A 72,089-nucleotide genomic window follows, 5' to 3' on the forward strand; every position below is an offset into this window, starting at 1 on the left:
TTTAACTTCATAAGTTTCACTAAAGTTTCACCTATGCCGTGTGATTTTGAATACAAACCAAGGTATTTTCAGTTCATAGTCTTAAAGAGGGACTCGATCCAAGGAGATGGCAAGTTGAATCAACGAAAACGGATTTGTAACGAAGAAACTATGACCGAAACAAAATTGGTTATCCAAGACTTGTTTAACTTCGGGATTAATTGGGAAAAATTAAATAAAATCACATCTTTCTAAAATAACATGATATTTTATATATATGTACTCATAATTCAATTTTATATGGTTCAGGATCACCCGTAAACAATACGAGAAGATTAATCATAAGATCCCATGATTGTACGCAACACGTCATTTGACAACACCGGTACTTTATGTACGCAACACGTCATTTGACAACACCGGTACCGTGGGTCAAGATTAATCTCGACCAATACATATACGATGAGGGTTTTATTTATTTCATTGGGGGTTTATTAAACATCTAAATATGAACCATTAAAATTGAATTACTAACAACGAACTGCTAACTACGGACTAAGGAATTATTCAAAGTATTAAAAGTATACCAAGTATATATATGTGACGTTTGTTTAAAAAAGAAAAGGTATTGATATATTATATATGGATAGGTTCGTGATATCAACCGGAGACCAAGTCAAATTATATATATATCTTCAAGACGAAAGTGAGTATATAGTCCCACTTTTAAACTCTAAATATTTCGGGATGAGAATACATGTATTTTATGTTTTACATTATGGACACAAGTAACTGAAAAATATATTCTACGTTGAGTTGTACCACTGGCATACTTCCCTGTAGCTTGGTAACTAATATTTACAGCGGTATTGTAAACGCGAATCCTGTTGATAGATCTATCGGGCCTGACAACCCCAACCGGACTGGACGACCAGTATTCAACGGTTGCACAGTACTTCGTTTCGTGACTACACTTGGTACAGTGTAGTAAGATTTCATATTAAAGGGAATATGCGACGTGATTAATTGTTAAGTATGGTTACCAAGTGCTCAACCACTTAGAATATTTTTATTAAAATGTTTATATATGAAATCTTGTGGTCCATCGTTATATCGCTGCTAGCATCAAACCTATATATCTCACCAACTTTATGTTGACGTTTTAAAGCATGTTATTCTCAGGTATGAATTAAGACTTCCGCTGTACGTTAGCTCATATTAAGGATACTAGTTGGGACCATTTAAGCCATGATACAAGAACGTTGCATTCGAGTCATTGAAGATCATTAAAGACATTTATTAAGTAAATGACAGTTTAGGTCATTTGGATATCGAGAAATGTTTGACGAGTTTATTAATTTTTTTATGTAAAGATAGATTGCCTTTTAAGAATAAATGCAACGTTTGTAAAATGTATCATATAGAGGTCAAGTACCTCGCGAGGTTATCAACTGTTGTAATTCGTTTGTAATCAATATGGACATCGTCCGGATGATTAGTTTCGGATCCTTTCACCCCATCATTCCGGGACACCCTTCGGATATGATATAAATTTCGAAGTACTAAAGCATCCGGTACTTTGGATGGGGTTTGTTAGGCCCAATAGATCTATCTTTAGGATTCGCGTCAATTAGGGTGTCTGTTCCCTAATTCTTAGATTACCAGACTTAATAAAAAGGGCATATTCGATTTTGATAATTCAACCATATAATGTAGTTTCGATTACTTGTGTCTATTTCGTAAAACATTTATAAAAATTGCGCATGTATTCTCAGCCCAAAAATATAAAGGGTAAAAAGGCAAATGAAACTCACATGGGCTGCTAAGAGCTGATCATTGGAGTGTATATACCAATAGTACATACATCTAAAAGCTGTGTATTGTACGAGTACGAATACGGGTGCATACGAGTAGAATTGTTGATGAAACTGAACGAGGATGTAATTGTAAGCATTTTTGTTAAGTAGAAGTATTTTGATAAGTGTATTGAAGTATTTCAAAAGTGTATAAATACATATTAAAACACTACATGTATATACATTTTAACTGAGTCGTTAAGTCATCGTTAGTCGTTACATGTAAGTGTTGTTTTGAAACCTTTAGGTTAACGATCTTGTTAAATGTTGTTAACCCAATGTTTATAATATCAAATGAGATTTTAAATTATTATATTATCATGATATTATCATGTATGAATATCTCTTAATATGATATATATACACATTAAATGTCTTTACAACGATAATCGTTACATATATGTCTCGTTTAAAAATCATTAAGTTAGTAGTCTTGTTTTTACATATGTAGTTCATTGTTAATATACTTAATGATATGTTTACTTATCATAGTATCATGTTAACTATATATATATCCATATATATGTCATCATATAGTTTTTACAAGTTTTAACGTTCGTGAATCACCGGTCAACTTGGGTGGTCAATTGTCTATATGAAACATATTTCAATTAATCAAGTCTTAACAAGTTTGATTGCTTAACATGTTGGAAACATTTAATCATGTAAATATCAATCTCAATTAATATATATAAACATGGAAAAGTTCGGGTCACTACAAGCTCAGTGTCCGTATATAAGAGGATCAGGTTCTGGGGCGGGGCCAGGAGCGCAGTCGGGATCAGTAGGTGGATCTTCTGGTTCTCCAGTTGGGCAGAAAAGAAAGAATCCACCTACAGAAATAGCAAGAGCTTATCAGATGGTTGCAGATGCAGATGTTGAATATGATGTGAATACAGGTATGCTTCAAAATCCTCGTATTTTTAGTTATACACATGTATATGATTGGGTGTATATATATGTGTGGTAGATTAGTAGATCTTGATAGTAGTATAAGATTTATTTTGTTGCATTATGTTGTTTATGTTTTGGTTGCGACCCTTCTGTGCCATGTGGGGTAAGGGTTGAAATATCCCGTTCTTATTGATTAAAAACGTTCCATATTAATTGATTTCGTTGCGAGGTTTTGACCTCTATATGAGACGTTTTTCAAAGACTGCATTCATTTTTAAAACAAACCATAACCTTTATTTCATAAATAAAGGTTTAAAAGCTTTACATAGATTATCAAATAATGATAATCTAAAATATCCTGTTTACACACGACCATTACATAATGGTTTACAATACAAATATGTTACATCGAAATCAGTTTCTTGAATGCAGTTTTTACACAATATCATACAAACATGGACTCCAAATCTTGTCCTTATTTTAGTATGCAACAGCGGAAGCTCTTAGTATTCACCTGAGAATAAACATGCTTTAAACGTCAACAAAAATGTTGGTGAGTTATAGGTTTAACCTATATGTATCAAATCGTAACAATAGACCACAAGATTTCATATTTCAATACACATCCCATACATAGAGATAAAAATCATTCATATGGTGAACACCTGGTAACCGACATTAACAAGATGCATATATATAAGAATATCCCCATCATTCCGGGACACCCTTCGGATATGATATAAATTTCGAAGTACTAAAGCATCCGGTATTTTGGATGGGGTTTGTTAGGCCCAATAGATCTATCTTTAGGATTCGCGTCAATTAGGGTGTCTGTTCCCTAATACTTAGATTACCAGACTTAATAAAAAGGGGCATATTCGATTTCGATAATTCAACCATAGAATGTAGTTTCACGTACTTGTGTCTATTTTGTAAATCATTTATAAAACCTGCATGTATTCTCATCCCAAAAATATTAGATTTTAAAAGTGGGACTATAACTCACTTTCACAGATTTTTACTTCGTCGGGAAGTAAGACTTGGCCACTGTTGATTCACGAACCTATAACAATATATACATATATATTAAAGTATGTTCAAAATATATTTACAACACTTTTAATATATTTTGATGTTTTAAGTTTATTAAGTCAGCTGTCCTCGTTAGTAACCTATAACTAGTTGTCCACAGTTAGATGTACAGAAATAAATCGATAAATATTATTTTGAATCAATCCACAACCCAGTGTATACGTATCTCAGTATTGATCACAACTCAAACTATATATATTTTGGAATCAACCTCAACCCTGTATAGCTAACTCCAACATTCACATATAGAGTGTCTATGGTTGTTCCGAAATATATATAGATGTGTCGACATGATAGGTCGAAACATTGTATACGTGTCTATGGTATCTCAAGATTACATAATATACAATACAAGTTGATTAAGTTATGGTTGGAATAGATTTGTTACCAATTTTCACGTAGCTAAAATGAGAAAAATTATCCAATCTTGTTTTACCCATAACTTCTTCATTTTAAATCCGTTTTGAGTGAATCAAATTGCTATGGTTTCATATTGAACTCTATTTTATGAATCTAAACAGAAAAATTATAGGTTTATAGTCGGAAAAATAAGTTACAAGTCGTTTTTGTAAAGGTAGTCATTTCAGTCGAAAGAACGACGTCTAGATGACCATTTTAGAAAACATACTTCCACTTTGAGTTTAACCATAATTTTTGGATATAGTTTCATGTTCATAATAAAAATTATTTTCTCAGAATAACAACTTTTAAATCAAAGTTTATCATAGTTTTTAATTAACTAACCCAAAACAGCCCGCGGTGTTACTACGACGGCGTAAATCCGGTTTTACGGTGTTTTTCGTGTTTCCAGGTTTTAAGTCATTAAGTTAGCATATCATATAGATATAGAACATGTGTTTAGTTGATTTTAAAAGTCAAGTTAGAAGGATTAACTTTTGTTTGCGAACAAGTTTAGAATTAACTAAACTATGTTCTAGTGATTACAAGTTTAAACCTTCGAATAAGATAGCTTTATATGTATGAATCGAATGATGTTATGAACATCATTACTACCTTAATTTCCTTGGATAAACCTACTGGAAAAGAGAAAAATGGATCTAGCTTCAATGGATCCTTGGATGGCTCGAAGTTCTTGAAGCAGAATCATGACACGAAAACAAGTTCAAGTAAGATCATCACTTGAAATAAGATTGTTATAGTTATAGAAATTGAACCAAAGTTTGAATATGATTATTACCTTGTATTAGAATGATAACCTACTGTAAGAAACAAAGATTTCTTGAGGTTGGATGATCACCTTACAAGATTGGAAGTGAGCTAGCAAACTTGAAAGTATTCTTGATTTTATGAAACTAGAACTTTTGGAATTTATGAAGAACACTTAGAACTTGAAGATAGAACTTGATAGAGATCAATTAGATGAAGAAAATTGAAGAATGAAAGTGTTTGTAGGTGTTTTTGGTCGTTGGTATATGGATTAGATATAAAGGATATGTAATTTTGTTTTCATGTAAATAAGTCATGAATGATTACTCATATTTTTGTAATTTTATGAGATATTTCATGCTAGTTGCCAAATGATGGTTCCCACATGTGTTAGGTGACTCACATGGGCTGCTAAGAGCTGATCATTGGAGTGTATATACCAATAGTACATACATCTAAAAGCTGTGTATTGTACGAGTACGAATACGGGTGCATACGAGTAGAATTGTTGATGAAACTGAACGAGGATGTAATTGTAAGCATTTTTGTTAAGTAGAAGTATTTTGATAAGTGTATTGAAGTCTTTCAAAAGTGTATAAATACATATTAAAACACTACATGTATATACATTTTAACTGAGTCGTTAAGTCATCGTTAGTCGTTACATGTAAGTGTTGTTTTGAAACCTTTAGGTTAACGATCTTGTTAAATGTTGTTAACCCAATGTTTATAATATCAAATGAGATTTTAAATTATTATATTATCATGATATTATCATGTATGAATATCTCTTAATATGATATATATACATTAAATGTCTTTACAACGATAATCGTTACATATATGTCTCGTTTAAAAATCATTAAGTTAGTAGTCTTGTTTTTACATATGTAGTTCATTGTTAATATACTTTATGATATGTTTTCTTATCATAGTATCATGTTAACTATATATATATATATCCATATATATGTCATCATATAGTTTTTACAAGTTTTAACGTTCGTGAATCACCGATCAACTTGGGTGGTCAATTGTCTATATGAAACATATTTCAATTAATCAAGTCTTAACAAGTTTGATTGCTTAACATGTTGGAAACATTTAATCATGTAAATATAAATCTCAATTAATATATATAAACATGGAAAAGTTCGGGTCACTACAGTACCTACCCGTTAAATAAATTTCGTCCCGAAATTTTAAGCTGTTGAAGGTGTTGACGAATCTTCTGGAAATAGATGCGGGTATTTCTTCTTCATCTGATCTTCAAGCTCCCAGGTGAACTCGGGTCCTCTACGAGCATTCCATCGAACCTTAACAATTGATATCTTGTTTTGCTTAAGTCTTTTAACCTCACGATCCATTATTTCGACGGGTTCTTCGATGAATTGAAGTTTTTCGTTGATTTGGATTTCATCTAACGGAATAGTGAGATCTTCTTTAGCAAAACATTTCTTTAAATTCGAGACGTGGAAAGTGTTATGTACAGCCGCGAGTTGTTGAGGTAACTCTAGTCGGTAAGCTACTGGTCCGACACGATCAATAATCTTGAATGGTCCAATATACCTTGGATTTAATTTCCCTCGTTTACCAAATCGAACAACGCCTTTCCAAGGTGCAACTTTAAGCATGACCATCTCTCCAATTTCAAATTCTATATCTTTTCTTTTAATGTCAGCGTAGCTCTTTTGTCGACTTTGGGCGGTTTTCAACCGTTGTTGAATTTGGATGATCTTCTCGGTAGTTTCTTGTATAATCTCCGGACCCGTAATCTGTCTATCCCCCACTTCACTCCAACAAATCGGAGACCTGCACTTTCTACCATAAAGTGCTTCAAACGGCGCCATCTCAATGCTTGAATGGTAGCTGTTATTGTAGGAAAATTCTGCTAATGGTAGATGTCGATCCCAACTGTTTCCGAAATCAATAACACATGCTCGTAGCATGTCTTCAAGCGTTTGTATCGTCCTTTCACTCTGCCCATCAGTTTGTGGATGATAGGCAGTACTCATGTCTAGACGAGTTCCTAATGCTTGCTGTAATGTCTGCCAGAATCTTGAAATAAATCTGCCATCCCTATCAGAGATAATAGAGATTGGTATTCCATGTCTGGAGACGACTTCCTTCAAATACAGTCGTGCTAACTTCTCCATCTTGTCATCTTCTCTTATTGGTAGGAAGTGTGCTGATTTGGTGAGACGATCAACTATTACCCAAATAGTATCAAAACCACTTGCAGTCCTTGGCAATTTAGTGATGAAATCCATGGTAATGTTTTCCCATTTCCATTCCGGGATTTCGGGTTGTTGAAGTAGACCTGATGGTTTCTGATGCTCAGCTTTGACCTTAGAACACGTCAAACATTCTCCTACGTATTTAGCAACATCGGCTTTCATACCCGGCCACCAAAAATGTTTCTTGAGATCCTTGTACATCTTCCCCGTTCCAGGATGTATTGAGTATCTGGTTTTATGAGCTTCTCTAAGTACCATTTCTCTCATATCTCCAAATTTTGGTACCCAAATCCTTTCAGCCCTATACCGGGTTCCGTCTTCCCGAATATTAAGATGCTTCTCCGATCCTTTGGGTATTTCATCCTTTAAATTTCCCTCTTTTAAAACTCCTTGTTGCGCCTCCTTTATTTGAGTAGTAATGTTATTATGAATCATTATATTCATAGATTTTACTCGAATGGGTTCTCTGTCCTTCCTGCTCAAGGCATCGGCTACCACATTTGCCTTCCCCGGGTGGTAACGAATCTCAAAGTCGTAATCATTCAATAATTCAATCCACCTACGCTGCCTCATATTCAGTTGTTTCTGATTAAATATGTGTTGAAGACTTTTGTGGTCGGTATATATAATACTTTTGACCCCATATAAGTAGTGCCTCCAAGTCTTTAATGCAAAAACAACCGCGCCTAATTCCAAATCATGCGTCGTATAATTTTGTTCGTGAATCTTCAATTGTCTAGACGCATAAGCAATCACCTTCGTTCGTTGCATTAATACACAACCGAGACCTTGCTTTGATGCATCACAATAAATCACAAAATCATCATTCCCTTCAGGCAATGACAATATAGGTGCCGTAGTTAGCTTTTTCTTCAATAACTGAAACGCTTTCTCTTGTTCATCATTCCATTCAAATTTCTTCCCTTTATGCGTTAATGCAGTCAAGGGTTTTGCTATTCTGGAAAAGTCTTGGATGAACCTTCTGTAGTAACCAGCTAGTCCTAAAAACTGGCGTATGTGTTTCGGAGTTTTCGGGGTTTCCCACTTTTCAACAGTTTCTATCTTTGCCGGATCCACCTTAATACCTTCTTTGTTCACTATGTGACCGAGGAATTGAACTTCTTCCAACCAAAATGCACACTTTGAAAACTTAGCGTACAATTCTTCCTTCCTCAATACTTCTAACACCTTTCTCAAATGTTCACCGTGTTCTTGGTCATTCTTTGAGTAAATAAGTATGTCTTCAATGAAAACAATGACAAACTTGTCAAGGTATGGTCCACACACTCGGTTCATAAGGTCCATGAACACAGCTGGTGCATTAGTTAAACCAAACGGCATGACCATAAACTCGTAATGACCGTAACGTGTTCTGAAAGCAGTCTTTGGAATATCATCTTCTTTCACCCGCATTTGATGATACCCGGAACGTAAGTCAATCTTTGAATAAACAGACGAGCCTTGTAGTTGATCAAATAAGTCGTCGATTCTCGGTAGTGGGTAGCGGTTCTTGATGGTAAGTTTGTTCAACTCTCGGTAGTCGATACACAACCTGAATGTACCATCTTTCTTCTTGACAAACAAAACAGGAGCTCCCCACGGTGATGTGCTTGGTCGAATGAAACCACGCTCTAAAAGTTCTTGTAATTGGCTTTGCAGTTCTTTCATCTCGCTGGGTACGAGTCTGTAAGGAGCACGAGCTATTGGTGCAGCTCCTGGTACAAGATCTATTTGAAATTCAACGGATCGATGTGGGGGTAATCCCGGTAATTCTTTCGGAAATACATCGGGAAATTCTTTTGCAATGGGAACATCATTGATGCTCTTTTCTTCAGTTTGTACTTTCTCGACGTGTGCTAGAACAGCATAGCAACCTTTTCTTATTAGTTTTTGTGCCTTCAAATTACTAATAAGATGTAGCTTCGTGTTGCCCTTTTCTCCGTACACCATTAAGGGTTTTCCTTTTTCTCGTATAATGCGAATTGCATTTTTTGGTAACAAACGATCTCCGCTTTCACTTCTTTCAACCAGTCCATACCGATTATCACATCAAAACTCCCTAACTCTACTGGTATCAAATCAATCTTAAATGTTTCGCTAACCAGTTTAATTTCTCGATTCCGACATATATTATCTGCTGAAATTAATTTACCATTTGCTAATTCGAGTAAAAATTTACTATCCAAAGGCGTCAATGGACAACTTAATTTAGCACAAAAATCTCTACTCATATAGCTTCTATCCACACCCGAATCAAATAAAACGTAAGCAGATTTATTGTCAATAAGAAACATACCCGTAACAAGCTCCGGGTCTTCCTGTGCCTCTACCGCATTAATATTGAAAACTCTTCCACGGCCTTGTCCATTCGTGTTCTCCTGGTTCGGGCAATTTCTAATAATGTGGCCTGGTTTTCCACATTTATAACAAACTACATTGGCATAACTTGCTCCGACACTACTTGCTCCGCCATTACTCGTTCCGACACCATTTGTTCCTTTCGTTCTATTAACCCCTGGTCCGTAGACCTCACACTTCGCCGCGCTATGACCATTTCTTTTACACTTGTTGCAAAATTTGGTGCAGAACCCCGAGTGATTCTTTTCACACCTTTGGCATAGCTGCTTCCGATTGTTGTTGTTGTTGCGGTTATTATTGTTGTTGGGATGATTGTTGTAGTTGCTGTTGTTGTTGTTGTTGTTGTTGTTGTTGGGCCGTTTGTTGTAGTTGCGATTGATGTTGCGATTGTTGGGATAATTGTTGCGATTATTGTTGTAATTGCTGTTGTTGTTGTATTGGTGATTCTTATCACCGTTTTCCTCCCACTTTCTTTTGACTTGCTTCACATTGGCCTCTTCAGCAGTCTGTTCTTTAATTCTTTCTTCAATCTGGTTCACTAGTTTGTGAGCCATTCTACATGCCTGTTGTATGGAGGCGGGCTCGTGTGAACTTATATCTTCTTGAATTCTTTCCGGTAATCCTTTCACAAACGCGTCGATCTTCTCTTCCTCATCTTCGAATGCTCCCGGACACAATAGGCACAATTCTGTGAATCGTCTTTCGTACGTGGTAATATCAAATCCTTGGGTTCGTAACCCTCTAAGTTCTGTCTTGAGCTTATTGACCTCGGTTCTGGGACGGTACTTCTCGTTCATCAAGTGATTGAATGCTGACCACGGTAGTGCGTACGCATCATCTTGTCCCACTTGCTCTAGATAGGTATTCCACCATGTTAACGCAGAACCTGTGAAGGTATGCGTAGCGTACTTCACTTTGTCCTCTTCAGTACACTTACTTATGGCAAACACCGATTCAACCTTCTCGGTCCACCGTTTCAATCCGATCGGTCCTTCGGTTCCATCAAATTCCAAAGGTTTGCAGGTAGTGAATTCTTTGTAGGTGCATCCTACACGATTTCCTGTACTGCTAGATCCAAGGTTATTGTTGGTATGTAGCGCAGAATGTACTGCGGCTATGTTTGAAGCTAGAAAAGTACGGAATTCCTCTTCATTCATATTCACGGTGTGTCGAGTAGTCGGTGCCATTTCCTTCAAAATAGTTAAATGGAACAAGTTAATCGTACAGAATATTAAGAGTAGTTAATAGTATTTCGTAGCATAATATGAACTCATTTATAAAAGCTTTTTCTTCATATTAGCGTTTTATAAGTTTAAATTCGGGTAATACCTACCCGTTAAGTTCATACTTAGTAGCTAATATACAATTCAACTACTACAATTCTATATGAAAAACTGATTATAATAATATTTCGCGTTCAAACTTTTATACAATATTTTACAAACTTACAATACCGCTTATTTTACATAAAGCATGAAATATAGCACACAATAACTTTGATACAAGATAGTTGTGAAGACAATTCTAGCTAGTACACAAGTCGTTCAGCAAAGGCAATAAAGACACGTAATTCATACGTCCAGAAACAAGTCATGCATTCTGGTTTTACTAGGACTACTTCCCATCTTTGGTCTTGTGCAACATAACCGTTATGGCCATTGATAAGACAGCGTGTTGTAACGTCATCAAAGGGACGAGGGTTACGTAATGTCCAACAGTCCCGTAATAGTCTAAAAACCTCATTTCTTACCCCAATTACCGACTCCGTCACTTGTGGAAACGTTTTGTTTAATAGTTGTAGCCCGATGTTCTTGTTCTCACTTTGGTGAGAAGCGAACATTACTAATCCGTAAGCATAACATGCTTCTTTATGTTGCATGTTAGCCGCTTTTTCTAAATCACGAAGTCCAATATTCGGATATATTGAGTCAAAATAATTTCTTAACCCGTTGCGTAAAATAGCATTTGGGTTCCCCGCAATATATGCGTCAAAGTAAACACATCGTAACTTATGGGTTTCCCAATGTGATATCCCCCATCTTTCAAACGAAAGTCTCTTATAAACCAAGACATTCTTGGAACGTTCTTCGAATGTCTTACAAACTGATCTCGCCTTAAATAGTTGTGCCGAAGAATTCTGGCCGACTCTAGACAAAATTTCATCAATCATGTCTCCGGGTAGGTCTCTTAAAATATTGGGTTGTCTATCTATTTTGTGTTTTTAAACTGTAAAATAGACAAGAGTTAGATTCATAAAAAAAATACTTATTAATACAAGCAATTTTTACATATATCATAAAGCATAAGAACACTATATTACATATATTACACCACACGAATACAACTATCTTATTCCGACTCGCTCGTTTCTTCTTCTTCGGTTTTGGTTCGTTTTGCCAAGTTTCTAGGGATATATGATGTTCCCCTAATACGAGCCGTCGTTGTCCACATTGGTTTAGAAAAACCTGGTGGTTTAGAGGTTCCCGGGTCATTGTTACAACTTAAGGACTTCGGGGGTTGACGATACATATAAAGTTCATCGGGGTTGGAATTAGATTTCTCTATTTTTATGCCCTTTCCCTTATTATTTTCTTTTGCCTTTTTAAATTCAGTTGGGGTAATTTCTATAACATCATCGGAATTCTCGTCGGAATCCGATTCATCGGAGAATTGGTAATCCTCCCAATATTTTGCTTCCTTGGCGGAAACACCATTGACCATAATTAACTTTGGTCGGTTGGTTGAGGATTTTCTTTTACTTAACCGTTTTATTATTTCCCCCACCGGTTCTATTTCTTCATCCGGTTCCGATTCTTCTTCCGGTTCCGATTCTTCTTCCGGTTCCGACTCTTCTTCCGGTTCCTCTTCGGGAACTTGTGAATCAGTCCACAAATCATTCCAATTTACATTTGACTCTTCATTATTATTAGGTGAGTCAATGGGACTTGTTCTAGAGGTAGACATCTATCACATAATATCAAACACGTTAAGAGATTAATATATCACATAATATTCATATGTTAAAAAAATATATAGTTTCCAACAAAAATGTTAAGCAATCATTTTTAAAGAAAACACGGTCGAAGTCCAGACTCACTAATGCATCCTAACAAACTCGATAAGACACACTAATGCAAATTTTCTAGTTCTCTAAGACCAACGCTCGGATACCAACTGAAATGTCCCGTTCTTATTGATTAAAAACGTTCCATATTAATTGATTTCGTTGCGAGGTTTTGACCTCTATATGAGACGTTTTTCAAAGACTGCATTCATTTTTAAAACAAACCATAACCTTTATTTCATAAATAAAGGTTTAAAAGCTTTACATAGATTATCAAATAATGATAATCTAAAATATCCTGTTTACACACGACCATTACATAATGGTTTACAATACAAATATGTTACATCGAAATCAGTTTCTTGAATGCAGTTTTTACACAATATCATACAAACATGGACTCCAAATCTTGTCCTTATTTTAGTATGCAACAGCGGAAGCTCTTAGTATTCACCTGAGAATAAACATGCTTTAAACGTCAACAAAAATGTTGGTGAGTTATAGGTTTAACCTATATGTATCAAATCGTAACAATAGACCACAAGATTTCATATTTCAATACACATCCCATACATAGAGATAAAAATCATTCATATGGTGAACACCTGGTAACCGACATTAACAAGATGCATATATATAAGAATATCCCCATCATTCCGGGACACCCTTCGGATATGATATAAATTTCGAAGTACTAAAGCATCCGGTACTTTGGATGGGGTTTGTTAGGCCCAATAGATCTATCTTTAGGATTCGCGTCAATTAGGGTGTCTGTTCCCTAATACTTAGATTACCAGACTTAATAAAAAGGGGCATATTCGATTTCGATAATTCAACCATAGAATGTAGTTTCACGTACTTGTGTCTATTTTGTAAATCATTTATAAAACCTGCATGTATTCTCATCCCAAAAATATTAGATTTTAAAAGTGGGACTATAACTCACTTTCACAGATTTTTACTTCGTCGGGAAGTAAGACTTGGCCACTGTTGATTCACGAACCTATAACAATATATACATATATATTAAAGTATGTTCAAAATATATTTACAACATTTTTAATATATTTTGATGTTTTAAGTTTATTAAGTCAGCTGTCCTCGTTAGTAACCTATAACTAGTTGTCCACAGTTAGATGTACAGAAATAAATCGATAAATATTATTTTGAATCAATCCACGACCCAGTGTATACGTATCTCAGTATTGATCACAACTCAAACTATATATATTTTGGAATCAACCTCAACCCTGTATAGCTAACTCCAACATTCACATATAGAGTGTCTATGGTTGTTCCGAAATATATATAGATGTGTCGACATGATAGGTCGAAACATTGTATACGTGTCTATGGTATCTCAAGATTACATAATATACAATACAAGTTGATTAAGTTATGGTTGGAATAGATTTGTTACCAATTTTCACGTAGCTAAAATGAGAAAAATTATCCAATCTTGTTTTACCCATAACTTCTTCATTTTAAATCCGTTTTGAGTGAATCAAATTGCTATGGTTTCATATTGAACTCTATTTTATGAATCTAAACAGAAAAATTATAGGTTTATAGTCGGAAAAATAAGTTACAAGTCGTTTTTGTAAAGGTAGTCATTTCAGTCGAAAGAACGACGTCTAGATGACCATTTTAGAAAACATACTTCCACTTTGAGTTTAACCATAATTTTTGGATATAGTTTCATGTTCATAATAAAAATCATTTTCTCAGAATAACAACTTTTAAATCAAAGTTTATCATAGTTTTTAATTAACTAACCCAAAACAGCCCGCGGTGTTACTACGACGGCGTAAATCCGGTTTTACGGTGTTTTTCGTGTTTCCAGGTTTTAAGTCATTAAGTTAGCATATCATATAGATATAGAACATGTGTTTAGTTGATTTTAAAAGTCAAGTTAGAAGGATTAACTTTTGTTTGCGAACAAGTTTAGAATTAACTAAACTATGTTCTAGTGATTACAAGTTTAAACCTTCGAATAAGATAGCTTTATATGTATGAATCGAATGATGTTATGAACATCATTACTACCTTAATTTCCTTGGATAAACCTACTGGAAAAGAGAAAAATGGATCTAGCTTCAATGGATCCTTGGATGGCTCGAAGTTCTTGAAGCAGAATCATGACACGAAAACAAGTTCAAGTAAGATCATCACTTGAAATAAGATTGTTATAGTTATAGAAATTGAACCAAAGTTTGAATATGATTATTACCTTGTATTAGAATGATAACCTACTGTAAGAAACAAAGATTTCTTGAGGTTGGATGATCACCTTACAAGATTGGAAGTGAGCTAGCAAACTTGAAAGTATTCTTGATTTTATGAAACTAGAACTTTTGGAATTTATGAAGAACACTTAGAACTTGAAGATAGAACTTGAGAGAGATCAATTAGATGAAGAAAATTGAAGAATGAAAGTGTTTGTAGGTGTTTTTGGTCGTTGGTGTATGGATTAGATATAAAGGATATGTAATTTTGTTTTCATGTAAATAAGTCATGAATGATTACTCATATTTTTGTAATTTTATGAGATATTTCATGCTAGTTGCCAAATGATGGTTCCCACATGTGTTAGGTGACTCACATGGGCTGCTAAGAGCTGATCATTGGAGTGTATATACCAATAGTACATACATCTAAAAGCTGTGTATTGTACGAGTACGAATACGGGTGCATACGAGTAGAATTGTTGATGAAACTGAACGAGGATGTAATTGTAAGCATTTTTGTTAAGTAGAAGTATTTTGATAAGTGTATTGAAGTCTTTAAAAAGTGTATAAATACATATTAAAACACTACATGTATATACATTTTAACTGAGTCGTTAAGTCATCGTTAGTCGTTACATGTAAGTGTTGTTTTGAAACCTTTAGGTTAACGATCTTGTTAAATGTTGTTAACCCAATGTTTATAATATCAAATGAGATTTTAAATTATTATATTATCATGATATTATCATGTATGAATATCTCTTAATATGATATATATACATTAAATGTCTTTACAACGATAATCGTTACATATATGTCTCGTTTAAAAATCATTAAGTTAGTAGTCTTGTTTTTACATATGTAGTTCATTGTTAATATACTTTATGATATGTTTTCTTATCATAGTATCATGTTAACTATATATATATATCCATATATATGTCATCATATAGTTTTTACAAGTTTTAACGTTCGTGAATCACCGATCAACTTGGGTGGTCAATTGTCTATATGAAACATATTTCAATTAATCAAGTCTTAACAAGTTTGATTGCTTAACATGTTGGAAACATTTAATCATGTAAATATAAATCTCAATTAATATATATAAACATGGAAAAGTTCGGGTCACTACAAGGGTGACCCTTAGGTTGATTTTTTAGGATTGAGAACCGTGACTTGGATAGAGATGCGTTGAGTATGTTTGTGTAGTGAACTTTTGGACGACATGAAGTTGTTGGATAGTGGCATGAGTATGATTGTTATGACGGTATTTCCTAAGCTTGTTGGATGTATGATCTGGTTGATAGATTATATTTGGATGATTGATAGACAAGGTTTTAGTAACTTTGATTGGACAGATGTTGTGATTGATTAGTCATAAAGTAGTTAAACTAATTACCGATGCGTATTGATGAGATTGATTGGACATAAGCTAGTGAATGAGACAAGTAGAATTTTTCCGTTACGAGCAACTCAGAATGAAGGTATGATTTAGGATAATATGCTTGTGTCTGGCCAACATAAGTATATTGTGATAAATCATACGGAATTTCTGGGAAGCTGAAGGAAAATTAGGCGGCCTGTGCTATATTGGATTGTGATGTGACTGGATATGAGACGAATAACCTGTGAAGTTCTGTTGACTTACGAGACAATTTTGTGGACCTAGGTATAGATTTTAGCATGATGACTAATTCTATTGCCTAAGCTTTGGATAATTGGGAAAAGTGGACTGTATAAAGAGTTGAATTGGATGACAGATCGTGAAATTTATGATACGGAATGGCGAAGAAACACGAATTTGACTCTGATTATTTGACTTGATCGTGTAATTTGTGGGCTTAAGTGGATTAATGGACGTTGATCGACGGAGATTGTGAGAAGTTATTTGGTATCGGGAGTGTATTGACGTCAGGAATCTCATTTCCCTATGCAATTGTGGTGGATATTGTCGGTATCGGGGATAAGATCGATAAAGTTAACCGTGTGTTTTGGCGGTGCGAGTAACAATTGTTGGGTTTGTTGACCATAGTTGACCCGATTCTGAGGACGAAATCTCTTTTAAGGAGGGTAGATTTGTAACACCCGCATTTTAGGCCTAGATGAAATGACCATTGTACCCTGGGGTAGGGCGTAATTAGTGATTTTTATAATTATATGTTTATAATTATTTGGTTGTTTAGTTGAGACCAGTTTGTGACAAGGGTCACAGAACATGTTGGTTTATTTAATTTGGACTCCGTTAGTAGCGCCTAAGGAGATACGAAAGGTTATCAGATAAGATAACTGGTAAATACCTGTGTGATATGGGGTATGAGTTTGTAACTCATTTAAGTGTATGTATCTGGATAGTTCTATCCATTTCTCATTTCATCAAACCCACACACGAATGTATACACTAACACACACATAAACCCTAATTTGATTTTGTGAGTCTTTGGATTAATTGAAGCTAGAGATATATTCCTTGTGATTTCGTGATCAATATAAGGTATGCATATCATAGATTCATGTATTAATTCTTGCTCAAAATGGGTTTTGGGTTCATATGAGTTTTATGCATTTTGATGCTTGATTCTTGATTATATGTGTTTGTGATGCTCAATTGATGTTAGAAATAGGTTGTATATATGTTTAGTAGCTTCCATGTGCTTAAAATTTGATCAAAATCGCTCAGAAATCGAGTTTTGGGGAAGAAATCACAAAATCAGCGAAATTGGTTCGAAACCCAGTTGCTACAGTACCCGAGTTGCTACAGTACCCCCGAGTTGCTACAGTACCGAGTTGCTACAGTATCACTATTTGCTACAGTACCTTTTATGAAATTGAAACGGGCGTAACTTTCAAAACGTAACTCCGTTTTTGATGAATAAACTATCGTTAGAATCGTAATAAAGAATAATTTTCAATGGTGAACTTTTAAGAAACTAGATCAAACTGTTTTTGGGTCGGAAAAGGAGTTTTAGTGTGTATGTCGTGTTTTGCACGCACCTGTATGCCATTATTGAATGGAGTCATGATGTAGACTCATAAAATTATGAATATATGGTGTTATGACCTAGTTTATAGTATGATTTGATTATACTATTGATTGAGATATGTATATTGACTTCGTTGTGTTGTTCTCAGGTGATAAGAACAAGGAAGAAGCTCAGAAGTAAGATAACTGAGCTGTAGCTGGTAATCGGTGAGTGGGATTATCTCCGGGTGTAGTATACAGTAGCAATTTGTGCTACTATGTTATACTGTTATAGTTGCTATGCTTAGTAGATATGTTGTAATAATGATCATCGTAGAGTTGCCATGCTAGTCGTAGGAACAGTTGTTCGTAGTGGTAGTTGCTTAACAGTTGTGTGCACAAGTTGTAGTTGCCTGTTGAAACCTATTGTTGTTAGGTTCAGCTCAGAGAGGTCAACCTTGTTGTGGTTGGGTCCAGTTGGCTACTATTTGTTGAGTATAGTGCTGAATGACGCATCACCTGCGTGTGGATTTACTATACTGGGGATTCAGTAGTAAGGACTTTCGGTAGACGCTAGACTGATCAGCTAGTGGTCGTGTGCTCGTACAAGCCGCCGAGTCTCTAGTTGGAGCATAGTTGCTAGTTGATTGTTGCCAGTTGATAGTTGCTAGTTATTAGTTGTCAGTTGCCTGTTATGGATTGTTGTAGTTGCTGTAGTTGTACAAGTTGGTACTGTATGCTAGATCTGTTAGATGATTCCATTCACTTAGCCTCGTGCTAACCCCCCTCACCTCCTCCCTTGCAGGTTTTCGATCTTAGTGCTGGTAGGGACGGGAGTTGGGTTGACGATATGTTTGACAAGACGAACTCTGATGTCTTAACTTTTATAAATATGTAACTAGTTGTTTAACGTAACACCGGTTGTTTGTAATAAGTAACTAGCTAATGATTTGTGATAATCATGTTCGTAATTAACTAAGGGTATTTATGTGAATTAAGACTTCCGCTGTGATTTAAAAAAAAAAAAAAAAGCAGGGTGTTTCAAAAAGCTTCCAATCGGCATCGTTCATGCTTTTGGGCTTGGTCTCTAACAAGGGTTGGTGTAGCTTCTTTTGATACAAGTAATCTTTAATTTGCATCTTCCAAAAGCCAAAGTCTCTTCCATCGAATCGGTCGATTCTAAACTTCCCATCTTCCGCCATCGTTCCCTTAACGAAACCTTGTGCTCTAGATACCAGTTGTTAGGATATTAGGACCCAAACAACGCTAGTAATTCTACAAGATTACTAGCCGAGTAGTGATACTATCAAGATCACTCAACCCACTTAATGAACGAAAGATAATAAATGCGAAAATGTAAGAACGACACAAGATATAACGTAGTTATATGCAATCGTTGTGATTGCTTTAGTTCACGGACCAACTAGAGATTGTTATATTACTGAATACTTGAGAGTGGTGTGTTACAATGACTATGAATGAGCTCTATATATAGAGCAAACAAGAAACCAACCAAACTACAACTTGATCTTCAAGTGTGCTAGTAATCATGAAAGATAAACCAACTAGCCATGCTTTACACCCACTAATGACATGATCACAGCCACAATTAGTGGTGTAAAGCAACCCACTAAGCACCTAAAGTGAAAGGAGAATCAATCAAGATCGGATCCCATGTGTGCAAGTTGCCCACTTGCTGCCAGACATCGTGAGCGCCGTGCACACTTAAACGTGCGCGTCGTGCACACTCCCAAACTTCGAGCAAGCCTTCTGATCAAAACTTCTCTAGTGCGCGCAGGGAGCGCGCCGCGCACCATCACCGCGCACAATCAATTTGCTCTGTTTTTGATCTGTTTTTCTCCGTTTCACGCTTACCGAAATCTGCAAAATCCGTGCAAGTGTTAAAACAGTTTTTAGTGACACTTTTTCCAGTTTTGTTTAAATGTCTCCACACTCCAACAATATGATGTTGAATGGTTCAGCATTCAGTGCTTAACTATTCAGAGTTGAAATACTCTCCTAACTATTAAGTGCTTATATTTTCTGTGATATCTTTCTTAAATTATATTCAGAACACTTAATAAACAACTATATAAAACTTTTTATTCATGTAACACGTTAATAAGATAATTTTACATAATTCAACGCGTTCATTCAATATGATTATCAAACAGCTTATTTTCATTCAGAAACACGTTTATTCAGAGCCTCAGAATCATTCAGATTATAAACCATTCAACGCTAAATCATTCAGCTTTATCAAACGCAAACGTAGTTCAGAGTTATTTAGGTAAACTTCTAGGCCATAACGGAATATAGTTTTTTTTCAAATATATCAAGATCACCACACATCTATCAACTACGGTTGGATTTTGTTTGTGCATGGGTAGCAAAATTTAATCGACATTTGAATTTTTCTATATCAATTTGTATTTATGTACTTTATATAATCCTCCATAAATTAATTGATAGTTAATTAATTATTTATTAGAGATTAGAGATTTAGTATTTGTAAGCGACTTAACAGTATCAATCTAACTTATTAACTTTAAAATTGAGAGTTCAAGTCTCGTGTTAGCCTATTCGCGATACGAGTGTTTGCGTTTGTTGTTTTAAATATAGTAATTATGTAACTGAGAAATAGTAAAATGTGGGTTGAATGCTGAAACTTTACTAACTACTAATTATAGAAAATGAGATTGAGATTAAGACCCTTGGAAACATAACGTTTATATGACTTTAAAATCATTTGCTTTTTTTGGGAAGGTATATACTTGTTCGGAAATCGCACCCAAAATACACTATCACCTGTGGATACATAAATTAATTGCATTGGTTCTTTTTTTGCTTTTGTTAAATCCACTAAGGTAAAACAGATACATGATTTGGTGGTTGTGGATTTAGGGATAAAAATTGCTTGAGGACCGAAGTTTGGGTATCCGAAATCTCACATCATTCCAACCTAGGTCGAATTCTTTCACACACTTTCGATTCACGACTAATCGAATCATCCAATTGTTTCATTGTCTTAAGTGAACTTGTTGCGAACGGTTTGTATGTTAATAATAGTGCTTCCGTTAGTGTTGCTGATACAGAGACTCTTCATGTTGATATCGAGTCGGTTTCGAATGCCTTGAATCGGGTTAATGATAAGCAGGATCGTATAGCGGATACAATTTCACGGGATTGAGTTCAATCGAATCCAGGTGAAAACGGTTTGGATATAGGTAACAAAGAGTGTCGAATGGAAGGTGTAATTGTTTTTGGTACACGACTTGTCTTTGGTTCCCCGACTCCTGCTACTGGCTTGGATGTTAACAATCGAAAGCGCAACGACAGAGGAGACTGTTATTGATCCGGGGTGAAAAGGTGACTCTGTTTCTGCCTCGGTTGGGCCTAACATCCCATATACAGAGTTGACTTCATCTGTTTTTTTTTTTTTTTCAAAGGCAAGCCCCCCAAAGTGTGGATAGTGAGGATTGAACCTTGGTCTCCTTTGGAGATTTCCAAGCACCTAACCACTAGGCCACCCCTTGGGGTTTGACTTCATCTGTTTGTTTCAGTGAGGGGTCGCATTTCGATAAGGGTGCAGGAGTCGATGTGATATTAAAGAAATTGACCAAGGCAGAAAATTTGAAGAATAATAAGGAGTTTGTTCCATCAAAGTTTGGTCGTTTCGGTAAATTATATTGTGATTGCTCTAACCCATTGTGTGTTGGTTTTTGTCGAGATTGGATTCGACTAAACAAAACAAAATTGAAGGAAGCGGGGTTTGAAGAAGTTGAGCTTAAAGAGGTTGGTACTTCGGGTAAGAACAAGAAGAGAAAACTCAATTATACTTCTTTTAGGCTACATGATCTTGTGGATGACGACGAGGAGGTGGGATTAGCAATTCAAAATTCTTTTGTTGATGTGCGCGTAGGCCGTTCTTTGACTTCGGGCCTCGATACCGGTGAGAAAGGTTTTTTCCAGGACTTGGAGGATCGTGGCGTTATTGCTCCATCTTCGGTGATTTTGGTTGGTGATGGATCCGCTAATGTTTTGACTTATAAGATCATCAATCGGCTTGATAATAATTAGCTTTTGTTTGTTAGATTAAATTTTGTGTTGAAAAATTGTTTTTTGCTTGGTTGTTTAACATAGTTTCGATGATATTCTTAAGTTAGAAAAGGCCCGGTTTTAGATAGTTTAGTTTATGTATCGCTTTCTAGTTTCGAGTCTTTTTATCCTCGTGTTGTATGTTTTTGTTGAGTTAGTATTCTTTTGAAAAAACGTTCTCGCTTCTATATGAGTATGCGTTATTTTGTTTTTAAAAAAAATCAACAAAAAATAGTATTGGTTGTTCGAAAATGAAACTATAAGCATAAATGGTATAAGTTACAACATGAAATGTTTTTGATGGTTTCAAATGTCAATATTGATAGGAGACCAAAAACAGGAACTCTGACTTTGGCAGCTCGACCGATCAATCCTGTTCAATATGGAAGAGATACATCATGCGTAGTTAATTATATATCAGCGAAAATTTAACTCATAACCTCTGTCTTTATATTGCATGTCGGGACACACATAGTCATCTTATTGATTTGGAAGGCCATGTGCGAAAATAAATATTTTTTAATATATGTAAAAATATAGTACTAAAATATATCTATATGAAAAAGATCTTCAAGATAAACGGACCATAGTGTTTTGTTCTCAAATATTTGTCATATAACAATTTTTATTTAATTTAACTTAATACTTTGAAAATATAAAAATATCCAAATTTGTGAGCCCTTCTAAATTTGTGGGCCATGTGCGTTTGCCCATCTTGTCCATGCCCCAAGACGCTTCCGGGGACACACTAGACTACCTAGTTTACAAGTACACGCAACATATATTTATAGAGGCCGAAATCGATTTTGTACAGATTGGTGATTGATAATTATTGTCTAGATTCATAGATGCTTAGTTGTTGATTGGTTAGACCAACTATCACACAATTTCCTTTTGAATCTTCCTTGAGAATGACTTTTGGAAGAGGGACAATAGTGAAGATGGTAAAACATTTTAATTGCCCTTTCCTTTGAAATAGTATAAAGTCCTCTATACGAATTAAGTTACTTCAAAGAAGCAGTGGAGAGTGAAAAAAATATTGAACTTAACTTTGTCGCTTTTCTTTCTTTCCTCATGAGGAGGAAGCGAACCAGCTAATCCATAATCACATACTCAATTTACAATCATAGCTTTTATCCATCACACCTTTTTTAAAAGAAAAAATTGGGACTAGGATTTGTAATTATTTATATCATGTATTAGTCTTAAAGCTAAATGTACAACCATTTATTTATATAACATTGCCCTCAAATATGCTTAGGATTCACAAATTGTAGCACGAAAAGATTTGAGGACATGTGAGGGCGGATACGGTGCCAATGGTGTCTTTGAGGACACGAGCTAATCCATAATCACATACTCGATTTACAAGCATAGATTTTATCCATCACACCTTTTTTAAAAGAAAAAATGGGGACTAGGTTTTGTAATTATTTATATCATGTATTAGTCATAAAGCTAAATGTACAACCATTTATTTATATAACCTTGCCCTCAAATATGCTTAGAATTCAAAAATTGTAGCGCGAAAATATTTGAGGACATGTGAGGGCGGATATGGTGCCAATGGTGTCTTTGAGGACATGGCCAGCACGAGAGTAACGGCTGGTACCGTTAAGAGTGGTCTTAGGATCCTATTTCGTGAAGGCATCTTAATTATGCAACAATCGGTTTTGCGACTCACGGTTTAAACTTTAAAAATGTCCATGAAAATGATATTCTAAACATTGAAAAAAGGACATTAGTTGTTTGACTAAGGATTATGTAATTCAAAGGTGGTGTGCTTTGAGTAGTCTTTTCACACAAAAAAGGGTCATATTCTTTCAAGTTTGAAGTAATATCATGTGTGGCCTAATTGGCTTCATGACCTTAAAGTCTTCACATTAGTTTGAAAATGGTAAAATGCTTTTTAGATGGGAAACCATTTTTGTTGGATGATGTTCTGGTTAAATGCATATCAAAATGTGTATTAGCATTTATTGTTATGAAGCAAGTTCAACTGATTAGCAAGTTCATTTTTGAAAATGGTTAATACCTGTATAACACGTATTAGTTACTTTGATACTTTCATATTAAGATGTGTATTAGCATTTATTATTACGAAGCAAGTTCAAGTGATTATTTATTAACCAAATGATTTACGTTCAAGATGAAATATAATTTTCTACCATCACAAGAAGCCTCAGATTCAAACCTCACTAGCAGCATATATTATAATGGTGATAAATAAGGTCAAAGTAGTCATTGAATAATCCGAATAAGTCGTGTACATCTAATAAGTAAAATTACTAGCCATCTGCTAGTAGCAGAATAAGAAAACATTATAAAAGAAAAGAAAATATGAAATTCAGATTTTGAAGGTTAAATTGTATGTTTGTCAAAACTTTTAGCAAACATTGCATAAAAGATTTGTACTAGATATATACTATATAGCCTTTTAGTTTGATATTCCACAATAAGTTAACTTGTTGTCAACATCGTCGCGATTTGAGTTTTCTTCTAACGAGTGTGTGAGTGACAAATGAGAGCATTCGATGTCAATAACGCGTTTTAAAAAAAGTTAATTTGTTGTCATTTGTAGTATTGCTGACATTGGGCTTTTTATATTATTTGAGAAAATATTACATAAGCCTTTAATCGTATGTGTAAGGATGTATTTTTTTACCTCTTAACCATGGTTGCAAAAATCGGGAGAACTCGGCGAGAACTCGGAATTTCATTCCTGGCGAGAACTCGTTTTGAAATCGGTCAAAAAATCGGTCAACGACCAAAAATCGGTCAAATCTCCAAAAAATCGGTCAAATCTCGGAAAAATCGGTCAATTCTCGGAAAAATCGGTCAAATCTCAAAAAAATCGGTCAAATCTCGGTAAAATCGGTCAAATCTCGAAAAAAACTTGATAAAATCCCAAAAGTCAACCGCCGATAACTCCCCGAGTTCTCCCCGAGTTCTCCGAGTTCTCGTTTTGGAGACCCTGCCGAGAACTCCCCGAGAACCGATTTCTGCAACCTTGCTCTTAACTGAATGGTTCAGCGTTGAATGCTGAGACATTCAACATTTAGCGCGTTTGTTTCTGACCTTTGAATAACATATGATACTAAATGGTTTAACATTAATCAATCAGAGTTGAAACACTCTTTTAACCATTAATCAACTAAATTAAATTTTATGTAATATTCTTCTCAATTCGTATCCATAACACTTAATAAAAATAAACAAGTATATTGAATTAGAGAGGTAATCCTCACACACCACTTTTTGATCCATGTACACTTTTGTCTCATAAATTCACAGTTATGTCCCTAGATTAATCTAGGGAGTTAAACTTATATTATTATTGTAAGTATAATTAAGGGTAAAATAGGTAATTAGATATAAATGGATCAAAAAGTGGTGTGTGAGGATCATCTTCCATTGAATTATTATTCACGTAACACATTAATAATGTAATATTTACTAATTCATATCGTCTATTTAAAATGATTATCAAACAACTTATTTTCATTCAAGTTTATTTAGAGACTTTGAATTATTTTATTATGAAATATTCGGTGCTTATCATTCAATTATATCAAACGCAGCCTAAGATTACTCTTTAGAAACTATACAATTGATCAAAGTTGTTTCAAAATTTGAAAGTTGAGGAAGTACTCCATACGTATTTTTAGTCTTCAAGGAATTATTCGTATTATAGTTGATTCGAATCTCAAGAATGCTCGGAGAATGGGTACAGATAAAGATGTCTGAATGATTATGAGTTTGATAACCATAGTCACTGAAGCATTCAATTCATCATTTTCATCCTGATCAACAAAATCCGAGTATCTTTTCAATGGACAAACCATACCCAACCCAATAATTATTTAAAAGTATCTAATTTCTTTCGATATTTTGTTTTACATGTTTTATCTCGTTGGTTTTTAGTACTCCTTTTATTGTCGACAAGTTTCAAAGTTTGTCAAAAAAAATATGGACCATAGATGAAGAAAAAATAAAAAGATGAAAATGTCACAATCTTATCAGAATGTATGTCACTCTCTTGATAGATAGATATATGGGTGGAGACTAGAGGGGTAATTAGAGATCAAATAAGTTGAATTTGAAAGTCTCATAATCTTATCAAGTTGAGCTAGGTTCATGGATTTGTAATATTCCATTTCTAGACATGCAAACATCAAATTTGGTGATATAAGTACTTACTACACAATGCTTTTGTTTAGACTATGAAGGATATATATTATATATTATATATTATTATATTATATTTATATTATTTATTATTATTATATATAATAAATAATAATCTAAAAATTATTTAGGATTCAATCTGGTAATATACTTTTGTAACTCCCTTCTTTGTCCTCGTTTGAGTAATCTGAACAAACAAACAATAAAACAGACTCCAGTCAAAAGTATAATGTGCTTCATAAACTTTTTGCTTAAGATAATGCACCCGTTATTAAAATTTAATCATAAGTCAAGAGTAATATTAGTTGTAAGAAAACGGTCGTCCGTGTGGTATGTTTTAAAAATTAAGTCTTAGTTGTAACGAAAAAAACACTGCATTTGTTGTAAATGTGTGCTGATTAGAGCATGATTTGCATCATATTCAAGCTTAATAGTACTATATTATCAATAACTACAAATACCTTAATGTTGACGATATCGGATATGTCAGAAACATGTGTACCGCCACAAGGGCATCCGAAAAAATCACCTAACTTCACAATACGAGGTGTGCTTTCCTGCGTAGCAAGGACCATTTTAAACTTTCATAATTAATCAGACAAATCTACAGTTTTAGCAAATTATGTAAAGATTGGTAAAGAGAAAAAAATGAAACTTTGCCAAAAAGAGAGGTTGTCTCTTTCATGTTGGATGGTATGTGTCATTATCAATCGAACGAATTGCCCATTTGATTTATGAAGTCAAAAATATACAACTTTACATTTTTTTTTTTTTGAACGACTATTTCGACATAGAATGCTCTCATTTGTCACCCACATACGCGTTAGGAGGAAACTCTTCACACACCATCGCCGCATTGGGTACCCAGTGTGCTTTGGATTAAACCGAGTGGCTTAGGGCATACACCTTTATTCATTCACCACAACAGAATCCTTGAGAAAACCTCCCCCTGGATTCGAACCAGCGCCAACTAGGACTCGGATCCAACCCAGAGCTTATAGCACTCAGGCAATGCCTTGTTTGCGTTTTACTTTGGTCAAACGGAGTTAAAAAAACACAAATTACCTTGGGAATGTAGTCGGGAAGACAACCACCACACAACGCAGAAGCTTGTTCGTACGGATATACACCAACAGAAACCTGTAACTCAGATTAAGAATTCTGTAAAAAAAAATGTGCGCGCAAATAAACGTGAAAGAAAAAAAAAAACGTAAATAATATCTATAGAACATACCTTCCCTCCCTTTAATATCAGATTGTTGGCTTCTAATTCTAACTCCTTCTGCTTACTTTGCAACTCAGTCTGAGGAACTGTACCCTTATATTCAACGTATGGCCTGAAAAGGTGAGGCTTGATCAAATCGTTATGCAGTATACATCGTGTACACTTCTACGATACAGATATTAATAGTGACAATTTCGACCCATTTACTTGCGAATTGGTAGCTTCGGATTACGTGGTATCTCAAAAGGGTCAATTAGAATGTTTGTTTCTTAGCTAAAAGCAAAGGGAATGGATTAAAAGTTATCAAAATGTATTTTCAGTGTGTGAAACATTCTAACATGATATGTATATTTTTGCTTATACACATAGGTACATATTATTATTCTTGATATAGATTGAGAAGAGTTGAACAAAAATCAAGAATCGGCAGAAATGGGTATTTGTGGGTCAACCCAACCTGAAACGACCCGAAATCCAACCTACCCAACCCAACACGTTTTGCTACATCTATCTAGGAAGCGAGAATTACAATAAAAGAATTTACATCCACAACACTTTACCCACCACTCCCTTACAATGTTGCAAAAGATTCTTATTAATATGTAAACAAATCTTGAAGGATCATTCATGAAAAATATTTATGATAGAAGTCATTGGTGGTTAATGATATGTAGTTGCCTCTAATGAAGGTGCTCAAGTGCATGACATAAACTCAAAAAAAAAAAAGAAAAAAAAAAGATAAAGTTTATTAGCGTTAAAAGGAGTATTGTTAGGATGCTTTGTTTTCTTTTGTTTTATGTATGTGTGTGTGTGTGTAATATATATATATATATATATATATATATATATAGGGGCTTTATAGATACAAAGATAGATTTCATATCATATAGCATGTAATGTAATGTAATGATATTCATACCCATCAGGGAAGTGGTAGGCTTTGGTTGGTTCCAAATGGGTTAATCCCACTTTTTCCATACATACATCCAATAAATGTCCAGCTGAGTGTAGCCTGGAAAACAACAACTTCTTACAACATTGCAATACAATTATATATGTTGTACAAGCACTTCTACAGTCATCGAAAGGCTAATGAAATTTAACTCATAATCTATCTATAGCACCCAAAAAATAAATAAATAGATTCATAAAAAGGTTAATGATGAAGTTGGCTAGAGGTGGCAATGACAAATGATTACCTAAAATGGGCAGATCAATAAGTAAAACAGGTAAATATTATTAACTTACTTAAAAAGAAACTGGTCAAACGGGTTAAATGTGTCAGAATGGCATTTCGAAAAATTATATTCGAACATTGCAGAGTAATATATATAATGTTAACTTTTCAATGATGATCGATCAGTTTATGATGAAGTCGATTGATACTAAAATATCAGAACTTTGTACTTGGGTAGTACAGCATGAGATAAAAGGCTATGTGTGATAAAAAAGAAAATTGTACTAGAAAGTAGGTTATCATCTAGGTAAGTACTCTTTACGTTTAAGTTGATACAGATGTAAACTAGGGATTAAGTTCATGCGAGAAACATTAACAAAATGTTGTTTAGATAAAATTCGATGAAAATCAATGAAGCATAAAGTTACTATCAACTGTTCCAAACATAAACTTTCGAAATCTCAATTATTTAGTTAGCATTGTGAAATGTGCATATTAGCATCTATGCATTAACGAAGGTGCGAAAAGAAAACAAACATCACATTAGAAAATTGTATGTCCAGAGGTGAGTTCATGTTATGTGCAGTCAAAAACTGAGATATAATGCTAGCATGAGAACTATGTTTTATATGTGCATACTTGTACTTATGGATGAAATAGGCATGAGAATGTGTCGCAGTGACATGTGTGTAAGTCTTAAATTTCAATCGTACTAAATCTCCTACTCAACCATCACAAGATAGCTCAGTGGTTGGGGCCCTGAGTTAAGAGGTCACGGGTTCGAATCATATTTAGGACGAATATTTAGTGTTGGCCAGGGACGGGTTGGAAACAGCCAGGGAGTAATCCTGATAGGCTGCGTACATTAGAGTATGGGGTCTGATTACTCGCCCCCGGGTAGCCCGAACAAGGAAAACCTTCTACCTTTTACCTTTTTAAATAAATCTCCTACTCCTACGTGTGAGATATACGTACTTGGAATTATGTTTGAAACATCTTACCTCATGTTAAATATATAAGCCAGTTTCAGTAATGGCATGATGATCATGATTAGTTTAGTATATACTTGTAACTCAAAATCAGGCTAAAGCACACAACTAATCCGCTAAAATTGTGAGCAACTAAAACGTCCAATGAACAGAACTAGGAGTAGACGGACTTGTAACCGTGCATATATCCCATAGAATGTTAACATCGTAGGGTCATAACAAAAGCTTGACATTGCATACTTACATGGTAAAAGAAGTTTTTAGTTAAGGAAGAATTTGAATTTAAATAAATCAATAAAGTACTTCAAGAAAAGGGAAACTAAATAGATTGTTCCATATACTCATGTCAATGAACCTGATTTGGATCCCACTAGTTAATAATCCAATCTGACCCGTATAAATAAATGGATATTTATCCGGCTATTAGTCAACAAACGTGATCTACCGACTACAATACTAATACTAGTACTAGTAAATAGCTTATATTATTCATTAGGGTCTAAGGGCCTTTTTTCATCTCGTTCTAGGTATTTAAATTCTTAAAATCTCGAGACCGACCCTGAGGTTATATACAGTCCACACACGTCTTTACAAGTTGTGCCTTGTGATCTTCAGTTTAGAATGATTGTTGTGGTCTTAATTTACTGTATTTAGCAATTGATTTCATGTTACTTACTTTTAAGTTCACTCCATTGAATAAATGTATTAGTATTAGAGCTGCATAGCATATTACCATCCGAGGCCCCATTCAATGGAGTGAACTTAAAAGTAAGTAACATGAAATCGATTGCTAAATACAGTAAATTAAGACCGCAACAATCATTCTAAACTGAAGATCATAAGGCACAACTTGTAAAGACGCGTGTGGACTGTATATAACCTCAGGGTCGGTCTCGAGAATTTAAGAATTTAAGTACCTAGAACGAGATGAAAAAAAAGGCCCTTAGACTCTCTAACGAATAATATAAGCTATTTATAAAGAGGCCCTTATGCCCGAACGAATAATATAATAATATAAGCTATTTAAAAGAGAGAAAAAAAGCCCTTTGAGCCTTGCTAGAATATGCTAGTGGACTTAATTTCTTTTTTTTTTGAGGCCTTTGATTGTTGTTTTCGGGTGTGTTTTCCTGGTTTCCATGTCCTCAAATCTCCGAGTGTGTCTGTATATATAGGCCCCTGAAAACCCTGTGCCCCGAGCGGTCTATCGGGTTGCTCCTCCTCTGGGCCTCCCATGATTAACCTATTGGTAATTTACTAAACAGAAGAAGGCTGGACCTTTTGAGCTTAAAATAAACTACTAAATTCAGTTATATAAAACCACAAGTCCAGAGGAAAACTCAGTAGCCAAATAAGGGTTATCTCTTTAAGGTTTAAAAGCTTAATTCTAAACATGGTATTGAAGCTTGAACATGGTATCATAACAATAATCATTCATTTATATATTCTGAAACAGCAAGTACATATCAGCAATCAAACTAAACTTCATTATCAAGATTGAGCAAGTTTATCTTTTTATGATTCTATATTAGTATGGAAACAGTTATAAATGATATAAAAAACCTTCACAATAACCAAACCATAAAACAAACATTTCCAAAAATTAGTAATTTACCTGGAATTAAGCTTCCTTTTAGACTCATCAACTGATAGCCAAACTTCAACACCACACTTAATTTCCTCATCAAACTTTTCAAGCACCCCATAATGATAAACCTACATAATATTATCCCATCCCAAATACTAGTAAATACAAAACAAATTAAAAGCACAAAATTAATTAATGATTAATAATTATTAATGATTATATAATATAAAGGCAAATACATACAATACCATTCTTGGACCGAACATCATGAACAAGAAACTTGAACTGAGAATTAGTTATGAAACCGGTGTCTGATGGTTGACCACCACCTTGTGGATGAAAGATTGTGGAATCCAATACCAACACGTGTCTACCATCTTCACCCTTTAATTAATTAATTCATACAACTAATAAGATTAAGATTAATTAACACAAAAAAGTGAGATAGAATGAAAGAAAGAATGATAATGTGGTTACCAGGAATAAAGATATGAGGGTAGCAGTGGATTGAAATTTGAACATGTGGTCAAAGTATTCAAGGACTGTTTGATGATGTTTGTTATCCATTTAATTCAACGGAGACAAAACACAGGTTAATGTTTTGATTAAGATTTTGATTTTGGTTTTGGTTTTGGTTTTGGTTTTGGTTTTGGTTTGTGTTTTTTGTGGTGGTTGTTGTTTGAACAGACTTTTCAAACACTGTGAATGTGAATGTTTCTGTTGTGCCGCCGGCGAATAGTATGGAAATGATATTGGGATACGATTGGTTTAAGAGAATGGGTTTTCAATTTAGATTTGACTAGAAAAGTGGTCAGCGCGCGATATCGCGGTGCCTTTCGGGTTACATAATCATAGTTAACGTAGCGTTTTGTATTTACGGAAATAAAAACGCTTTGCTACGGGTGTTTTTGGATACACGTAGTTATACCTAGTATACCTAATGGCATATACATTTTTGACGTCAGGAAGATTCTATAAAAAAAAAATGGAAACATAACCATCGATATGATGTAGGTAGTTTGGGTTGTTTATTATAAGTGTATGTATATGTATTGAAGATAGCCCAAGGTGTTTAGCGTTTTTTGAGAAGTGTCCGTTTCGCGTATATTTAGTCTCGTTGGGTTCGTAAGATTTTTTCGAGTTGAACGGTGGTTTCGGAAAAATTTAACTCGCACCGAGCAAGAAGATATGACCCGTTATAAATTCGGGTGGAATTAGTTTCTTTTATTTTAATAAAATTATATATATATATATATATATATATATATATATATATATATATATATATATATATATATATATATATATATATATATATATATATATATATATACACTTTTTACCCCTGAAAAAGTGTAAACTTAAGGGGCCGTTGTGTAAATTGAGCCGAAGTTAGGAACTGCAGTGTAAACAGTGTGCAAAGTGTACACTTGCACAAGTGCAAAGTGTACACTTGCACAGGGCCCATTATTTTTAGGGGCCAATTATTTTATTAGGCCCGGTGTAAATTAGCAAAGCTTACTAGCAAAGTCAGGCCTCAAGTTTATTAGGCCCGGTGTAAATTAGCAAAGCTTACTAGCAAAGTCAGGCCTCAAGTTTTATTAGGCCCGGTGTAAATTAGCAAAGCTTACTAGCAAAGTCAGGCCTCAAGTAAGTCAGGCCTCAAGTTTTATTTAGCAAAGTCAGGCCTCAAGTTTTATTAGGCCCGGTGTAAATTAGCAAAGCTTACTAGCAAAGTCCGTTTTATTTAGCAAAGTCAGGCCTCAAGTTTTATTAGGCCCGGTGTAAATTAGCAAAGCTTACTAGCAAAGTCAGGCCTCAAGTTTTATTTAGGCCCACTGTACAAGCAAATCAAAGACTTATTAATTAGGCCCGGTGTAAATTAGCAAAGCTTACTAGCAAAGTCAGGCCTCAAGTTTTATTTAGGCCCACTGTACAAGCAAATCAAAGACTTATTAAAAAGCCCACTCTCGTTACCATTGTTAATAGATCAAGATATATAAGTTTTTATGATTATATTCTATATAAGTTTACTACTTGAACATCTAGGCCCCTATAAAGTATAAAGTATATATCAAACAATAATGAGAAACATCGTGAATTGTAAATTACAATTCCAAATGTACTTTTAGTTTGTATGGAATGGAATAATTCAGTTTGCAAATTTCTTGACTTTACTTTTCAATTTTCTTGTATCTTGTTATTAATATTTAATAGACATAAAACGTTTAGCTTTATTAGATATTAAAATTCATAAATAGTGTCGATTGACTTCTTAAGAAAATATTTAGGGCCTACTTTCTTATTTCGCTCGGGGTACCACTAATCTCAGGACCGGCCATGACTTTTAGTATATAAGAATAATAATAATAACCATTAAAATTGGAATGGGTTTTCAAATATAGGAGTTGTTTGGTAAAACTAGTAGTTACTGAAAATTTAAGAGAACACTAGTTCTGTAAATACAATGGTTAATGTTACAAATATGCTATAATTTTCTGTTTTGTTTCATTGTAAGTTATATATTTAAAATTTCTCACTGTAGGTAATATACTTTTAAAAAGTATACCAATGTTAATAAAAACTTACCAGTTACCGGTAATACCGGTTAAATCAAGTATGTGGCATTTTTTTTTGATTTTAAAAGTGACATGGAAATATAGCTATCCCTTCCATCCAACATTTTATTACCTCCGTCACATTCATCCTTCATCATTCACCTTCACCACTGCGGTTGTCTGTATTTCGAGTTCTCATAATGAAATTGGTGGTTTTTTGGTTTTCTTATTCACTTTCATCTTCAATTTGGGTGATCATCTCATTCGTATTCCACCACCAACAGAAAGTAACAAAAAAAAAGAAGATGGCATCAAAGATCTTAATTCCGATTATACTTCCTCCGGTCAAGCGTACCTGAGAATGAGAACAAAGGAGATGGCCTCATCCCGTGAATTGAATTAATCGTTTACATATGTCAAACGCCAATGTCGTCATGTTGGCGCACATAACACTGTTATCACCATCATCCCATCTCTTTCTTTATATGTCGATTAAGTTACCTTTAAATCTAAGTAATCAAATAGATTAAGTTTCATCGGATGATTGCACCAAAGCCAATTCCAAGTTTGGTGATTTCATAGGAAGAAAGTGAATTCAAGATCTAAAGGTGGTGTTGATTGAATTACAAAGGGAACAAAGAAACAACAAGTATTGTATTGTATTAAATTTGCAGTTCATAAGTAGTGATTTTCATATCTTGATTTGTATATGATTTATACGGAGTATTATATTTGTGTTTGAATGCGGATTTAGGTTATGTAAAACAAAATTAGGGATTTGCTGATTTGGGATATTTAGGTTGTGTACAGAATTCGGGCTTGGGTCTGATACTCAGCACTAGAACTCAGTGTTTGATTTGATTATTTAGGAATTTAGGGCTTATCATTTTAAGGTTTGTTGAGGAAGAAGGTATGTGAGAAATTCCATTCTTGATGACATGGAATACACCTAATCTGACGTGGCATGACAACTCAGCGTCAACTCAGATGACACGTCAACCAGTGTTTTGATTACAACTCAGCGTCAACTCAGATGACACGTCAACCAGTGTTTTGATTACAGGTTAAAAAAGTATATTTGTTTTTGTTGGTACACTTTTTAAAAGTATATAACTTATAATGAGAGTTTCGAGAGTATATAACCTACAATGGGACAAAATAGAAAGTATATAGTCTATTTGTGACATTAACCCTAAATACAAACGTAAATTAATGGGTCAAAATTTGATTTTTTTTTTAACAAAGTTGGTCAATGTCAAAATTGATCAATATTTTAAAATAATTTTAAACTAGAATCTAGACATTTTGTACAAAATTAGTGATTTTAGACAATTATGTTAAACTTTTTGTTTATGTTTGTGGGTTAATGTGGGATTATGCTTAATGACTATACTAATCTTAACTCATAACAATAAGTGTTTTGATGATGACATATGCACATAACTAAAGGTGATGGTAGACATCTTGACATAAATATACAAGTTGGGTTAAAGCTAAAAATAGGCTACAAACTTACACAAATGTACCGATGTCGCCCACAAACTCATTTCCGTCCTACTGTCGCCTACAAACTTTCAAAAAATGTGCTAATATCAACATTTTGGCGTTTTGACCTGTTACATAGTAATTTTGACCTGCTAAGATCCAATCCACGAACGACACGTGTCAATTTTGACCTGTTTAGCCGGTAGCAAGTCATTTTTGTTTACATTGGTACACTTTTTGAAAGTTTTTGTTTACATTGGTACACTTTTTGAAAGTTTGTAGGCGACAGTAGGACGGAAATGAGTTTGTGGGCGACATCGGTACATTTGTGTAAGTTTGTAGCCTATTTTTGGCTTTAACCCATACAAGTTCACTAATCCATACTTACTCTAGCAAAAGACCAAAACCAAATAAAGCTTAAAATGAAAACTGAGCTACACGATTAGGATCACGGTCGATCGCAGGTTAGACCATGGAGACTTGCACCCAGATTTATGAAATCAGGGTTGCACGGTTGACTTCAAGGTCAACAGTGGGTCGACCGTAGAAGCTTTTGTCCCAAATTCTATCGATTTTAGTTCGACTACTTCGGGGCATCTATAATTCATGAAACATGTTCAAACATGCTTAGAATAGTTGCCTCCTTCATATCCAAAGGAGTTTTGGTCACTAGAACACTAATCTTAGTTAATCGCGCCTAATGACACATTCATGACGGTTAAGCCTTTATTAAGGATAACACATAAGTGTTTTAGGAAAACATGTACATCTAAAATGTATCTAGACATTCTTAGGATGGTCACCAAGTCCCAACAAAGAATTGATTTTTCCTTGTACATGTGTTGGATATTAATGTATACTTATACATTAATCTTGCAAATGCCACTTTGCAAGTAAAACTTACATAGCCTTAGCTAAATGCTATGTTATCACTACATATTTAATTCTAGATTATTTAGTGATCTTTTACTAGTCATTACATGGATATTACATGTCTACTTGCTATTATACATGTGTATTATTTGACTATGTGTAAAATGCTAAATGCCAAGTAGTTACTTAATATGTGAATGTAATAACCTTGTCTTGCTATGTGTTACAAGTTGGGATTTCACCAACTAGTATTTGAACTACTTCATTATATGCTTGTGCCACTTGGATAATGCTTAAAATGTCATAATCTAGTAATCTTAAAAGACAATGAATAATTAACACACATAGGTTTGCTTAAGTCTAAAATTAAGTTTATGAATAAGTTTAAACTTGATTAACTTGATGTCTTGCAACATGCTTAATTGGTATTACTTGCTTAAATTGTCAAGACATCATTAACACACTTAATTAATTACAAACAAGTTCAAATTTGAATACTAGCATGCTTTGTGATTAAAGTGGGTTTGTGTCATCAATGACATGTTGACCAACCAATAGAGATTTAGCAAATGTGTTAATTACAAATAAAGGATTATGATAAAACTGAGATTGCCTCAAATGATTATCATGACTTGTATCCAAGAATGTTAGACTTTCCACTTTAAACATGACAAGTCGGGCAATACATCAAAGGTAAATGGACATTTAATGCATATAGTACTAGTATAGGATGTTGGGTATCTTTTGTAGGTGTTAAATGAAGTAAAGTGTCCAAAGAGTGATGTTCAAAACTGATTCAAACGGCTATACAACGGATAGATATTTTGGACTGGACTGCGTGCGGTCAAGCAGCAGAACGGCTGACTTGTTTATCTCTCCATATAAATAGCAAGGCTTGGAGAACTTTGAAGACTTAGACCTCTTGCATGCTACAATTTAAAATCATCTGAGAATCACAAGAACATAACACTTCTACTTATGTTTGTGATTAGCAAGAGGAGTTTTATAATCTAACAGATTATAAAATGGGTGTTTGTAAACTTACTTTCAAATTCTTATCTTTGTAAGTTTGCATAGTATTGTAATAATTCTTAGAATTGTCTTATGATTTTCATCTCTAGAAAAGGGTGAGTCTTTGTACTTTGTAATTAGAAGTATATGCTAGCTTAGCTATCATCTTCAATTCCTTAAAGGAAGAGTTGATTAATCTCATTGGAGGTTAATACTTGTCCAAGGTGAAGACAACTTGATCTAAGTTAGAGGTAATCTTTCAAAGGGATAGAAGGATTATGTTTGTTGTCTAAGGAGAAGCACAAGGCTTGTAAATCAGATCTCCACCGGATTTAAATAAAGGTGCTTAGTGAAGCAAAAATCCCGATTAGTGAATCGGGGAGTAGATTAAGGTGAATTAGTTAACATCCACCCGAACCACTATAAATCTTTATGTTTATGTTCTTTACTTTACATTTCGCATTATTACAAACATAAACACACCACACAATGGTTTAAGTTGATTATTGTGATCAAGTATTGTTCAAATCTTATTGATCATAAAAAAAGTTTTAAAAATCGTATTAAGTAACTATTCACCCCCCTCTAGTTAATTACAATGTTTATAATTTTTTATATATATATATTTAAACATATAATTTTGGTATTTATTATTTAGATGTATAAAAATTACAGTTCGATTAATCTCCGAATTGCCGATTACTCCTTCTAAAGTCTCGGGCGATTACTCTCAGAATATCGAGTTTTGCAACGTTGGGTGCAAGCATGATCAACATGTTGTACAAGTATAATTTGTTAGGAATTATGGACCCAACCAAGACAGGTAATCTATGCTAATCACCAAACCCACAAAGACAAACGATAAAATATAGCATGAAACGATAAATAAACGACACATGGATTTAACGTGGTTATATCCCAACTCCAAAACACGGAGAATGGTTTACTCCACGGGCGTAAACCAGAGATTTTTCACTATAATTTTCGTGCACACATGTTAGGGTTACAATGAGATGTTTATATAGGCAAGGAAACAACTTAGGGAACAAGAAAACTTGATTCTAAAATTTTCAGCCCGTCAGGCCCTAGCCGCGTCGTGCCCAGGAAGGGTCGGGTCGCGCCTCCACTGCAAAATTCAAATAAGCCTTTTTTTCTTCTTCTTTTCCTTGTTGTTTTGATATTCTTCACACATCCAACAATCTCTCACTTGAAGGATGATCTAAACACAACATTCGCCAACCCTTCATTATGTTTCTTCAACAACCCACAATAACTCCAGATTAGCTGATTACCAACTCCTTTTGATACCGCCGGATGAGACACCCGAATCACGCTTCACTTCACTCGTTATCCTACGAGCAAGTGAAGTCTTTGACACCAAAAACACCGCTGAGCGATAATCCAATATCTTAGTTACTAGCTTGAGCCATCTCGGTTTCTATCGCCACCATCTTCTAACACGAAGATCATCTTCTTACATTAGAAGACCAACTGAAGTATGCGACTCTTCAGTTATAGGATTCTTCATGAGACTACACCGCCTCACCAATCACTCTAGACATGTCCAATCCCAAACACACATATCAATGATCACCCTCGTACAAGATGTCACCGTCTATCTATGATTTTCCTTTCCAGCAATCAGAAAAATTCAATAGACGCCCTCGTAGACTCTTCATCAAGGCTCTAGTTTAAACATAGTCACAACCTCGAAATCTACTAACTTTTCAACTTTCCGCTTTCTAGCTAGTACACTGACTTCCTCATAGCTATGAATTACACAAACCCATCTTTTCATCTTAAGCACGCTCCCACTGTACAAGTAAGAAATAAAACCTCGGCTACTCGAGAAGAAACTTGGTTCGTACCACCAGTCAGTCGCAAATTTCTTTACCATCGGAGAGTAAAACAAGTACTAGAAGCCCTAGTTTTACCCGGAATCATCACACTAATCTTGAGAACTTTGGAGAACAATGTCGCATAATTATCTCCACCACTCTACTAGTTGACTAACTCCCACTAGCTCGATAACTTCCGTCGATTACTAAACTCAACCGAGTTCCCGACACCCTCAACGATCCTAGAAAGCTCGAGTTCCATAATATCCCAATCATCTTGGAATATCCAACCATACGCTTGGTCACCCAATTTCATAACCACGCAAGCAACAAATTTCCCCGATAACTCCCACTGTCGACTTCGACTCGATGCATCTTGTTCGTTATCCAACTGCTCTAACCCGAGATAAAAACAACCTCCTGAGCTCCCATAACAAACCCACATTCCCCAAAAACCACGGGTCATATCGCTCGAAGTTTCACGAGACAAAAAACCGTCTCGCTCTCGCGTCATCAAACCCGAAAAAAAGTTCAACCCTGAAACTGCCCAAATTCGAAAAATCATATCTGAAAATCCAACGGTCCAATCAGCCTCGAATTTTTTCCACTACTAGATCTATGTGTTTAGAATCACCAGCCCTAAAAATCAAGTTGATCCAACGGTAGACGAACCCACAATTAATTTTCTCACACAGCTGCGCAAACAAACCCCAATAGGGTTTTTCCTGGCGGCTGCAAAATTCGAAAAAAAAATATAACTCCAAATTGAATGGTCCGATCACTACGAATTTTGGATATGTTTTAGATCTACATGTCTAACACCTACAGAAAAAATTTCAAGATGATCTGACGGTTAACGAACCCTCTATGAAGTTTCGACCACAGCTCTGCAATTAAACCCCAAACCGAGTTACTGCAACTTCGGAAAATTGTATCTCCCAATCTAAACGTCTGATCACTTTCAAATTCTTTACACAACCAGTTCTATGAGTTTTCAACCTACGGTTAAAATATCATGGAGATCCAACGGTTAACGAAATCGATACGAATTTTCTACCACAGCTTCGCCAGAATTCTGAATTTTTGAAAAATCTCTTTCACAACAAAAACTATCGATCTGACCACCGACTCCGTTATCGCCGCGAATTACCACAATAATCTATTATAATCATAGACCAATTTTAATAGATTATCTCATGAGTACATAGACATACTCGTGAGTTCTTCCCGATCTCTTCAACTAAGCCCTTTGATCTCGATACATGTTGTACAAAACCCATCGTTCGTTCACCATGCTTTCAAATCGCCATCCCTCCCACTCGAAACCTTGATCTCTAATACCACTTGTTAGGAATTATGGACTCAACCAAGGCAGGTGATCTATGCTAATCACCAAACCCACAAACGATAAAATAAAGCATGAAACGATAAATAAACGACACATGGATTTAACGTGGTTATATCCCAACTCCAAAACACGGAGAAGGGTTTACTTCACGGGCGCAAACCAGAGATTTTTCACTATAATTTTCGTGCACACATGTTAGCGTTACAATGAGATGTTTATATAGGCAAGGAAACAACTTAGGGAACAAGAAAACATGATTCTAAAATTTTCAGCCCGTCAAGCCCTAGCCGCTCCGCGCCCAGGAAGGGCCGCGCTGCGCCTCTGCAAAATCCAAATCAGCCTTTTTTTTCTTCTTCTTTTCCTTGTTGTTTTGATATCCTTCACACATCCAACATAATTAGCATGAAAATTTATATGTAAAAAAACAATACTAGCTCTTTAATTGTTTTTCGAACAACGCATGTTGTCATCAAACTTCAACCAATCACATGCTTTGTTTGTCTGTTAGCATCGTAATTTGTGTAACGACCCGACTTTTTTGACTTTTATTTATATTTATTACTTTCACGAAACTGCGTATTTGTGCGTACTGATTTAGATTTTATTCTGAGATCATTAATTATGTTAATTACCTTCGTTAATGCCTTGCAACGTGTTTTTAAGTACTTAGTTACTTAACATGATCCTTGATTGCAATTACGAACATTAGTGTCACTTATTGTTTAAAACGAGCTACGTACTTGGTGCACGTTAAACTTTTGTCATAATTGGAATATTATGACTACGTAAACTTAATCGTTATTTATTAATGACAATTACTTGGCTTTATGGTTCCTTAATTACGCTAATGGACTTAATACTTTAATGGACTTCCATGGCCCAACCTACTCAACTTAGTGGACCACTTAATGGATTAATTAGCCCATGAAATAATGAGACAAGTAGCATGCATGCTTATGTACTAATACTTATCCTTTGTTGCATGCCACCCAACATTCTAACATAACTTTGTACCACCACCATGGACCACACCATGCCACCACCACATGGGCCAAAATGGTCCCCCTTGCTCCCTTTGGCCGTCGGCCTTATACCACCACCACCACCATTCCATTTTTCAAATTTCATTCCATTTTCTCAAACACACACACACACACACACACACACACTTTTCTCTCTAGTTGCTTCTCACTCTAACTTCTCTCTAAAACTTGAAGAACTTGTAAGTGTTCTTGATATTCTTTCTTTCTTTTTCTTCTCCATTTTCGTGATTCATCATCATTATCATCAAAGATTCATGTTTTGTAACTTGAATCTTCATAACTCTTTTAGATTCAAACTTTATTTTGAAAAGTGCAAGAACATGGAGGATTAAAGCTTTTTAGCTTTAAATCTTCTTTACTTATGTTAGATCTAAGTTCCATAACTTAAGATCTCTTTAATTATGTTAAAAGATCAAAACTCATGTTTATGTTCTTCATGAAACTTGTAGATCCAACTATTTACTTTATGGATCTTCAAGAAAGTTTGAAATGCAAGCTTACTAGCTTGAGGTTTCTACAAAAAGTTGGTAAGATCAAAGTTGTAGCTTATGATCTTCTTTAGTTTGTTGTAGCTTAGATTTGTGACTTGTGTTTTCATGAAACAAAAGATACAAGCTTACTAGCTTGAGATCTCATAAGTGTTGTTAGGAATCCAAGCTCTCTAGATTAGGGTTTCATTTTTGTGTTTGATCTAAGTTGTGTAATTTATGATCTTCTACTTTGTTTAAACAAAAGTTCATTTGATTATGTTCATCTTACTTTACAAGATCTAAGTTTCATAACTTATGGTCGTGTAAAAGTTGAAAGTCTAAGTGTTATGACTTAGGGTTTCACCAAGAACATGAGATCTAGACTTTGTAGTATAAGGTCTTTAATATTTAGCTAAGATCTAAGTTCTATAGCTTAAGGTCTTGCTTATTTAATTTGATTCAAAGTTTATAGTTTAATAGAACTTGTGATTGTGTTGAAACTAGGAAATTGATGTAACTTTGGTTCATCATCTTGCTCAAACTCTTACATGAGTTGTATTTTGTTTTCTAGTCTTAACTTTGTGTGTTGATGGTTAAACCTTGGTTAAAGTGATGCTAAAACATCAAGAGTTGTACACTTGGGGCTTATACGCATCAAGGATGAGAACCGTGATGAGCATCAAATACCAAGAAACCCACCGAAGCACTTTCTTTCTGTTTTTAGGGTCTGATCAGGCTCCTGGGCTTCTAGAAAAGTTAATTTCCAGATATTTCGGTTCGAGTAGATGACTTTTCATTTAAGACTCGTCTTAATCCAATTTACGGTTTAGGATTTATAGCCTTCCGAAAGTCACTACGCCCTTGTAACGTTGTGCTGAAAAATTCTGACCTACTCGTACTTAAACCGTCGCCACGGTCAAACAAAGATAAGTAAGGTTCTGAAAATTGGTCAGTGGTTAGAGGACTCACATACAGAGCCTTGGCCACTGGTCTCACGTCATTTCAGTTTGTATAAAGGTCGTAGCAGCTGAACGAAGTCAGCTTTTGTTTCGATCTCTATTCTTAATTGAAAACTTACTTTACTCCTTACGTATGATGTTGATGATGATGACACTTAAGACTTAAATTACGTACTTTTAAACCCTTTTGAAACGATTTACTGACTTAGTAACTTTTGACTTAGGTTGAGGACCTTTTGGACCGACTTACTTGCTTACTTATCTCGTATCGACTTTTACCGCACTTTCACTGTGAGTTATAGCTCCCTTTTTACTTCAACTATTTTTGGGACTGAGAATACATTCGCTTTTTTTACGTTTTACTTACTAGGCACGAGTACTTAAACTTTATATATGTGTGGGTGATATAACAGCATAAAATTTCCCTTAGCTCGGTAACGTTTAGTCATTGGTTTTTGAACCGGTGAACGCGAATCTTAGATATGGATCCATAGGGTTTGACATCCCCACTCGGGCTAGTCGTGCTAGCATTTAACGGGTGTTTAATACTTCGTAAACTTAAGCACTCGCCAAGTGTGCTTTTAGGAGGTGATATATACGTTAAGTTAGTTACCAAGTGCCCACGGTTAAGCATATACTTCTCATACTGTTTTGAATACGAAATCTCGTGACCTACATTACATTACTGTTACAATCAAACTATAGCTCACCAACATTCGTGTTGACTTTTTAAGCATGTTATTTCTCAGGTGCTTAGATGTATGTTGCTTCTGCTGTATTAGACTCTCGGTGTTAGACTTCCGCTGCATTGCTTAGAGATGTCTCAATTACGAAACTTTTTGTAAGACCCTAATATTATTGTACAGAGCTGTAAATAGAGTACATGAAGCGTGGGTGACGTTGTGTATTAAAATTGAGGTCAGAAGTAGAACTGGGCAAAGTGCGCTCAGCGCACACCTATTGGTGCGCGTGGCACACTGTCCACTGTAGCCGGTTTCTGCTTGTTTTAATTAGATATTTTGAAGGGCTTTTTGGTAATTTCACTTGGGGACGAGTTAAAGGCTATCAGACCAGTTTGGGGTGAGTCATAACTCCATTATCAACAACCTTATCCTTTCCACTTTAATTTTAGAGAGAGTGTGTGATTCTTGTCTGAGAAAGCTCAAGCCAAGGAAGGAGGAGCTAGTATTGGGTCTTAGCTCGAGTTATAAAGTTGTTCATCTAGTCACTAGCTACGTTGTGATTGTGGTGGTAAGCTCTAACTTTGATTTCCTTATTTTAATTAATTTAAGGGTTAGGGTTTAAGATAGTGATGAACATAAAACCCATATTTAATGATTTTGGGTGTTCTTGAGTAAGATGGAGTCATGAAGACTTAATGGTAACTAACTTAGGGTTTCAAAGTGTTAATTGATGTTTATGAGTCCTAATTGGTTAGTTAATCACTAGCACACCTAGTAAATTAGTAAATGGGTGTTAGATGGGTTAGTGGATGACCCGAAATGGGTGTGTTGACTTTAAATTAGTCAAAGGGCTAATGATTGACCTAGTTGGGAAATATGGGTATGAAATACCCTAATTGTGTAATAGTTAGTGTTGTTGGACCTTAATTACTAACTTTTAAGTGATTAATGATGGTCTTGACCCTTAAAGGGCGGTTTTGGTGAAAATGGGGCATTTAATGCATTTAAGTCATTAAATGCACATAAGTGAAATTGTTGGTATTTAGTCCAACTAGTTTTGTGTGTTGATTGAAGTACTTATTATATTAGGTACTTTGCTTTGTAGCTTGCAGAAGTATAAAACCGTCACCAAATCGTTAAGGTGAGTGGAATGATTATATGCATATGTATGTAATGTATTTATTTGTATGCTATGGTATGAACCAAAGAGCCGGTAGTGCCATAGTATGTGCGAGCGTGCTATGATGTGAACCAAAGAGCCGGTAGCGTCATAGTACGTGTGTTGTAGTGTGAACCAAAGAGCCGGTAGCACTACGGCACGAGTTGTTAGAGTGTGAACCAAAGAGCCGGTAACACTTTAACGCGAGTATGACTCGGGTTGTGATGTGAACCAAAGAGCCGGTAGCATCATAACCGATGCGTATGGTGTGAACCAAAGAGCCGGTAGCACCATGACGCGAGAATGGTTAACCATGGTTGTGTATTGTTTTGGAGCATATTATATTATGTCGATTATATGTTATTGATTACGCTAGTAGCGGGTTGTTGGAGATTATTAGCTTTGTACTTGAGATGGTATGCTAATTGTATTGCTAGCGTGTATGCGGTATATGTGTAAGTGATTGCAAGTAGGTATATTATATATATATATATATATATATATATATATATATATATATATATATATATATATATATATATATATATATATGGGTATATTTATTGCATTCACTAAGCTTTGCTTACCCTCTCATTGTTTATCTTTTTTATAGGCTCCGGCGGAGACAAGGGTAAGGGCATTCGTATGGATTAGAGATTCTCGCGTGTTGTTTAGGGGACGCTTTTGGATGTTATAGCTTTTGGAGTTTGACCGAGATTTGGGTAGTTTAACCCCAAACACCATGCTCATAGTGTCGTTTGGAATTTAAACTAGTGTGGTCGAAACTCAAACTTTTGTATGAAACTCGTAAAACGGCCGATGTGGGCCCCGTTTTGTAAAACTCATTTTATTATTGAATCGTGTGAGTTTTAACCATTATAACATATTGTAAAAAGCGTTTCGTCTAAATATGTCGGGAAGTGGGAGATCTTTATTTGAAAATGGACAAAATCGGACAGAACTGAAAATACCCTGTGCGCGCCGCGCACCCTGAGGTGGTGCGCGTGGCGCACTATTCTGTAATAAAAAAAAAATTTCTTTCGCGTGATCTGTTGGTTATTGGTTTGGGTTGTTACAAGTGGTATCAGAGCATGGTCTAAGGGATTTAGGTGACTTGAGATAGGTGCCTAGACTTAGATTTATTAGTGTATGCGCTTTATGCGAGACTTGTAGGAGACGGGCCGGACCGGGAGTTGATTAGTGCTTAGGTTTATGTGAACTAACCTTGCGCTAATTGTTTTGTGTTGTGTTAGCAATCATCAAGCGCGATAGACATTGTACTAGCAAGTTAATGCGACGTGCTCGTGTAACAAAGATTAGCTACCATTGTTACGGGTTCAAATCGTGTCAAACAAGCAATGTACGATGATTGTTGAGTAAGATGGGGTAGTGTAGTGTATATGTATATACATATGTGTTAAGTCCTTTCGTTTCGTTGCTTAATCTTTTCCGTTTTATAGTATGAAGACGAGAAACAGTGTGACGACCCGTCCTAATCCTCCTGGACGAAGTCTTCAACATTTGGTTCCATTGCGAGGTACTGACTTAAATATGCCATGAACGACTCCATGTAATATGAGCAAATGCACAGCGAAAGATTTCTTTCATACCTGAGAATAAACATGCTTAAAAGTGTCAACCAAAATGTTGGTGAGTTCATAGATTTATCATAACAATCATTTCAATATATTAATAGACCACAAGATTTCCGTTTATAAATATATGTACACTCGCAAGTGTATAAAACCCTTCTGCTTATGTTGAGGCCTCAGTAACCAACCTTAACAATAATATAATAAGTCATCTTCGCAAAGATGGATACGTACACTCGCAAGTGTATATATAATCCTCGAAGTACTAAACATCCGCCCACTAGCTCTTATGTGTAGTGCAGCCTACAGGATGGGGGTGTTAAGCCCGACAGATCTATCTTTAGGATTCGCGCTCACATGCTCTTATAACATGTAACTAAATTATCTAGCACATCAATCCGCAGAATATCATTTTTAATCACTAGTCTCTATTTCGTAAAGCATTTATAAAAGCAGCGCATGTATTCTCAGCCCAAAAATATATATTGCAAAAGCAATTAAAAAGGGAGCAAATGAAACTCACCTAATGTATTTTGTAGTAAAAATACATATGACGACATTGAACAAGTATAGGGTTGGCCTCGGATTTACGAACCTATATCAATACTATATATATTAACACATATAATTGTAATCGAAAAGATTTATGTATTATTATTAGTGATATATTTGTTATATTTAAGGACTTATAGGTGTCATAAATAATTTAATTAAATATATCTATTTTATATACTTTAGATAAATAATTAGTAAGGATATTAATATAGTTATGTTACATGTATGAAATGTAGTTATTTATAGATAAAAATATTTGTTTGTCATAATAATAATATAGTAATGGTAGAAATAATAAAACTAATAATTTTATTTAATTTGTAACTTAATTGTTTCTATAATAATATTTGTATCTATACTCATAATAATAATAAGAATGTTACTAATATTAAAAATGAAAATAATGATAATAATAATAATAATAATAATAATAATAATAATAATAATAATAATAATAATAATAATAATAATAATAATAATAATAATAATAATAATAATGATAAAATTTTATAATAATAATGTTAATAATAATTTTACTAAAAATGATAATTTTAATAATCATGCTACTATTTATTTATATTCCTAATAATGATAATATTGATAATAATAATAACAATAATGGAGTAATAATAATAATTATGTTGTCTACCTCAAAATAAGCTCCAAAAATAACTCCCTGCGCCTAGGATCGAACCTCCAACCATTCGCCAACTCAACACTCCCCTTAACCATCCATCTAAATCTGTTTTCTTTTGTATCCTAAATTTATTTAATCATTCTTTTCGCCTCTTCTTCTTCATAATTTAATCGTTATCATATATCTATTATCCTTGTGATGTATCGTTTTAAAAAAAAAAAATAGCATCGAAGTACAGCAGCAGTTCATTCGGCATCCAGGCCCAATCACACCAACAAACACGGCCCAATAATAAAAGTCCCATTAGAAGAGTTTAAAGGAGCCCAAGTTTAATTAAATAAGCCCAAATGAAATTAGTTCAAGTAATCTAAAAAGGTATCGGCTCAAATCACTGCTTCATCTTCATAACCTCATCGTCTTTCATCATCAACATCATCTCATCAAACGCGTATTCAAATCATCATCACTATCATTCGTGTAACCATCATCATCATCATATTAATTCTATCATCATCATCATCATAGTATAATTACCATCATCATCATATCATAATTCATACGCTCGTTGTCCACCGAAAAGCAACAACTCGATATAGCAGTAGAAGGAAATCGACAAGCACAATAGTTAGCCCATTTGAATGTTTGGGTCGGCTTAGTTTTTAAATTACATAAATAATGTGCTTCGGTCCAATAATGAAAAATAGAACATGGCCATTGATGATATACTTAGGATTCAGTACTGAAGGAAGACAAAAGTGGTTCTCCACTTGTTAACTTTAACGTTATTTAAATCCCAATTGCCCATAATTATTTGTTCTTTAATCATTACTATACTTTCAACAGCTCATCACCATTACTACATGTATCACCATTGTTCATTATCTTTATATAGAAACAAGATTTTGATCTCGTTCTAGTAAACAGAAACAGGAACCGTGGTTGTGGTGATCCTAGTTCGAACAGAAACAGTATCGAGTATCAACAACAATGATGGGTTTATCTCGACTGTTACAATAGCAGAAGTAACAGCAGTATTATGGGTTGGTGATGATGAGTTTCACAATGAGAAATAGAGAGAGAGGTAAAGGAGATGGTGGTGACGGTGAGTTGTGATGGTGTTCGTGGGTGTTATTGGTCAGAAACATGAAACACAAAAAAAAATATTCGTCGGTGATGGTGGTGGTTTGGGTAGTAGGTGATTATAACAGATGGGAATGGTGAAGGAGATGATGGTAAGGGTGAAGGTGAAGTGGTGCAGGGTGTTCTTGGTGGTAGAATCGAATGCATTATCAACCAGAAGAGATGATTGATTTATATGGTTGTGTGTCGACAAGAACTAATCACGAGCAGGGGAATGATGAGAAGAATCAAATACATAGATAGTGACCCTAAACAGAATTTGTAATTTAGTTTGGTTGATCGAATATCACAAATAGTGCAAAGATAAAGTTGGACAATGATGTATAACAAATTAACTGTATATTTCTCTGACTTATGATTCTTTATATAATTAATATAATATAAATATATAGTATTAATAATACCAATTAATAATAATAATTAAAGTAATAATAATTCAAATATAATAACTTTATTTAAATTTGTAGTTAAATTTAATACATTGATATTATTAATCAAGAAATTTTTAATGATTATATATTATATATAATATCTTTTATTGAGTATTAAATCTCTATACATTTTAATATATATTACAATATACATATACCAATAACTATGTATATATATATATATGTATATATATCACAACTTTATTTAATATTAATTGTTCGTGAATCGTCGAAAGCAGTAGAAGGTCAATTAAATATATGAAATAGTTCAAACTTTTTGAGATTCAACCTAACAGTCTTTGCTTATCATGTCGTAAACATATAAAGATTAAGTTTAAATTTGGTCGGAAATTTCCGGGTCATCACAGTACCTACCCGTTAAAGAAATTTTGTCCCGAAATTTGAGTGTGGTGGTCATGGCTAACAATAAAAATATTTTCATGATGAATATGAGTTGATAAATAGAGTTTTATTACCATAAAGTAATTTAGATAAAATAATTCGATTACTCGAAGAGTATGAAAGGACCCGTTCATATACATTATAAACGATTCATAATAGTTGATTACATCGCGAGGTATTTGACCTCTATATGATACATTTTACAAACATTGCATTCGTTTTTAAAAGACAAACTTTCTTTACAACGAAAGTTGACGGCATGCACACCATTTCATAATACATCCAACTATAATTGGCTTAATAATAATCTTGATGAACTCAATGACTCGAATACAACGTCTTTCAAAATATGCCATGAATGACTCCAAGTAATATCCTTAAAATGAGCTAATGCACAGCGGAAGATTTCTTTAATACCTGAGAATAAACATGCTTTAAAGTGTCAACCAAAAGGTTGGTGAGTTCATAGGTTTATCATAACAATCATTTCAATATATTAATAGACCACAAGATTTCCGTTTATAAATATATGTACACTCGTAAGTGTATAAAAGTATTCTATAAGTTGTAGGCACCCGGTAACAAGCCTTAACGTTCATGTTTTACCCTCTGAAGTACACCAGATCAGTTGTGTTTAAAATAACCTCGAAGTACTAAAGCATCCCATAGTCAGGATGGGGTTTGTCAGGCCCAATAGATCTATCCTTAGGATTCGCGCCTACCGTACATAGACAAGTAGTTTAATGTTACCAAGCTAAGGGTATATTTCTGGCTTAAACCCACGTAGAATTAGTTTTAGTACTTGTGCCTATTTCGTAAAACATTTATAAAAACAGCGCATGTATTCTCAGTCCCAAAAATATATATAAAAGGGAGCAAATGAAACTCACCATACTATATTTCGTAGTAAAAATACATATAACGTCATTTAACAAGTGCAAGGTTGGCCTCGGATTCACGAACGTATCAATATTGAGATTCAATATTGCAGGAAAGTACGTAGACGCAACGGAGATGATAAACACTAGATTGACCTCACGAGCATACCCATGAACCATACCCATCACCTCCATAGCTATAACCCATAATTTCCTTAGCTTCGACTCATTCAAAAAAACTATTTTGAAATCACTCGGACATCATTCCGTCGTAATATTTTATGTATACTAATAATATCTTGAAATAATACAGAGCAAATATATATATATATATAAATCGATTGAGAGAGTTTAGAGAAATATATTTTCAAGTTTCTATGAAATAATGAAACCTATTGAATTCTATTTATAATAGATTTTTGAATTATTAAAGTGAATTATTAAAGTATGAATTATTAAAGTGAATTATTAAAGTATGAATTATTAAAGTGAATTATTAAAGTATGAATTATTAAAGTGAATTATTAAAGTATGAATTATTAAAGTGAATTATTAAAGTATGAATTATTAAAGTGAATTATTAAAGTTAAAGTAAAGTAAAAGTAAAGTAAAGGTAAAGTTAAAGTATAGTAAAAGTATAAAAACTATGTATGTATAATACGCGTATAAATATATATAATATTAATTTAAATCGTTATATATATTTAATGAAATAAAATATAAATATCGTTATATTTATTATACCGGTTAAGTAATGAGTTGTCAAAAGTGATTCTAGATATTTATAAAAGTTATATACGTTTTAATAATAAAGTTCTTTTTAAACTGAAAATTTCTTTGTACGTTTGAAAATAGATTAATAGAATATTATGGAAAACAATTCTCCACTAACTTTTGTCTAACTTTCGTAAATGACACTTTATGTTTTTAATTATAAATAGCTTTACAAATTATTCTGAATATCGTTAAGAGGAATAGATTTTCTCAAATCATAGTAGACCTCTCAACAGAGACTTGTAATCATAATTCAATGTTTCTGATAATTCAATCATTTAATATATTTTGTCAAAAATCATATTGAAACAAATACGTTCGTGTAAAGTATTATACATTTAATACTTTATTAATATTCTCAAGTTATAATATATATATACATATACATATCTATTTATATATAACGGTTCGTGAATCGTCGGAATTTGGTCGAGGTTATAATGAATGTATGAACACATTTTAAAATTCTTAAGATTTAACTTAACAAACTTTGCTTATCGTGTCGGAATAATATAAAGATTAAAGTTTAAATTTGGTCGGAAATTTCCGGGTCGTCACAGTACCTACCCGTTAAAGAAATTTCGTCCCCGAAATTTGATAGAGGTCGTCATGACTAACAATGAGAATGTTATTATAACGATTATAGAGTTTTATCATGTTCAAGAAGCATGGATAAAATAATTCGATTACTCGAAGCGTGTGAGTGAAGTTATCGTAAATGAATGAAATAAGATAATAGTGATTCGTCGTATCTTTTGACGTCATCACGATTGATCTTCGAAAAGAAAATCTTTGTAATCTATATTGGATTTGATTATTCGGTGATTAAGGAAATTATGATCCTCTTCGAATTAATGCGATAATCCATTTTGATTTATCTGTCGAATATTTCACTATAAATCCACCTCCTTTGTTTTCTTACAACTCACACCTTCTCAACTCATATTTTAAAGTATTTGTCAATATGCTTCATCCAGTGCTGATTCTTGATATACTCCTCACTTTCATATCTGTCGCTCTTCTTTTTCATCTGCCTCCGAAAGAATCTATTTACTTCTACTATACTCTTGGTTTTATAGTGTTTTTAGTTCTCCCGTGTCTTTATATTGCTATATGCATTGATATATACGGTTTGTGATTTCTGGGTTGTTGTTGGGTTTTATATCTTCTCTTATATTTCAAAGTCCTTGCTTCTTCTATAATCATTGTCATCCACAGTTAATGCTCTCTTCTATTTGCTATGATTTATACTACCATTTCTAGTTCGGAGCTTTGTCCTTTCGTTTCTTCTTCTTGCGATTAAGCATCGCTTGTAATGGTCCAGAATTCGCATATATAAATTTCGGAATGAACATTGTTAATGTTCTAGGAAGGAAATTGTAATGGCACGATATTGACTTGTCAAATTACCAGAATACCTCGGAAAAGGCCGAATCATCAAGAAATATTTTCTTGATATTTAGAGATCAAAGAGAATACAAGAGTCGTGTAACATAGCACATGATGACGTTATGATCTGTGAATCATCATGTTCCATTTAGAAACTCAGCATGAATTGCTGTAATATAATCACGTTGATCAAGTGTCATTATATTATACTAACTCATGCTTCAGCTCCCAACACTTCTTCAAGAATATTCCTATTTTAAACTCGAATGTTTTAGAATTTAGAAACTAAAATAGTTTCTTTTATGATATAATACAGATAGCGCAAAGAGGTAAATGATTTCAGATAAGAATAATTATAAAAATATCTTCAGAAGTATGGATGATATTTATAATGAAAGATACGATGATATCTTAGAATGTCTAATATCAGAGGATGATGAAGGATATTGTCCGCAGGGGTTTAGAGTCAGGAGCAAGGTATTCGTTAATGACTTCAGCAAGTACTGAATCATTTGGATTCTTTGAAGGCAGGTTCAGCCTTTGTGATTTGTCCACAGCCTCCTTCATACTTTGCTCAATCCGTTTTCCAGTTCCAAAGTTTCTCTTTTTCTGAGCTTTACCAATATACTATCCTTTATCATCCAACTTTTTATTGTTAAGGTCGTTTACAGTTTTTGCTGCTTCATCAGTATTTTTCAAAATTTCGAGAACTGGTTCGCAGTTTAGGGTGTTTTTCAGAAATTTCTCATTCAAAGAATGTAAGTCTTGGAGGTAGACGTTGTGTGTATATGTAATTGTTGATGTAGACATGCTGCGAGGTTTCAAAATACTGATTGCTGATTCTCAATAATTGGTATGGCAATTCTTGTTATAAGGTACGAATGAGTATATGATAGGGTTTCGATAATTATAATGATTTTTTTTTTGGAAAGTCAAAGATCAGTGAAGTTGTTGGTAAGTTTATTGCTAATGTGGTGAATATTAACGATTCCCCGGTAACGTTGGCGAAGGGGAAACGTATCTATCGAGGTTATAATAAGACTGTTTTGATTGAGAAGTCGAAGTTGACTTGCTGGAGCTGTGACAAAACTGTCTATTTTGAAACGGAATTGAAAAGTTATTTTAGCTAGTAAATGCCAAAGGGTCTAACACGGATACGTTTCGAACTATGACTTGGGTTTTGAGAGTTTTTTAGGTGTATAACTGTGGGTAACATATGGTTGGATCATCATCTCGATTGTTCCTTAGTTGAAGTGTCTTCAAGAATTTCGAAGGGTTTGAGCACATATTGTAATCGTTAATACATATGATGTTCTAACACAGTTTTGAAGTCAAAGTATAGCTTTGAAAGATATAGGAATCTAAGAGTGATGATACTGGTTATATTTCGAATTGAATTATGCGATTTCAAAATCAGAATATGTAATTGAATTTGAATGAGTATGATTATTTTGATTTATATGAAAGAATGGATATTGTTGTGAAAGTAGGGAGTATAGTTGATGATTGCTGAATCAGTTTCGAAAAATGTAATATATTAATTGTGAATTTATATATCTCTCGGGTATTACCTACCCGTTTAAAAAAAAAAATTTCACAATTAATATTTTGTACAAAAGAAGTTTATTACAGTCTTTATGAAAATATATGTGTATATTTTCTTTAGATGTAATATAGATTTAATGAGTTAATACTAAATTAAACTCATTTGTTTTATGGTTGGAACTAGAATTGAGTAATCCCTAAAACTTTATAAATTGCATAAGTATTTCTTCAATAATATTGAAATTATGAATCATTACTTTGTTATTTGTTGGTTTTCGTGAAATTCTTGTGAACTTCGCAAGGTACGAATGATGTTATTTGAAAAGTTTCGAGTACATCGATGATGAAAGTGTAAAAATCAAACATATATTCGAATAATACACTTGATTTATTATGAATTGGAATTTTATTGAATTGAGACAGAGATTGTAATTAACGATGGTTAAGTTGCGAACGAAGGACGTACATCATTGCATATTTGTAATATGAATTAACTGAGTAGTTAAGATTCACACATAATAGCTTAGTACGGGAAGATTTATTATGGTTTAAAAATTTATACATATAAAATATAAATATAAATCTTTCGATTGGAAATGAGTTAATACTTCATAACTCGTTGATACAATATATTTGTTGTTGATTCGTAATGATGTCCACAATGATTCTTGAACTGACAGAGTTTGTGATGTTACAGGTGCTGTTGATTCTTACGATACTGACGGCACTGACTGTGTTGATGATGCTATGGTCCTGTTAATGCTGTTGGTAAAACAATTCTAGCTTGTAAATCGTACACCATTTTTGATCAAAGTTTCTACTCTACCATCTCCGTTCACTCATCCGATTTACGGTCAGAATTAAATAATCTCTAAGATTTTGGAGATTACATAACTGCCGCAGAGATATCTCTTCAATGAAGTTTATGAATTAATACTTCATCGTTTGTTGTTGTTGATATTCCTGGATATTTACAGGGCGTATGACGTTGATGTTTGAGATACAGATTGTGATGTTGCGGTGTGGGATGTGGATGTTGTTGTTGGTGGTGGTGATGGTACTGTTGGTGTTACTGATGGTGGTACTGTTTATGCTGCTGGTGCTGCTGCTGGTGTTTGTAACCTTTGCACCATATTCTCCAAAGCCACTACCCGAGCGCGAAGCTCGTTGACTTCTTCTATTACACCGGGGTGATTGTCGGTTTGGATGAGCGGATAAATAAAATCTAGAATTTGGTGTAGTATGTAATCGTGACGAGATACTCTAGAAATAAGAGAGAAAATGGTGTTTCGGATAGGTTCGCCGGTAAGTGCTTCAGGTTCTTCGCCAAGAGGGCAATGTGGTGGATGGAAGGGATCACCTTCTTCTTGTCTCCAATGATTAAGGAGGCTACGAACCCATCCCCAATTCATCCAGAATAGATGATAACTAATTGGTTGATCCATTCCGGTCACACTGCTTTCAGAACTTGAGTGGGATTCCATTTCGGAATCCGAGGGAATTGAACTAATGACGAATTCCATTTCGTACGATTGAATAAAGAATTTTTCGATATGAAATGATTTTTCGGCTATCGGGTGGTATTCTAATTATATAGAGCAAAAGGTTTCGTAGATTACGGAGGAATTTACGGAATATGTCAGGCAAAGTTTACAGTAACAGATACGCTAAGATATGAATTAGCAGATACGCTAAGATATGAATTTTGTCTATACACTATTCATGCAATCAATGCAATAAGATGTGTCTAGACTAAGAATGATAAGCAGGTAATTTTCGACAAAAATGATGAGCAAAACTTTTGACATGCAGACACGGTTGATATGTGCAGCGGGGTGTATATAAAATACTATTAAATTTTACAAGAAAATACTATTAAATACGATACAATTTTACACAAGATATTTATTTATTTAGAGAATGGATATACTTAAACCTTGCTACAACACTTATAGGCAGTGTACCTAATCGTACAGTAGTGTAGTTTTTAGTAAGTCCGGTTCGTTCCACAGGGAAAATCTTTAAACAAAGCTTAACGCTATATTAGTTTACTTTTATAAAAATACAAATATATATATAAGTAATATTATTATTATAAAGGGGGGTTTTTACCGTTTAATGACCGGTTTGTCGATTTTAAAACTTTAGTCGCAGTTAAAACCAAATGTAAAATATTAAAAATAAATACAAGACTTAAATTAAAGCGTAACGTAAATAACGATAATGAAATTGCGAATAATAAAAGTGCGATAAAATAAACTTGCGATAATTAAAAAGTACGATAATTAAAAATGCAATTAAATACAATAACAATAAAAATGCGATAATTAGAAGTGCAATTAAATATAAAATAAAGGAAATTAAATATGAAATAGCTTATTTAAACTTCCGTAATCATGATGTTTGACGTGTTGATTTTAGTTTTATGCCCATGGGTTAATTGTCCTTTGTCCTGGATTATTTAATATGTCCGTCTGGTTTTTGTCTATAACAGTCCATCAGTCATAAATATAAAGTGCGAGTGTCCTCGTCAAATTATCCTTATACCCGAAGTTAAATATTCCAACTAATTGGGGACTTAAACTGTAACAAGATTTTAATACTTTGTTTAATAATTACACCAGGATGTCGACTGAGTGTAACCCAAGGTTTTAATATTTTGTTATCAATTATACCAAGTGTCCTTGTACATAATTTCACCCCTGTTTTAATTATTCTAGTGGCTATTAATCCATTCCCGTGTCCGGTTAAATGAACGATTATTCGTACATATAAATACCCCGCCCATCGTGTCCGATTGAGTGTATATGGTAATTTATAGGGACGCCAAATTGTAAATCTTTATATTAACATTAACAAACTATCATTTAGTTAAACAAATATAAAGCCCATTAATAGCCCATAGTCTAATTTCCATAAGTGTCGTTCCTTTGTCCAAACCCCAATTATGGTACAAAGCCCAATTACCTAATTTTAGTAATTAGCCCAACATCATGATTACTTCGGATTAAATAAGCATAATAATAACTTAGCTACGAGACATTAAATTAAAAAGGTTGAACATAACTTACAATGATTAAAAATAGCGTAGCGTTACACGGACAGAATTTCGACTTACACCCTTACAACATTCGCTAACATACCCTTATTACTAGAATTATAATTAAAATTAAAATTAAAATTAAAATATAAATATAAATATTACGTATATAGATAGAGAGATAGATATATATGTTATTTTTGCGATCAGAATTCATTTGCTTTTATAGGGAGTTTCAGAATTTGGGGCTCCGCGACTCGCGACCCTTTTTGCCTTTAAACCCCGCGAGTCGCGGAGTTTGAAATTACAGCTCACAAACTTTGGAGTCTTTCTTGCCGACGGATTTTTATTATTTATATAATATATAAATAATTATAATAATTATTTAAATATTATATTATATTTATGTGCATAGTTGACTTGTAATTTTTAGTCCGTTGCGTCGAGCGTTGAGAGTTGACTCTGGTCCCGGTTCCGGATTTTCGAACGTCCTTGCGTACAATTTAATATCTTGTACTTTGCGTTTTGAATCTTGTACTCTTGTAATTTCGAGACGTTTCTTATCAATAATTGGAACCTCTTTGATTGTATTTTGTACTTTTGAGCTTTTTGGTCGTTTGCGTCTTCAATTCGTCGAATCTGTCTTTTGTCTTCACCTTTTATTATTTAAACGAATATCACTTGTAAATAGAACAATTGCAACTAAAATCTTGTCTTTCTTGAGGAATAATGCTATGAAATATATGTTCGTTTTTAGCATTATCAAATATTCCCACACTTAAGCGTTGCTTGTCCTCAAGCAATATCGTCTTGAAATACTAGAATCACTTCTTTATTCTTCACACTTTGTACATCAGTGATTTCTATACGGTGGTATAAACAATGGTAGTAACGATATGGTTTACAGTCCCACATGACTATAAAAATTTAGATCCATTAAGGAAATTGGATCTTTATGAAAACATTTGATCTTTTGAAAATTAAATCTAGTTTTTACCCTAGATAAGTTTTCCGGAATAACCCTTCACCGGTGTTTGCAAAATATTTTTGTGGGTTTGGTGGGTTTCAGATTTGAAACTTTTAGCTCAAAACTTATGGTTTTGTGTCACCCACTTGCTAACCTTGTATTTGGAAAGCAACACGTCCAGTTTACTTGTCCCGTATATTACCTTTCGGTAAACTACCGTCCGGTTGTAAAGGAAAGCGTTGAACAAGCAACTGTTAAGGCAATGTCCCCTGACATGCTTTTAATTATGGTCTATAACGTGTCGAACGCAATTACTATCCTTGGTAGGAGCAATAGTAAAGCTCACCCTTATAATTTTTCGGTCTGGCACAAGGTCCTGTCCTTGACCATGCTATGCAACCACCGTTTTTACGGTTGACACCCGATTTGGTTCAGGTGACCTAATGAATTCCAGGTGAATTCCTAGGATTTTACGTTCAATGGTAATGAACGCATTGAAAATAGGGTTTTCAGAAAACAAATCGGTTTATAATTTGATCAAAATATTTTCTCGTTCAAGCTCGAGTTTAGATATCATTGAATTCCATGAGTTTGAATTCTCAATCTTTAAGGTCAATCTCAAGGATTGAGTAATATCAGTCTTAAAAGCTGATTTTGGATCTTTTAAGGAGATTATCCTTTCTGGGGATCTGATTCATTAGTCTTATCCAGCTAATTTGCATGGTGCCCCCCATTTTACGAGATAAATCCTTCTCATGGTTAGGATAAATCTGACCACTTGGCGACCCTGTATAATGCTGAGGTCCGTGGATTTCCTGCTGATTTTAGTGATGACTTTTCTAGATTTTTCGTCAACCTACAGCTGGTCTGGACGACAACTTCCTGACTTAAATCAAGAAGCGCGTTTCTTTTTCGGAAGACTTTACTTCCTTTTAATGATGGAATTGATTCATCGTGTAGATCCATCTTTCTTACAGTAAATCAGGTAAAACCTTTTAGTTTAGTCTAAAGCAAAAGTATTTTCAGTTATTTGTACAAAAATATGTGATATATGTTTTGAATAACTTGGAGAATTTTCCCACACTTGGCTTTTATTTTTCTTTTTATTGTCCTCTATTCTATTTTAAATGAATTTTAACATTTTGGTTTGTTTCTCAATTTATGTCCTTTCCGAGGTTACAATAATTTCGGTGTTAAAACCTAGTTTTATCGTTCATAAATATGTATAAACATGATTTTGAGTTCATTTAATTGAAAATTTTGAAATTTTTTTACTAGAATTGGGTAGTCAGTATATAAGACTAGGGCTGTTCTTTATTATCAGAGAGCACTAGATTCTAATACAACTACTGCTTTACTAGTATTTTTAATGGTAACCCAGTGTTTAAGATAAAAATTTCAAAATCCGAAAGAATTTAACCCCTTCCCACACTTAAGATCTTGCAATGCCCTCATTTGCAAGAAATCAGTAACAATTTAAATTATTGAGGGTGATTTGTGTGAAAATGATTAAATTTTTACCAAAGTTTCCAAATATATTGGCGTTTGTTTGCTGAATGATAAATGGTGCACATCATTTGTTCATTTCGTCTTGTTGTTATTTCACATATATTTTGCATCTTGTCGTCAAAATTAGTTGCTTTTGCTGAACTTAATGCCAGTCTTTGAAAATGCGTTGTTTTACCCTGTTGTGTACATAAGATAAACTGCAAACATATATACATATTTTTGAAGTTTGGTATATTACCCCACATTTAAAAATTATTAAAATCTAAGAATAAAAGTTAGAAAATTATAAAAACTATTACAATATTAACATAAGTATTAAACGTATCAACATTACAAATTACAAAATAAATAAAACTAATAGACTAGGGATGATACTGATACCAATAGGGGTTCCATGCATAACCATAGGTGCTATAGAATGCTTCGGCTGGGTTATATGTAGGATACGGTGGTTGCATCTCTATAGACCAGGGAGGGAATATGGGTTTTGGAGTAGGAATATAGTTTCTACCTATATGTTGGCAATGAGCTATGATTTGGTTTTGATGAACTTGCCAATCTTCAAATGCTCTCTGTCTAGCATTTTTGTACTCCTGTGAAGCTATAAACCTTTGCATTTCTTGCATTTCATTTCCCCCTCCTACATTACCTTGCTATTGGTTTCTCTCAACCTGTGGATGTCTACCATGGTATTGTACTGCGGCGTTATTTCGCCTCTTCAAAACTTTCGCACCATGGTATACATTTAAACCTATTGTATCGCGGGGTTCTGGTTCTTCGACTAATAATCCCCCCGACTTATATCCACACCGAGATATTCAGCAATCAAAGTAATAAAAATACCACCTCCTATTATGCTATGCGGTCTAATCCCCCTAACCATAGCTGATAAATAATAACCCACACAATAAGGTATACTTACAGCGCTTTGTGGGTCTCGAATACACATATGGTAAAACAAATCCTGTTCATTTACCTTTTCCTTGTTCTTACCTCTTTGTGTAATCGAATTAGCTAAAAACCTATGAATCACTCTTAATTCAGCTCTATCTATATCCAAATAAGAGTAATTTCCCCCTTTGAATCGGTGATGGTTTGTCATTTGACTCCATACACCATGTGTATCAAACTTTTCATCTATCTTTCTACCATTTAGTATCAACCCTCTACAATCGGCAGATGCTAACTCCTCAGGCGTATATATACGTAAAGCCTGAGCCATGTCTAGTAAAGACATGTGGCGCATCGAACCTCCTAACAAAAATCTAATAAAAGATCGATCGGTTAAACTAGCTACCCGATCATTTAATTCTATACTACACAACAATTCTTCACACCATACTTTATATACAGGTCTACGCATGGTGAATAAACGTACCCAGTCGTTAAAAGTAGAATTACCACACCTCTGTGCAAGTAATTCCCTAATTGGCCCGGCCAATTCTACAGCTTCTAATGGTCCCCATTCTATGACCCTCGGTACCTCAACAACTTTAGAATGAAGAGTATGCAAACCCCTTTGGTATTTTGGATAATCTATCCAAAGTCTGTCAAATCTCAGGTTAGGGTGCAAATCTTCCAAGTGCATATCAGAAAATGTCATGACTGGATGAGGTATATCTTGCTTGTAGTAGTTATCCACCTCCTGTTGTTCCGCATTCTCAGCAGGAGCATTGCGAGCTTGAGATGAAGATTCACCCCTTTCAGTCTGCAAAACACATCAAACACAATTTTTGTGCATCCAAATATGCATTAGTGTCAGCAAAATCATCAATCAAAATAATTACAATGACATGATCAATTTATATCAAACTTAAGCTCATTTTCATATTTTTATCAAATCTACACTTTTTCAAATAAGCATATACGAAAATGTTCGCCAAGTTCATAAGCATTCAACTCAAATAACATGTCAAAATAATCATTACTAGCAATTAAACAAGTTTTAAATGGCATTATCTTTCAAAAATCAAGTTCATGAATTTTAGACTTGAAAAAGTCCACTTTAATTCTCAAAATCATGTTTAGGCTCAAAGTTTGGATCATTTAACTACCTAAACATGTTACACTACTTAATTTAGCAATAATTCATGACAAAAATGGCCATAACCTGTTTATATCAAAAAGCCCCAAATTTGCTCAAGAACACAAACCCTAGATTACTCAAAATTTGAAGTTTAAGGCTTCTAATCATGTTAAATAGCATCAATCTAGGTTATACAAGCATAATACATAAGCAATTTAAGCATAATTACACTAAAAAGCATCAAAATCAAATTGGGGAAAAAATTGCTCAACAACACTAATTTTCGGATTAAATGGTGTTTAGGTGTAGAAATTTACCGTTTTTCTTGAGTAATTCCTTGATAGCATCCTTCTCAACATGATTTTAGTAAAAGATTTGATGATTAACGGTTAAAAATTGTGATTTTGGGGGTGTTTTTGCGGGTTTTTGCGCAGTGTTTTCGCAGTGTTTTTCTTGTTTGAGGTGTGCAACTGAGCTGTTCCAGCTCCTTTTATTTTTTTCTGTAATTCGGTCCCTCCGCGAGTCGCGGGGTTTTTACCCTTCAAACTCCGCGAGTCGCGGAGTTTGTTATTTTTTTTTTATATATCTTATACTAATTAAAACAATTAAGTAATTAATTTTAAAATTTTGTTTCCCTTGTTATTTAGGACGAGGTCGTTTCGGATCGATGTGCTAGTCCGTCCTTCGACAAAATTTTAAAATTTGTCTTTTTGTAGCTATTGTTTTAAAAGCTAAGATTTTTGAATGTTTTTGGCATACTTTAATTCAATAAGATTAAAAATAATGATAATAAAAGTTCTCGTCCCTACCTTGGGTAAAGCAATTTCGGTTCAAAGACCTAGTCTTCAACTTACGACGAATTTTAAAAATCATATTTTTAACTTAATGAGATAAAGTAAATTTTTGTTTTTAAATTCACACAATTTAAATATAAAATTCAAAATTAATATTAAAAATTCACACCAAACTTAAAATTTGAAATGCATAAAATTAAAAATTCATATTTTAAAAATTAAAAATTCACACCAAACTTAATTTAAAAATTCATATTATAAATTCACACCAAACTTATATTAATTTTTCAAATATTTACAATTTTAAAAATATTGTTTTTACAAAGTTTACAATATTAATTTAAGATTTAAATATTAATTTTAAAAACATGGTAAAAATAAAATTAAAAATCTTTTTGGCTTTTTATCCCACATTAATCAATCAAAGATTATCAAAAATATGCGCCCCTCTTTTCGGTAAAGTAATTTAGGTTCCAAGACCTAATTTAACTCATGACGAATTTTTGAAATATTTTGGGTTGATTGATTAAAGATATTTATACCTTAAGAATAAACGTTAAATTTCGCAGTGATGTAATAAATTTTTGAATGATATCAATAATTTCGGTCGCCAAACCTAATTTTATTCAATACCAATTTAATACTTTATAGCGAACAAATTAGCGTTTATTATCAAAAGGTTAAAAATAAAAATAAAAAAAAATAAAAACTGTACAGACATACCTTTGAAATAGATTTCTTAGTTATACGATCTATCCCATTCATAAGATAGTCGGTTTAATTGGTTTTCCATGGCTACATAGACGTAACCTCGAGCATTCAGTGTCTTTTCTTCTAAACATATGAACGGTCCGTCTCTGCATAAAGTAACAAATTCGGTGTTTGAATAGGTTTGATTATTTGAACATTTACCTCCATGTGACCATTTTCCGCATTTGTGACATCTTTCTAGGTGTCGTGCTCTTCTTTTCGCTGCGGATTTTGATTTTCCTTTACCAAATTGTAACTTATTATCTTCGCATCTGGATTCTTTTCTAACTCCGTCCAATCTTTCTCTGATTACTGATACTATTTCACTCGGAAGTGTGTCATTATTACGTTTAGTGATCAAAGTGTGTAGCATTAGACCATGGTTTAGTTCACAGGCAGTCTTCATTTTGTAAAAACCTAAAAAAATAAAAATTCAGAATGGGGGGAGAAGACTAGTTCTTTAGGGTCTGCTAGGGAAAGACCATTCGGGTTCCATTTTCGAGAACTACACGAAAACAGACAATCTAACTCTAACAGAAATACATATTATCCTTTAAAGACTTGATTCTCCCCACACTTAGTTAGCTGTGGTTTCGAAATTGTGATTAACTTCGTTGTCGACTTCCATCGGACTATCTATGTAGTGTTTAACTCTGTGACCATTAACTTTAAATTCAATCCCATTTGAATTTATTAATTCTATCGTTCCGTATGGGAAAACTCTTTTAACTATGAATGGTCCAGACCATCTTGATTTCAATTTTTCAGGAAATAGCTTGAATCGTGAATTGAAAAGAAGAACTCTGTCTCCTTCTTTAAATTCTTTTAAACTTCTGATTCTTTTATCATGCCATTTATTCGTTCTTTCCATATAGATTAACGAATTATCGTATGCTTCATGTCTTAATTCTTCTAATTCATTTAGTTGACTTAATCGTAGACGTCCAGCTTCATGTAAATCAAGATTACATGTCTTCAAAGCCCAAAATGCTTTGTGTTCAATTTCTACTGGAAGATGACATGCTTTTCCATAAACAAGTCTAAAAGGTGTGGTTCCAATTGGAGTTTTGTAGGCTGTTCTAAAAGCCCAGAGTGCATCCTCCAATTTAATGGACCATTCCTTCGGATTTGATCCTACGGTTTTCTCTAGAATACATTTTAAAGCTCGGTTGGTATTTTCAACTTGTCCACTTGTTTGTGGATGATATGCGGTGGAGATTTTATGAGTTACTCCATATCTTTTAAGAACTTTCTCAAGTTGATTATTACAGAAATGAGTTCCCCGATCACTTATTAAAGCTTTCGGTGTTCCAAACCTTGCAAAAAGACGTTTTAAAAAGTTGACTACAACTCGTGCATCGTTAGTTGGGAGAGCTTGTGCTTCCGCCCATTTAGATACATAATTAATGGCTACGAGAATATAGAGATTATTATGAGATTTTGGAAATGGACTCATAAAGTCAATACCCCAAATGTCAAATACTTCACATACTTGTATGACATTTTGTGGCATTTCATCACGTTGACTTATTTTTCCGGCCCTTTGACAAGCATCACAGGATTTGCAAAGAAGGTGTGCGTCTTTGTAAATTGTAGGCCAATAGAATCCAGCATCATAAACTTTTCTTGCTGTTAATTGAGGCCCATAATGCCCTCCTGTTGGTCCTGTGTGACAATGGTTTAAAATTTTACTAGCTTCATCTCCAAATACACATCGGCGTATTATTCCATCGGGACAACTTTTAAACAGATATGGATCTTCCCAAAAATGGTGTTTTATATCACTGAAGAATTTCTTTCGTTTTTGGTACGATAATCCTTTTTCAAGGAATCCACAAACTAAGTAGTTTGCATAGTCTACAAACCATGGAATTTCTTTATAATCTATCTTCAATAGATATTCATCAGGAAAGTTGTCTTGTATGGCCGATTCATTTAGAACTTCTAATTCGGGATTTTCAAGACGAGAAAGATGATCAGCGGCGAGATTTTCTGCTCCTCTTTTATCTCGGATTTCAATATCAAACTCTTGTAAGAGTAAGATCCAACGGATTAATCTTGATTTAGCATCTTGTTTTGAAAATAGGTATCTAAGAGCAGAATGGTCGGTATAGACCACCGTTTTTGCTAGAACGAGATATGATCGAAATTTGTCAAAAGCAAAGACAATAGCAAGGAGTTCTTTTTCAGTAGTTGTATAGTTCGTTTGTGCTCCTTGTAACGTCTTACTAGCATAACATATAGGTTGAAATCATTTTTCAATCCTTTGTCCTAAAACGGCTCTCATTGCAAAATCACTTGCATCGCACATTAGTTCAAATGGTAGATTCCAATTTGGTGTTATCATGATCGGCGCATTAGTGAGTTTCTCTTTAAGAATATTAAAAAATTTGATACACTTATCTGAAAAGATGAATGGAGCATCCTTTTCTAGGAGTTTATTCATAGGAGTGGCAATTTTAGAAAAATCTTTTATGAAACGACGGTAAAAACCGGCATGCCCTAGAAAACTCCTAACTCCTCTAACATTGGTGGGATATGGAAGTTTAGCAATTACATCTACTTTAGCTCTATCCACTTCAATTCCTTCTTTTGAAATTTTATGTCCAAGAACGATGCCTTCTTTAACCATGAAATGGCATTTCTCCCAATTAAGTACTAGATTTGATTGTTCGCATCTAATAAGCATTCGTTCAAGATTAACTAGACATGTTTCAAATGTGTCACCGAAGACTGAAAAGTCATCCATGAAAACTTCCATGCATTCTTCTATCATGTCGTGAAAAATCGCCATCATACACCTTTGAAAGGTTGCAGGGGCGTTGCAAAGTCCAAATGGCATGCGTTTGTAAGCAAAAGTACCATAAGGGCACGTGAATGTGGTTTTCTCTTGATCTTCAGGTGCTATTGGAATTTGAAAATATCCGGAAAATCCATCTAGAAAACAATAGTAACTATTTCCGGCTAATCTTTCCAACATTTGATCTATGAAAGGTAAGGGAAAGTGATCTTTTCTGGTGGCGTCATTTAATTTTCTATAATCAATACATACATGCCATCCTGTTACAGTCCTAGTAGGAATAAGCTCATTTTTCTCATTTGTAATGACAGTCATGCCCCCCTTCTTAGGCACGCATTGAACTGGGCTTACCCATGGACTATCAGAGATTGGATATATCAAACCTGCATCTAGCAGTTTAATAATTTCTTTTTTAACTACATCTTGCATATTAGGATTTAGTCTTCGTTGGCGTTGCACATACGTTTTATGACCTTCTTCCATAAGGATTTTATGTGTGCAATACGAAGGACTTATTCCTTTAATATCATGAATCTTCCATGCAATGGCTGGTTTATGAGCTTTCAACACAGAAATGAGTTGTGATTTCTCATTTTCAGTAAGAGAAGATGATATTATTACAGGTAATTTAGATTCACCATGTAAATAAGCGTATTCCAAATGGTTTGGAAGTGGCTTTAACTCTAATTTCGGAGGTTCTTCTATCGATGATTTGTATCGATATCTGTCTTCTTCTTTTAGCATTTGAATTTCTTCTGTTGTTGGTTCATATCCATTAGCTATAAGTGTAGCTAACATTTCAGCTTCATCAATTGGTTCATTACCTTCTCCTAAAGAATATTCTCCTGTTCCTTGTAATTCTGGAAATTCTTCTAATAATTCTGCATGTGCATCTATAGTTTGAATATAATAACATGTATCATCTGCAGATTGCGGTTGTTGCATTGCTCTATCAACTGAAAAGGTAACACTCTTATCCTCTATACTTAGGGTCAATTTCTTACCGAACACGTCTATCATTACTTTAGCCGTGTTTAAGAATGGTCTTCCTAATATGAGAGGAACTTGAGAATCTTCTTCCATGTCCAGAACAACAAAATCTACTAGAAATACTAAAGTACCAACTTTAACTAGCATGTTCTCCATTATCCCTCTAGGATATTTTATTGATCTATCGGCTAGTTGTATGCTTATTCTGATTGGTTTCAATTCTCCAAGGTCTAGTTTAGCGTATAGTGAATACGGCATTAGATTTTTACTAGCACCTAAGTCTGCCAATGCTTCTATTAAACTAAGACTACCCAGAAAACATGGAATTGTGAAACTTCCTGGATCAGATAGTTTTTCTGGTATCTTATTCAACAGCACTGCTGAACAATTAGCATTCATAGTAACAGCCGAGAGTTCTTCCATTTTCTTTCTATTTGAGATTAGATCTTTCAAGAATTTAGCATATCTAGGCATTCCCGAAATCACATCAATGAAAGGAAGATTTACATTTATCTGTTTAAACATATCCAAGAATTTGGATTGCTCGGCTTGAAGTTTCTCTTTCTTCATTTTACTCGGGTAAGGAAGTGGTGGTTGGTATGGTTTAACATAAGGTTTATCCTTAGCTGTGTTATCTTCATTAACCTTTTCAACTACCAGTTCTTTTTCCTTATCTTGATCAGGTTGTGGTTCTTGTGGAGTAGGAATAGCTTCATCAGAAGTTACAGGTATTTCAGGTGGTTTAAGTGTTGTACCACTTCTTGTGGTAATGGCTTTAGCTGTTTCATTCCGGGGGTTAGCATTTGTATCACTAGGTAGACTTCCCGGTTTTCTTTCACCTATTAACCTTGCTAGGTTACTTACTTCTTGTTCCAGATTTTGAATAGAAGCTTGTTGATTTCTAAATGCTTGAGCATTTTGTTCATTAGTTTGTTTCTGAGATGTGAAAAACTGCGTTTGAGTTTCAACTAGCTTCGTCATCATATCTTCTAAATTCGGCTTTATATCATCGGTTTGTTGTGGTGGTTTGTTTTGAAAATTAGGTCTTTGCTGATTGTAATTATTATTGGATACTTGTTGATTGCTAGGACCTTGTTGGTTGTTGTATGGAATATTTCGGTTATAATTCTGGTTTTGATTGTAAATCGGTCTTGGCGGTTGATAATTATTCTGATAATTATTTCCAGGCCTTTGGTTTATGTATGAAATATTCTCTCTTTGTTCCATTGTTAATTCAATACTGAGACAATCTTTTGTCAAATGTGGTCCTCCACACTGCTCACAACTAATTCGTATTGAGTGAATATCCTTAGTCATCTTTTCCATTCGTCTCTCGACAGCATCTATCTTTGCGGAAATGGAATCTAAGTCATGGCTAGAATCGGCTCTAGCTGCTTTAGATGATCTAACGATATCTTTTTCTTGGTGCCACTCGTGTGAGTGGGAAGCAGTGTTATCAATAATTTTGTAAGCATCAGTTTCGGTTTTCTTCATAATAGAACCACCAGCTGCTATATCTATGTCTTTCCTTGTAGTAATGTCGCATCCTTGGTAGAATATTTGTACTATTTGACAGGTGTCTAAACCATGTTGCGGACATCCTCTTAACAACTTTCCAAATCTAGTCCACGCCTCATATAGAGTTTCATTCGGCTTCTGTGTAAACGTAACAATTTCTGCTTGAAGTCTTACGGCTTTAGATGCAGGAAAGAATTGTTTAAGAAATTTTTCAACTAAAACGTCCCATGTATCAATCGCCCCTTCAGGTAACGATTCCAACCAATATTTGGCTTCTCCCTTTAAAGTCCAGGAAAATAACATGAGATATATCTGTTCATCCTCCACTTCTCGGATTTTAAATAGTGTGCAGATCCTATTAAAGGTACGTAGATGTTCATTTGGATCTTCCTTCGGCGCACCACTAAATTGGCATTGATTAGTCACCATGTGTAGAATTTGTCCTTTGATTTCATAATCTGGCGCATTAATGTCTGGATGAGTAATTGCATGACCTTGGCCAGTGCGTTTAGCTCTCATTCGGTCTTCCATACTTAAAGGTTCCAGATTCTCCATAATTGAATTTGTTGAATCGGAATCTCTAGAGGATTCTGATTTAATGGTTCGTTCCTCAACAATCTCTGTTTGAATGATTGGTGGTTCCGGAGGAAAATTTAATGGTTCAGGATCTACGAATCGTTCCTGAATATTCTCCGGATTCTCAATTGTGAGGCCGGGTTCAAAAAATGGATTATCGGAAATTTGAACTAGAGTACTTGGTCGACTGGATGACGATTCTAAAGAAAAATCAACGGCAGTAATATTTGCTAAATGTCTTGATCTAGTTACAGGTGGTGAACGTACAAAAGGTGGTGAACGTCTTGCTCGGTGCATTCACTGAATATCCTATTAGTTTTTAAAAGAAAAGAAAAATTATAATAAGTTATCCAATCAATAGACTTTTCTGATTTTGCCCACGTTTCGAATAGCCAAAAGATGCAGCAGAGGGGCAGGATTCGTTTGGTCTCAATATAATTGAGGACTGTTTGGCTCCAATAACCCGGTCCACGTACAAATCCAACTATTACTACGAACCAGAAAATTTTGATGTCTATCAATTTAACCACTTAAAATAAATTTTCGTAATTTTAAGAAATTTAGATAAGAAGTAGAATAAAAATCTATGTCCTAAAACTAGAATAGCGAGAAATAAGAAAGAAAAAGAGCGCGTCGAAAAAGGTCGAAAAAGAAAAATGGTTGAAAAATAAAAGGTGACGGAAAAATAAAAGAAACTTATAAAACTTAAAAACACTTGACTATCCTAACCTTATTACTACAACTAACTTAAAATTATAATCGCAAATTGAGATTACTAATTGGAATGATAATTGATACATTGGTAAAAGTCGTCTAAAAATATTAAAGCTTACAGGAAAAACTAAATCCCAAATGGAAATAACTTAAAAAGAAACTAAAACTTAAAAAGGCGTCGCAAAATTCTAAAGCACCTGAATCTTAGTCTAAAGAAAAAGCACTTAAGGAATTCTACGGCAAAGCCTAAAAATCTAGAAATAAAAATAACTATGGCAAAAACTAAGTTTAAAACTAAATATGAGCTAAAAATACAAATATTATGCTAAAACGATTAAAAAGGGACAAATTATAAAAATATATAAAAAGTTGTAAAAAGTTACAAATTTTTATAAAAATATTATTTTTATATTATTTTATAAAAGCATTAATTTTTATATATATTAAAACAATTATAATTAATTATACTAATTAAATTAAAACTTAAACTAAATTATAATAATAATTAAATTAATTAGGGTTAAAATAATAATAATAATTAATTACTCCTAATTAAATGCAGATTAGGGTTTCTGTCGGTGTCAGAGTGGCTCTGCGAGTTGCGGTATTTCAAGCAGCAAACCCCGCGAGTCACGGGGTTCCAAAATTCAACTCTGGTACAGTTTTAAATTTGTCGTTTTTTTTTTGTTTTATATTTTTCTGTTTTAAAATCTAAATATTTATATAATAAAAACTTATATTTAAAAACTAAAATAAAAATAGAACTACTTTATAATTTAATAAATATCTTAAAAATAGATTTATATATATATTAAAAAAAATTCGGTTTTTTTTTATGTTTTAAATAAAAACAAAATACTTAAATAAAACTTATATGAAAATAAAGAAACTTTATAAAACTTAAATATTTAACAAAAACTTAAAAATACTTATATTTTTGTTTTTCTTTTTATATTTTTGAATAATTAAAAACGTATTTTTATAAAAACGAATTTTAATAAAAGTAAACTAAAAATCTTTTTTTTTTCTTTATATTAGCGTTGCGCTTCCGGCATTTAAGAGCTCCCCGGCACCAGCGCCAAAAATACTTGATATGTGCAGCGGGGTGTATATAAAATACTATTAAATTTTACAAGAAAATACTATTAAATACGATACAATTTTACACAAGATATTTATTTATTTAGAGAATGGATATACTTAAACCTTGCTACAACACTTATAGGCAGTGTACCTAATCGTACAGTAGTGTAGTTTTTAGTAAGTCCGGTTCGTTCCACAGGGAAAATCTTTAAACAAAGCTTAACGCTATATTAGTTTACTTTTATAAAAATACAAATATATATATATAAGTAATATTATTATTATAAAGGGGGTTTTTACCGTTTAATGACCGGTTTGTCGATTTTAAAACTTTAGTCGCAGTTAAAACCAAATGTAAAATATTAAAAATAAATACAAGACTTAAATTAAAGCGTAACGTAAATAACGATAATGAAAGTGCGAATAATAAAAGTGCGATAAAATAAACTTGCGATAATTAAAAAGTACGATAATTAAAAATGCAATTAAATACAATAACAATAAAAATGCGATAATTAGAAGTGCAATTAAATATAAAATAAAGGAAATTAAATATGAAATAAAAGAATTATGCTTATTTAAACTTCCGTAATCATGATGTTTGACGTGTTGATTTTAGTTTTATGCCCATGGGTTAATTGTCCTTTGTCCTGGATTATTTAATATGTCCGTCTGGTTTTTGTCTATAACAGTCCATCAGTCATAAATATAAAGTGCGAGTGTCCTCGTCAAATTATCCTTATACCCGAAGTTAAATATTCCAACTAATTGGGGACTTAAACTGTAACAAGATTTTAATACTTTATTTAATAATTACACCAGGATGTCGACTGAGTGTAACCCAAGGTTTTAATATTTTGTTATCAATTATACCAAGTGTCCTTGTACATAATTTCACCCCTGTTTTAATTATTCTAGTGGCTATTAATCCATTCCCGTGTCCGGTTAAATGAACGATTATTCGTACATATAAATACCCCGCCCATCGTGTCCGATTGAGTGTATATGGTAATTTATAGGGACGCCAAATTGTAAATCTTTATATTAACATTAACAAACTATCATTTAGTTAAACAAATATAAAGCCCATTAATAGCCCATAGTCTAATTTCCACAAGTGTCGTTCCTTTGTCCAAACCCCAATTATGGTACAAAGCCCAATTACCCAATTTTAGTAATTAGCCCAACATCATGATTACTTCGGATTAAATAAGCATAATAATAACTTAGCTACGAGACATCAAATTAAAAAGGTTGAACATAACTTACAATGATTAAAAATAGCGTAGCGTTACACGGACAGAATTTCGACTTACACCCTTACAACATTCGCTAACATACCCTTATTATTAGAATTATAATTAAAATTAAAATTAAAATATAAATTATAAATATAAATATTACGTATATAGATAGAGAGATGGATATATATGTTATTTTTGCGATCAGAATT

The 72,089-nt window shown here is 33.9% G+C and overlaps 1 protein-coding gene across 1 annotated transcript; it reads right to left on the reverse strand.

Moving 5' to 3' along the window:
- Positions 1-26,187: 26,187 nt before the first annotated feature.
- LOC139891384 (uncharacterized) lies at positions 26,188-31,896 on the reverse strand. Its single transcript, XM_071874346.1, has 8 exons — positions 31,577-31,896; positions 31,343-31,483; positions 31,127-31,227; positions 28,268-28,360; positions 27,358-27,460; positions 27,189-27,263; positions 26,585-26,680; positions 26,188-26,310 (listed from the first exon to the last, which is right to left on the reverse strand). Exons 1-8 carry the CDS (start codon positions 31,664-31,666, stop codon positions 26,251-26,253), a joined length of 759 nt encoding a protein of 252 aa, XP_071730447.1. The 5' UTR covers positions 31,667-31,896; the 3' UTR covers positions 26,188-26,250.
- Positions 31,897-72,089: the final 40,193 nt, after the last annotated feature.

This window comes from Rutidosis leptorrhynchoides, chromosome 2, assembly GCF_046630445.1.
Source record: "Rutidosis leptorrhynchoides isolate AG116_Rl617_1_P2 chromosome 2, CSIRO_AGI_Rlap_v1, whole genome shotgun sequence".
NCBI classification, from domain to species: domain Eukaryota; kingdom Viridiplantae; phylum Streptophyta; class Magnoliopsida; order Asterales; family Asteraceae; genus Rutidosis; species Rutidosis leptorrhynchoides.

Excerpts from the sequence above, each read along its gene's own strand:
- LOC139891384 (XM_071874346.1), bottom strand. The coding sequence starts at position 31,666 with ATGGATAACAAACATCATCAAACAGTCCTTGAATACTTTGACCACATG. Across the intron at positions 28,361-31,126 it reads AAAAGGAAGCTTAATTCCAG|GCTACACTCAGCTGGACATT; the intron begins GTAAATTACTAA and ends GTTGTTTTCCAG. Across the intron at positions 27,264-27,357 it reads TGATATTAAAGGGAGGGAAG|GTTTCTGTTGGTGTATATCC; the intron begins GTATGTTCTATA and ends TCTGAGTTACAG.